The sequence below is a fragment of the Cibotium barometz genome, chromosome 37 (genome assembly GCF_041138505.1).
Source record: "Cibotium barometz isolate CiBa-2024 chromosome 37, ASM4113850v1, whole genome shotgun sequence".
Taxonomy (NCBI): Eukaryota; Viridiplantae; Streptophyta; class Polypodiopsida; order Cyatheales; family Cibotiaceae; genus Cibotium; species Cibotium barometz.
Genome location: NC_141082.1, coordinates 45,164,239 through 45,236,327, shown reverse-complemented (window position 1 = coordinate 45,236,327; position 72,089 = coordinate 45,164,239). Strand labels below are relative to the sequence as shown.

The following is a 72,089-nucleotide window of genomic DNA, read 5'->3' as shown; positions in this document are numbered from 1 at the left end:
GCTTCCTCATCATGCCCATGTTTAGCATTTCCTCTATGATTAATGCAATCCCCCCGAGATGACATCTCGAACCACATTTGATGTGATATGTCAAAGACTTGCTGTGATATGGCAAGCAAACCACATTTGGCAAACATATCGACATAGGTCTTCTGCAGCACCATAGCCTTGTATGGTGCACCCACGGCTCTAGGGGTCCCTTTTTTTTGTGCCATGGCTGCAGCACCATAGCCATAGCCCACTTGTATGGCGCACCCATGGGAAAAAAAAAGGGGGGGGGCAAGAGCCCCCATAGACTCTATGCTAGCGATTAGTGTGTGGGGGCTCTCAGGCCCACCATATCCTCTTGTATGTCAATGGCATATTCCTCATATCACATCTAGCACATGGTCATAATGTACTCCAATCTTCTCAAGAGTGAGCCATTGATCTCACATGAGATTGTGCTTGGTGAGTTTGGGGTGAGCCCTTTGGTCCTTAATGCCCTTTTTTAGGGTTGTCCATCTACTATGTATACAAAATGGAGAAAGTATGTCTCCCAAGGGTGGCACTAGAAAGGACATAGCACATGTTGGTACTCTTGCATCACGAGGTAGTTTAATCTTCATGGCCTGCAGATAACCTCCATGGCCCCCATTTTTTGCGCAATCATTGTAGGTCATGGGCTAGCGTCTTGCATACATGCATAATGTCTATCTTGCATACATACATAATGCTTTTAATCCATGTGTCCATTTATATGATTTTTGCTAAATGGATTGACACATATTTCTTTTCATGAAGATTGATCAAGGGTTTATAAAGGGATGGCACCAAAGGGAAAGAAAATATCAACTCCAAGAGGTATGTACCTTCTTGAATTTATATTTCTTTTCATGAAGATTGATCAAGGGTTTATAAAGGGATGGCACCAAAGGGAAAGAAAATATCAACTCCAAGAGGTATGTACCTTCTTGAATTTATAGCTTTTGAAGCATTTATTTCAACATTGAGTTGTTGTGATATATATACTTATGTTTTTCTCACAAACGTCAAGAGTTATGAGTTGCAATTAGGTGTGCTAATTTGAGAATAGTTAATGATGAGGACTGCACTTCTTGAAACAAAGGGAAAGATGTAGTATAGACAAAGGTTACATTACAGTCTAAGGTGACCAAAGAAGGAGAGAACATAGAAGGAGAGAATGTTCCAGGGGTCTCCCAAGGTCAAAGACAAGATGTCACACAACAAGAGGAAGACAAAGAAGAGAATGAACAAGAGAGCATAGAAGGAAAAACAGTCATCTCATCCTTTGATACTTGGCAAAGAGATTCAAGTTGAGCTCCTCTCAGATGTATTTGAGCAATTTCACATACGACGAGCAACAAGGTCACCACCAATTCCCCTAGCAAGCTTGTGGAAAATGAGGCTATTCGCACAGCTTCAAGTGATGTAAAGGAGCTGCAAGACAGCTTTGAGCTACGAGGTTATGTGTCTTCTATAATTGTACCCCTTTTTGGTGTCTATTGCGGAGGCCAGGGTGTATAGAGTATTTGCATATGAAGTGTTGAAATTTGAGCATTGTGATGAGCTATGGTGGATCAAACACTAGAATCAACATCATTAACAAAGTGATTAGCAAATAATTAAGACATAATTATTGGGTAATTAACAAATAGATTAATGTAGGCATGGATACTCAAAAACCAGCAAATTCTCATTAGGGCTATGCCTCAATTTATAGAGTTTACATCAAGCATCAAATCCCATTGATTTCTCCATGATTCACTCCCAGAATATCTCCACCTCTTGCTTGATTCTCTCCACCTCTTCTCTTTTCCATGAATATCTCCCAGAATAACTCCACACTTCCCAGAATATCTCCACACTTCCTAAATTCTCTCATGCTACCCTTTATTCTCTCCCAATAGATTCTTCTCACCTTTTCACAGGTTGTTTCACATTTACTCATTCTCTTTTACAGCCTCTAACCAAGGGCTTGTTCCCGCACACACCCTATTCACTTGTATTTTCAACACCTCCCCTCAAGTGAATAATCCTAGCACACCTAGACCCTATACCAAGTTTGCCTCCCCTTACTTGATAGTCCGCGACTAGTGTCTACACCTCCCCTCAAGTTATCTTAACACACCTGGACCCTATATCAAGTTTCTCTCTTACTTGATAGCCTGCGACCAGTGCCTCGAGTCCCTAAACCCATAGTCCTTGACACTCTCTCTCTCTCTATGTGTCCAAGGCTACTATAAGTGCCCGCGACCTTGACTAAAGTGCTCACACATACATCTACCATGTGGCCTACATCATCGGTGGCTCAGAGGTGGTTTTACTTTGTTGGGGTAGGTTACATTGGGTTGTGGGGTCTCTCTCTCTCTCTCTCTCAGAGATTTTCACATGGCTCCTCACTCTTTGGAGCCTCACATCTTCTCTTGTCTTCAGTCTTCTTGTCGTGGCAGCTTCTCTCCACGCGTCCATCTCTTCTTTCAGTCTTCTTGGGGCAGCTTCTCTTCTCGTGTCCATATCTTCCTTCAATGCTTCCTTTAGATCTTCTTGGTGTGGATCTTCCTCTTGGAAAGAGATATTCTTCTTCTTTCATGGCTGGGGCCATGAGCTTGTCCGTCAGGTCTTTTTGCTCCATGTGAGCAACATGTTTCAATGTTTTGCTGACAGTTCCTTAGGGCTTTTTATGTTTATCTTGTGTCATTATGCAATGCAAACCCAAATTTATGCGGGAGATCTTACCTCTTGCCTTATTCTGGACAAGGGCAGTGTCTGATCCCATTTTTACACTGATGCAATGTGCCCAATACATAATGCATATAGCATTCATTCTCATGCATATTCTAAATGCAACTCTGGCTGTGAATAATCTTGAATTTGAGTGAGATTTACAGGCATTAACCAAGGGTTAAATGCAAAATGATGATTATCACAATTTTATCAGCACAATTTTTCTAGAAATTACATTAAATCAAGGGTAACCAATTTGTACGGGATGGTTGGAGTATCAAACCAACACGGAATTGCAATCTGAAGTTATAGGGATCTGTATCAGATACCTAATGGTTAATTTGAACCCTCAATTGTACCAAAATACAATGATTAGTCACTGATTAGCAAATTAATCCACTATTTTGTGTGCAAAAAATAGAGTATGCGGGGAGTCCAGATCTGGTGCCTTAGACTTCAAATGAGCTCAAATGCTTTCAAAGGCATCAATAGCAATGAGTCTAGTAGAGGATTAAGCCAAGAAACACAAGATTTGACCAAATATTGAAAGCTTAATCTCTGTTTTACCAAAGTCACCTGCAGATTTGATGAAGAGCTTGGATCTCACTGTAGACTTGATGAAACTGAATTCTGTCTTCACCAGCTTGTAGAGCATGCTTGAAAACACCTTGGGCTAGGAGGAATTAGAAACATTTGATTTGATGAAGAAGAGATCTGTAAATTACTCAGAAAAAACAGCGCTGGCCAAATTCGCGATTTCTCCTCAACGCCTTCGCGGTTTGCTGCGCCGTTTTGATGGGCTTAAAGCCAAGTAGGTTGGCTACCATATGCTAGAAGGGTTTGCCCTAATTCTATGTGTGCAAGGTGAATGAGATCCTCCACTGGCTGGGGGTGAAGGGGTGAAGTGAAAAATAACTAAAATTTGGATTATTTCCTAATTATCTACTAATCTTGATTAATTAAATAATGGGCTCATAAACCTGATGGATTCTAGGCATGGCTCTGATACCATGTTGAAATTTGAGCATTGTGATGAGCTATGGTGGATCAAACACTAGAATCAACATCATTAACAAAGTGATTAGCAAATAATTAAGACGTAATTATTAGGTAATTAACAAATAGATTAATGTAGGCATGGATACTCAAAAACCAGCAAATTCTCATTAGGGCTATGCCTCAATCCATAGAGTTTACATCAAGCATCAAAGCCCATTGATTTCTCCATGATTCACTCCCAAAATATCTCCACCTCTTGCTTGATTCTCTCCACCTCTTCTCTTTTCCCTGAATATCTCCCAGAATAACTCCACACTTCCCAGAATATCTCCACACTTCCTAAATTCTCTCATGCTACCCTTTATTCTCTCCCAGTAGATTCTTCTCACCTTTTCATAGGTTCTTTCACATTTACTCATTCTCTTTTCCAGCCTCTAACCAAGGGCTTGTTCCCGCACACACCCTATTCACTTGTATTTTCAACATGAAGGACATGGACCGCATTAGTGGGGTCCCACTTGGAATTTTTTGAGCGAAAAGTTTGACAATGAGCTAAATGATGATTGGCAAGACTTGAAGGGAAGGAAGTTCTTGGTGGGGGATAGAAACAATAGATTAAAAGCTTCGTATTCTCTCATCCGACAAGGTAGACCTCTCATCATTTGTCCTAGCATGAAATTTATTATTGTGTGAGCTCTTGTTACATATCTAGATGACTTTGTTGTGTGTAGCTTTTGAAAATTACCCTTCTCGACACATATGTGTAAATTGTGAGTTCATTGAGGTGGATCGACGAAGGGATCCTTTAAAAATATACTTTTTGACCTAGAAAATTAAAAATCCATTAAAATTATAAAATTTCGTTGGATTTGAGAATTACCGAGCAGAATTGGAAATTTCGTGAACGATGGGATTCTCGGGAAAAATTAGGAATATTCTAGAAATTATTTTTAGAAATCCTAGAAATTGGTATTTTTTAAAATATCAATGCTATTTTAGCAAATCTATTTGCTGAAAATTTTCTTTAAAAAATATAGGTTTGGAATGCCATAAGATAGGTTTGGTGGAATTCAAAATTATTATATTTTAAGGCCCTATAAAATTAGGAAAATTTTAGAAAAAAATCATGATAATTCTTTTTCTCGAGAATTTAATATTTTCAAAGGTTATTTGATGTTGAAGTACGCTTTGAAGTGCACAGACCATGGAGTGCAGAGCTTCAATGGTGGATGCAGCAATGCAAGTAGAGAGAGAGAGAGAGAGAGAGAGAGAGAGTATGTGGGTACAATAATGATGTACCTCTAAGGTTTTTCAAACAGGTATATGAATAATGGTACAACCCTGAAGGGTGCCCAAACACTAGGCGGGCATGGTGGCCCTTTATTCCCAACAACCTCCCCCCTAAAGGCAACGTGCCTAAAGAAAGAGGGAAAGAATCAACTAAGTCTACGTATGTACAGAGCTGAAAATCTATACCTATCCAACTCCCATCATCTGCCCCAGCAATGGGCAAACCGCTCTGCTGGAAGACCCTTCGTGATGAGAAGGTCTGCAGGGTTATCATCAGTATGTACCTTGACTAGCTCAATTCTCTTGCTAGCTCAAGTACTTCCCTGATGAAATGATACTTCACCTGTATGTGTTTTGTCTTTGCATGAAAGACAAGGTTCCGTGCTAACATGATAGCACTCTGACTATCACAGTGGAGGACAAGAACCTCAGTGATATACCAAGCTCAGCAACCAAACGTGACAACCATAAGGCCTCTTTGCATGCCTTAGTGGCAGCCACATACTCTACCTCTGTAGTATTAGACAGTGCAACACACTTCTGCAGCCTGGATATCCAAGAGACAGATCCCCCTGTGAAGGTAAACACATACCCTGAAGTGGACTTCCTGCAGCAGCAGTCCGCAGCATAGTCTGCATCCGTAAAGCCAACAACGACAGATGCCTTCTGCTTACCAAAGCAGATGCACAAATCCCTTGTGCCCTTGAGGTATCTCATAATACCTTTCACTGCTTCCCAATGCTTCTTGCCAGGGTTGCCCTGTACCTGCTAACCACTCCCACTGTGCAAAGGCAATATCAGGACGTGTAGCAACCATGGCATACATCAAACTACCAATAGCTGAAGCATACAGAATCTTGGCTATTTCAGCCTTCTCATCATCAGATGTAGGGTTTTCCTCTACACCGAGTTTCACATATGGAGGCAATGGAACTCCGATTGCTTTCCCCCCTTCCATATTGAAACGCTGCAAAATCTTGGATACATACTCCTGTTGAGATAAATAGAGTAACCCCTTCGACCTATCTCTGAGTATCCGCATTCCAAGAATGTGATTTGCATCACCAAGATCCTTCATGTCAAAGCTGCCATATGTAGATTCTGTTTCAATGAATCCAAGGCATGAGTATCCCTACCAGCAACAATCAGCATGTCATCAACATACAAAACCAAGATAATCAGGCTGCCATCTGCTGCCTTCTTGGTGTACAAGCAGTGATCAACTTGACTCCTCTGATAGCCCTGAGACTGCATGAAAGTATGAAACTTATGATACCATTCCCACAGTGCTTGTTTCAGCCCATACAAACTCTGTTTGAGTTTACAGACCATCTTCTCTTTGCCCTTAGCAATAAAACCCTTAGGCTGCTACATTTATATGTCCTCATGCAGATCACCATGTAAGAATGCAGTCTTTACATCCATCTATATGAGCTCCATATCTTCAGCTCTGCTGCAACCAAGCCCAAAATGGTTCTTAGAGTAGTCATCTTGACTACATGAGAGAAGATCTCATCAAAGTCAATTCCATGTTCCTGCTTGTACCCCTTTGCAACCAATCGTGCTTTGTACTTTGGGGTGAGGAACCAAAAGTGACCTTCATCTTGTAAACCCACTTGCATGGAAGGGTTTTCTGCCCTTTAGGCAGCTGCACGAAGTCCCAAGTACCATTCTTTTCAAGTGATTCCATTTCCAACACCATGGCCTTAAACCACTTCTTGTTGTTCGGTCTAGTCATTGCTTCCTGGAAGCATGACGGCTCACCACACTCAGTAACATGACATAATCAGCAGCATACTACGCACCAACAGGAACAAACCTGTCAGGTGGCCTTGATGGTCGGGTCGACCTATGGAGCGAATGTTCAGCATTTGCAGGCTATGGAACTTGCAATCTTGCATTTTCAGCTTGCTGTCCTAAAATTTTAGCATGATGTCTAGCCCCTACTGGCTATCCTAAAACTGCATATTTTTTGCAACTATGGAGCATCATGGGCAATACCTTGCTGGTCATTTCCAACACCATTCCCTGCATTTTCAGGGTCATTTACAGCAGGTATACGCTGTTGTCTACCACTGGGCACCAACTGCTGTCTAACAAGTACATCCTCCCTGAAAACAACCCTTCTGACCTCCTCAATCTTCTTGGGCTGCTTATGCATGCGATCTTCATGGAAGATGACATCATTGTTACATACTATCTTCTTTTCTCGGGATCCCATAGTCTGTACCCCATCTCACCCTCGTCACCGTATCCTAGGAATATGCATTTACAGGACTTTGGTTCCCCTTTGCTGCGTTCTTCTTTCCGTATGTGCACAAAAGCCTCGCAGCCAAAAACTCTCAAATGAGCATAAGAAGGTGGCTTGCCCGACCACTCCTCCTGAGAGGGACTTCGGTGACCTATTGATCAGATGAACGGCTGTCATAATAGCCTCTGCCCAAAAGCCATGGGGTAATGTAGCATGAGACAGCATCGTACTACGGACCTTATCCTGTATGGTCCGATTCATGCGCTCTGCAACTCCGTTTTGGGGTGGATTATGAGGGGCAATGAGCTCCCTCTTTATCCCCTTACTGTCACAAAATGCCTAAAAGGCTTTGGACACATACTCCCCACCCATTGTCAGAGTGGAGACACTTAAGTGTCTTATCAGTCTGGTTCTCAACCAATGCCAAGAATTTCTGAAACTTGTCAAAGCACTTCGTTCTTGTACTCTTTGTCTCTTCTTGCTTCAGCTGTGGTACATGCCTTACATGCTGAAGAGTGAAGAGATATATCCATGCTGAAATTGCAGCTGCACACTGCCAATGCCTACAATGTCACATGCATAATTGTCCCCCAAATGGACAACACCATGTCTGCCCCCAGTGTAATCCGAAATGAGGGGTGACATGAAAAGAGGCACCTGAATCTAAAATCCAAGTGTGCATGTCATCATCCGTATCTGCAATCAAGGCATGTGCACTGAAGCAAGAAGAGACAAAGAGTACATCATTCCCACTGTTGCTCTCATGGTGGCTGACTACATTCACTTCTTCGATGTTTACACTGCTCTTCTTAGCAGGCTGACTCTCTTTTTTCACTTCCTTGCTGTCATCCGTCTTCTTGCCCTTTCCTTTCTCTTTCTTCCATCTATAGCAATCACATTTGAAGTGACCCTTCTTGCCACAGTGATGGCATTCAACATCCTTACCATGAGATTACTGCGTCCCTTGCCTCTAGTATGCAAAGCACTGGAAGACTTACTAGGTGCATTGTTCTGCCGATTCATTTCTTCCATGATCAGAGAACTCTCTACATCAGAGTATAGTAGCATAGCATTTGAGTTGCTCATAGTAGCTGTCCTAAAAGTATCCCAGCTTCTTTCAGGTAGAGTGCATAACAGAAAGGTAGCCTTGAACTCATCATCGATATTGAACTTCAAGGCAGCCAGCTGGCTGAAAATAGAATTAAACTCACTGAGGTGAGTAGACATGGCAGTGTCCTCTTTCATGCGCAAATCCATGAGTTTCTTCAGCCAATAGACTTTACTTGTTGTAGCACTCTTCTCTGAGCATACAACTCTTCCAGTCTTTGTCCACATAGCATAGGCAATGTTCAATCCCTCTATGTTAAACAACAAAGAGTGTGAAATTGACAGTTCAATGGTAGAGCATGCAAGCTCATCCAGATCATCCCAATCATCTTGTGCTATGTCGGTTGGTCGTACTCCCTTCTCGTCTTGATAGGCTTCACCTATTTCTTCTGCACCAAGACATTGTAGCACGGCTTTTGCCAAATTACAAAGTTATGTGCCCCTTCAAGCTTCTTGCTGTGCAGTAGATTGCTGCTATCACTGCTACTAGCCCCATGATTACAGCTCAAGTGACAAAAAAAAAACAAGCCAAATCTGTCAAAACAACTGACCAAGAGAATTGCAAGAAACCAAAACTTGCAGTCTATTTTCAGATGTTCAGTTCTGGTTACTGAGCATTTTCAGCATGACAGTGACATTTTAGATCATAAACATGCTTACAGACATCCCCAAATAGCATCAGATAAGAGTAGGTATCAATCTGCCTGCAAGAGAACCCTGCTATTTACTGTGTATAACAATGAATGTTTTCAGCTCATAAATGAGGCATGAAACTTGTAATTCCACTGCTCAGGTATAGCACCTTATGTCAGTACCTAAACTTGCTTGAAAGTTTCACTGAGAAGCATACAACTATATCCAAAGTCCCCTGCAGGTATGACCCTACTGCCTGCAATTTTCTTACAGTAGCCAGAAGCAAGATTTCAATCTTCCAGATCAAGCACAAGACATTCCAATAGCCATTTCTTGGTGTATGGCATCAAAGATAAGCATCGATGCATCATTTAGAACACCCGAGACCAAGTCTGGAAGCAATACATAATGCATACCTTCTCAAAATGGCATTCAGCCCTATGCATTCCAGCATCAAAAGGCATCCAATAACCATCACATGAGCATGAGATATAAGCATCAAACACACAAGAATATGTGCTACCCAATGTTAGTAGTAGCCAGGATTCAAAGCATTTCTTTATGCCATAAGCCACAAGTGGGCTGCCACATTGTGTGAGGAGCTGGAGTAGGTGATATATGTGCTGTCCCCAGGGGCCTGCAAACAGCAGGGTGCAGTCCACGCTGATGCTACAGTATGGGCTGAAGCTCCACTAGGCCACAACCAAGCTTTGGAGAGGGTAGAGGGGCACTATGGGCACCCAATGACACCCTCAATCATGACCAAACATTTGTAGAGCACCCCAATCTTGCAAATTGAAACTGTGGGTAATGGCTGACCTCCTCGACTAGCTATTGGTTGTGACCTTGGAACCAGCAATGCCTCTCACCTGTAGCTCTACAGGACAACAAAGCTCCTCAAATCTGTCGCCAGATCTCTCCTTGAACACCAAGCTCAACACCGAGCTTCCTCCATAGATTTGCTCCTCCTTGCCGAGCTCTTCCGTGCCGAGAAGACTGCTCCAAGCAAGCTCTTTGCCGAGCTCTTCCGTGCCGAGAAGACTGCTCCAAGCAAGCTCCTTGTTGCTGAGCTCTTCTATGCCGAGAAGACTGCTCCAAGCAAGCTCCTCAAGCTTCCATGGCTGGAAGCTTCTCTCATGAGCGACGATGACGGCGATAACCGGTTTCGCACACACCCGCAAATGCACACATGCACACGCAGCTCACCAGGCTCTGATACCAGTTTGAAGTGCATGGACCACGAAGTGCGGAGGTTCAATGGATGCAGCAATGTAGGTAGAGAGAGAGAGAGAGAGAGAGACACAGTATGTGGGTACAATGATGATGTACCTCTAAGGTTTTTTCAGATAGGTATATGAATAATGGTACAACCCCAAAGGGTGCCCAAACACTAGGCGAGCATGGTGGCCCTTTATTCCCAACACGTTTTCTCATGCTGACATTAGATAGATGCGAGTTATTCGCATATTATTAATAATACGATTGTACCTCGTATTAGTAGTTATTTCTATTTGGATTAATTCTAAATGATGTTTTCATGATTTTTTACCATTATTTAGCCATTCTTTTTGGACATGTTCCTTAATTTCTTTTGATGGCTATAATCTGCTGGTCAAAGTGTGTTTCACCTTTGACACTTTTTCATGACAATTTATTTTGCACTTGTTTAAGTGTGGTTTGTGCTTAATTTCTTAAGCTCAAGACAAATTCTATCATGGGTCAGTTGATCGATTTGTTTTGGTGGATTTTATTGGATGTTTTCCAAGTTTTATATGGACTCATCAGGTTCTGCCTAGATCACTTGTGTCTTAGGGTTTTTAATGAGTGCTACACATATCGTGTTTCACTTGCTTAGTTTGGAGTTTAGTTTGAACAACAACACGTTCATATACTCCGAATTAATGAGTTGGCCACCAATTTTAATGCTTCTTTTGGTATGATTAATGACCATTAGATGGTATGCATTGATTTTTATGATCAACTATGGTTTTCATGGATTTGAGTAGCTTCTATGCTTTTATTTATGGTTTTATAAGGATCTTTTGGATAATATCATGTGCTTTAAAGGTAGCATTTGCCTTTGTTTTTTACACTTAATTTTGGAGTATATTCCTTGCACTCTTGTACATTTTTCAACTCGGATACCTAGTTGCTTATGTATCTAGGTGAGTTATTTTTCTACCCTAACTTTATTGTTTATTGGGTAGTTATCATTAGAAAGGCACCAATAATTTAAAATTCTTTTCTAATGATGTACTCGAAAAGAGTTATTCCTTGATGTGGTCTCAGGAATATAGAGACAAGTTTTAGTATGTGAAAGTTTGGGATAAGGCCATCTTAACAAATCATTTGCTAAGTTATTAGCCACACCTGACTGCTTGTGAATTTGAGAAGAGAAGATGCTAAAATAAAGCTTGAACGGATGTCATCAGTTGCTATTGAACTCTCTAGAAAGTTGCTAGAAAATATCAATCGAATTACCGATTGGAGTCTTCGATCGGATAATTGGAGGCTTTGACCGACCGCTTGGAGATGCAAAATTGGACGACTTCACATGAAGAACCACCAAATAGACAACAGGATAAATCGCTAAATGAACTCTTGGATTGCTGATTGGAAAATGTGAAATCGTTGATCATCTTGTGAAATCGGACGATCAAAAAAGTGGAATCACCGCCAATTGGAGAAGGTAGAATGATTGGACTCAACTGATCAGCAGCACCAAACGATTAGAGAATCACCGATCGGATAATTAGGGATGATAGAATCGGTCAATCATAGAAGGTAGAACTAGAAGATCCAAGAAAGTGGAATCGAACGATCCAAAATGTAGAATCACTCGATCTAAGAAATTGAATCGCTGAAGTAGGATTGCCAGGATTGGATCACCAAGCTAGGATTGTGAAAAGGGAAATTGCCAAAAAAAATGGAATCAGTGAAGTAGGATCGATGGAGTTAGATTGCTAGAGAACCAAGAATCAAAGTGATTCCAAAATAGGAACCATATCAAAGAGTGAAATTGATCGGTCCAAGAAATCAACGATTCAAGAGTTGAAACATGTAAACAATTACAAAATCAGACGATTGCACCCAATAATGATCCAAGAAACAAGCATTACTGCCCGTGCCACATGTGGATTGTAGGTAAAGCAGTGAAAAACGAAGTTAGATTGGAGTCAGATCATTTATCGACTACACTACTAAATGTCGAAAGGATGCAACCATGAAAATTTGAATCGATTATACCAGTGCTGGAATCTCTTAGTGAATGAGTTGAATCAATGATTAAAAACACCGACAATGAAGCTATTGCTTGAAGTAGAGGATTCAATGCAAGATAAGAAATCCTTCTTCACTATTCATTGAGAAAGTAAGCTTCAATGGAAAACGTGAAGTTCTACCACCACTGAAGAGCTTTAACATGAGTTGTATCCAACTGGTTAGAACCAAAGGAAGCAAGCTATTGAAAGTTTGACAGCAAGCTATGCAAAGCTTGAACACAGTCTCTGGAGAAAATCAAAAATCAAACTATGAAAAATCCTTGCTCGGATACCATAGTTGGATCTTGTAGACTGGAGAGCTGGATTCACACACACATAATGCTTAAAGACAAGAACACGAGGATGTAGAGTGTGAGAGATAATGGCAATCGCAAAGGAGAGAGAGATGAAATCTCTCTACAAGTACAAAGAGAAGTTACAAATGAGCAAGCAACCCTAAATCATAAATGAGATTATTTATATACTAGCAAACCCTAAGGCACCCGTTCACATGTGGATGGCCATGGAAAAAACCCAATGGAATAAAAGTGCCCATGGCATAAATCCAGAGTTTCACGACTCTGAGTCATTGAAGCTCCATTACAATGTAAGTCTGCATAAGCATGGGACTAATCCTCGGCAACAGCACCAAACATATTTAGCCTTTATGTTGCAATGGTCGTTAGGGAACAACCTCCTAGTGGTGGAAGCTATCCACACTTGTACTCCACTCTGTTATCATGCCAAAGAGGTCTTCAATCCATTGGGTATGGAGCAATGCTTCGATGGAGAGATATGTGGGTGCCTTAATTTCACAAGACTCTAGCCTCACACACTATTGTGATAGGGATGAACTCCAAAGCATGTAAGCAATCCCTCTCTCATATGCACATAACCACACTTAGCACAAGTATCCTCAAAATAAGAGAGAAAGAGAGTACACTCTAGTTAGCAAAAAGAATCTTATATACATAACCACCTTTTTATATGTGGTTAGCCAAGACTATCTGCTTGGGGTGCTCGTGGTCCAAAACTATAAAAATCTTTTTTGGCTTATAGATTATGCTTTAGAGCCGAGATCTCTGTTATCTCTTAATCATGCTCTTAGTCATCATGAGTGCAAAGGATTACACAAAATATGCCACAGAATTTGTAATCCTTCGTAGTTTAATTATACACCACTCAAATGGGGAATTGTAATCCCACACATGTGGAACTAAGTTTTCCATATGTAAACATGGGTACAAGCTACATGAAATTGGTCATAGGTCATGAGGAACTCTTTTTTTTGTAATTTTGAACCCAAAATTAGGGTTTTTCCCATTATCCTTTTGAATCGGATGTTTTCTATCCTAAACCTAATTTAAACATTGATTGCTATCTAACGAACTAACTAATGAAAAAAAGTATTAGCTAATCTAAGATTATTATAATGTAAAATCTAAAACAAAAGAAACAATAAGAAAACAAATTGGAAGTAAAATTATCTACTTGGGATTGCTTTCCTCCAGCCATACCCTCGTACTTGCCTTTTAATTAAAACAATTTCAACCAAAAATAGACCACAGACAACATCAAAACCACATGTTATTCCCAGTGTCAATACTAGCATGTGAGACTCCATTAGACTTGGAATGGAAAACAAAACAAATCAAAGCAAATTGGTGCTCCTTTTGGCAACAACTCCAAAGATGTTTATTTGTTCCCATAATGTTTTGAAAAGCTTACCAATGAGCCAAGCCTAAGAATTACTTCAAGAACTTTACCTTCTCTTGATGAGAGCTCCTACATCCATTATCACACTTCTTCTACATCCCTTATAGTTTATCACACTTCATTTATGAAGCTTCTCCTACATCCATTATCACACCAAGGTAGCTAGCTCCTTATTCAATAAATAATGGTAAATGGGTCCACAAGAAGTGTGTACCTCTCACAACTTTTAAATCACCTAGCTCACTCACTCATGGAAAATAAGAAGAAGTAAGGAGAAGAGAAAGAGGAGAAGGATTAGCATGTCATGAGAGAGCTCACTCATCCACCTATCACTATCTTGCCTTCTACACAAGCTCAACCAAGAGAAGACATAAGAGTAGACTGAATTGTGCAAATGGGAATGTGTATTGCATCATGAGATAAATTCACTTACATACAAGAGCCTTGTGTTGTTCACAGTTGAGTTAAAACAATCCAATGTGTCCATTGGATTGCTTGCATGAAGCACATATAGTGTGTGGGAATACTATAGGAGCTTGTTATTACAACACATTACACGTGCCAAAACTCATGTGGATGATGCCTTGCCCATCATGGGTGCCTTATGAATGACGTTTCTTATATCCAAGTTGGTCAGTGTTGTGGCCATGTCCACCTTTTCCACCAAAGTTTGTGGCCATGTTAGCCTCTGTGATTAACAAAAGGAGTTTAGGAGTGCTGCATAAATTGAATGAGTGGTGATTGATAAAACTTATGGTTCATTTATACAAACAAGAAAATACTAGGTGTATGCTAGTAACTGCTCAAGGTTGGTTTTGGTCGGAGAAGCCATCGTTGCGAACATGCCATCATCTTGAAGCGACCCCATATACCCAATAAATGGACTACACCATTCGATCCAAAAAGGATTGCTCTCTTTGGTCTTGAACATGTGGATTAGCCATAAAAGCACTCATAATCTCCCTCAAAAACAGGTAGATTAGCCGTAAAAACATTCATACAAAATCTTTCGTACAAGCCAAGATAGAGACGCTAAAAGTGTCTTCTAAAGCCAATCACTGATGCTTTTCCCCCCAAGTTAACCTCAATTTAGGTGCTTCGCTTTATGAAAATATACAAAATCTTAGTGCCTTTTAGTATTTTGCAGAACTTCATAGTAGCCTGGGCAACTGCATCCATTATCTTGCATGTGCTAAATACAAGCAGGAGTTGCTTCATGAGATTTTTCTCTGTCTACCCTTGCTTTACTTCTCTCAACTAGTGGTGGCCAATCTGTTATGCTCTACTTGGATCCTTTCTCGCTGCCTTTCTTTCTCTTAGGTATCTTAATCTCCAAGCTATATATACTTCACTGTCTAACTCGGTTCTTCCAAATTTCTCGTGTTCATCATGTGTGCACTGTGCACCCATTAAATTATACTCTCGTATAGTTATTCTACTGTGTTTGGTTTCTAATTTCCCTCTGCTCTTTATTCTCCTAGTATTGAGCTTTCAACTGGATGAACTTCCTTGTATGGCAGCTCGGGCGCTCACCTTGGCACGCCGCTCCACAGCTTTGGGTACTAATCTCAGTCGCCACTGTGTTTCATTCTTCATCATTGCCTGCAGGTTCTTAAACCTCATACATCATGTCAACCATTCCCTTTTTCTTTAGTTTGGGGGAATATGATCTCCTACTTAGATAATAGATCCTAGTAGTTTCATACATCATAAACACCTACATGTAACTCATGGCTGCTTCATTCTTGAAGAATGTCTTTTATGATTCATTAACCTTAATCGAGCTGTATTTAGCTTTCATTGAGACAACTAACGACCTCAAAAAGACTTCATCAATTGAGATGATATATAAAATTTGCGCACGAGAATCATCATAGCGAGAGCTCATTCTAGTAAATGGCATAGCCACAAAATTGTCCTGATTTAAGAAAGCAACAAATGAACACATCATTATTCAGCTAAGACGGATGTAATATGAATTTCATGAACACTGTCAACAGCCTAGATATGATGGAAACATCTAGGCCACCAATTATAGCAAGCACTCATCTACCACTTTGAAAATAAACTGCGCGCACAAAATAAATGCCACTTTTGAAGGAGTGACTTAAAATGCGAGTTGGTATGCAAAAAGAAGAGTGATCAGAAAAAGGAGATTAGCACAAATGCAAAAGCAAGCATGCTAGCTATCAAGAAAAGGACACGAGCCAGGGTGTGAGCACGCATGTGCTAGTGATCAGGGAAACACACACACACACACAGATAGAGAGACCCATGTTTTGTGTAATACTCCAAAAATCAACTATTTACATTTAAATGAGCTCAACTTCAAGTAAGTATATCACGGGGCAAATGTTAACTGGTATATTACAACGAGCCCACACTGGAATTCTGACTTTCATACCCTTGGCAAACAAGACTGTTTAGTTGATTGAACAAAACAATTCAAAATGCTTGAATGCTCAGATGCACTTCAAAGGGCTCATAAACTTGTGGGTGATCACTATGCACTCTCGTTCCAAAGGAGTTAAAACAAGATTGCCCCATCTACCTTACTATTCATGTTAAGGCCTGCCATGGAGTTTTGTGACAAAGCCTTACCACGGAAGTTCTTGCCTATCGTAAGCAAAAAACTTGGCTGAATCTTCTGGTTTGAGCGAGTCAATTATCTTCAAAAGTTTCTCCACCGAGGCTGCAGAGGTGAAAAGCTTTTCCGGCAGAACATTGCGTGAAAATGGCTTTGAAAGATCTGTATCCACAGTTCCTGGATGTAATAGAATGACAATGACGGGCTCCTTTAAGCGTAAGCACTCCACTCCTATGGTCCTTGTTACTGGCAGCAAAAAAAGAGCTAAAAGCATCAGACTCTCTCTCTCTCTCTCTCTCACCGTTGGTCGTATATGCCCTCGTGTTGCATTCTACCGACATTAATACCTCTCTCTCTCTCTCTCTCTCTCTCTCTCAGAGAACACATCAGAGACCCAAAGCTAAGTAGAAATGACCACCCTCACACACCCAGACATTCAACATAACATGCCTTGATTGTCTTCTTTGCACACTTGCCCCATGCATCTCCCACAACAGTACTCACAAACTGTATCATCATTACTCTGAACGGCCATTGGAGCCACCCAAAGATTCTGTGTCACTAGTGAGCAGGCATGATCTCCTTCGAGAGCCAGATGCCCCAGATCTCAGAGGCCTCATCCCTCCACCCGGCAGCTGCAGATCCAGGTTATCCTTCAACGACATGGCGAGCTCCCACCACATGGGAAATGCTATGGCTGCTTTGCAGATGCCCAGTCTACTATGAGATACGCAGGAGATTTCTTTGCCTCTTCTAAAATGGTTTTGGCCCCCTCGAATGGGTGATGGAGCATAAAGATCAGAGACGTTCGGGCTTGAACTAATGAAGCTTCACCATCATTAGGAGACTCTGATGAGGCAGCACTCAGGGAGGTGGAATCCACAGGAGATTCCACAGGACCCCTCTCAGACCTTCCTTACAGACTTCTATGGGCCCCCAGCCTTGCTCAAACAGATAGTACAGACGTCACAGCCAAGCCAGCAACCTCTGGCACCATGCACCACGGGAGTCACTACTAGAGAGAGGATGCAGTCTCTCCAAACAGCCAAATGTCCCTGTCCACAGAGATCGAAACCCTCCACCCACCAACTGCAGATCCAGGACATCCTCAGTTGCCATAGAGATGCATCACCACAGGAGGTCTACATTGCTGCACTATACAGCATTCAATAGGAGGATAACATTTGATACACGGGTTGGTAGATGTTTCTTTTTTCACGTCTCTGATATCCAGTTAATCATGAATCATATGTGCGCATTCCTTTCTTTCTGTCATGAATGTGCACTCGAGCATGCATGCAAACACACACACACAAGAATTGAAATTCGAAAGAAGCTAACTTACATTGATTAAGCCCAGCCTTTGAAGCCCTATAAGCATACCAGCCACCTAGCTTGTTATCATAAATGGAACCAACTTTTGCACTTAGATGTGCAAGCACTGCACCTCCTCTTCCAGTGCCTTCACCTTTTCCCAATTTGAGAAGTGGCATCATATGCTGCAGGAGAAACATGCTAGATATATATCACAAATGAAGTTCATAAGCAAATACCTTGAAGTGCATGACGACTATACCTTGGCAACAATTGCTGGACCAACTGCATTGACTCTGAAAGCATGGAGTGCGCTATCATGATCCAATTGATCTAACCTTCTCTCTGAGAGGGCATTTTCATCATCACAACCCGCATTTCATAATCCATTGCAAAAGCACTTTTTAATGATAACATCTTTGCTTTTTTTTTGCATCATACTGCAAGTGAATTTTTTTATTTGTACATTAAGTGGTAAAAAAATATTTTAAAATTTCCCTGTACTGATATTCTGATCCTCTCTCTGTCTCTCCCTCTCTCTCTCTCTCTTCTTCTTCTTCTTCTTCTTCCTGCAGGCCAGACGCCCTCCATCCGACACAGGCAGATCCAGGAGATTCTCCACCAATATTTCATGCTCCCATCATAGAATCCTGACATTTCCTCTGTCATCAGATCAGTTCTAACCAAGGCAAGTTATCGTCATTAGCTGATCATAGCTACACATGATCATCTATTGATCACATGTACATACACTAGTGTTAGATGATTTTTTCTTCCAGTTTACCATGGCTCGGTATATCCTTGGTACCATTGCAGCTGCAAATAAGGGCCAAGGGAAGGCATCTTCACATGGTTGTTTTCAGCCAAACACTGATTTTGGACAGCCATTGGGAAAGTCAGATGTAGACAAAAGTGATGCCAGATGTAGACAAAAGTGATGCTCAAAAAGCCAAGAAGAAAGGCAAATGTAATTATTGTCGGAAGCCCGGTCATTATATTAATGAGTGCAAGAAGAGACTGGAAAAGAAAAAGAAGAAATATGCTGGTATATCTATTGACAACAAGTCAGCCCCTACTGCCAAGAAGGAAGACCAATCTGCAAACCTTGTACAGGAAGATTGGGCCTTTATAAGATCCCTCTTCCCTTATCCTTATGTAATTGAAATGTTATTTTCTAAGGTGCACTTTCTAGTGAGAGAGTGTGAATTTTTAATAAGGTGTGCATTTTAATGAGAGGGTTGGAAGTCTAAGTAATTGATAAATTACAAAAATAAAATTTAAGATTAATGGCCAAGTTGCTATGTGCATAAATTAATTATGGTTTTCCCATGTGCACATGTGCACCCCCCTGCACATTGGATGAAGCCTCACACGAGGCAAACTTTGTCGTTGAAAACAGCATGACGTTTTAAAGGCTCAAGTTTTACAAACCCCCAACTCTCCTAAACATAAATTGTGAACCCTCAAGCTTGTAAACGTTTTAGAACTTATCTAAACCAACTAGCATTGTTTGTAAGCCTATAAGACCTATGGGCATGGCCATGTAAACATAACTAGTCAACCCGTGTATAGGAAGTTTACTAAGAGTCATCAAAGCTAGGGGAGACCAATCATTGTCATGGATATGTCTGAAGAGGGGAATTGTTGAGAAAATATCATCCATATCCAAAATCATCTTTTAAGGGCTTTGGAAAAAACCTTAGATGAGAGTAGCCTTAGACAAAAAAAAAACTTAGAAGGTAAGCGTATCATGACAGAGGCAATGATGGAATAATCAAAGGAGGTAATATAGGAACACCAAGAAAATAGAGGAGATCGAGAGAATCTAGGAGGAGAGAATCGTGGAGATTAGGCCTTAATCAAATTTACTTAGCAACTAATTGGCTTGTATTCAAAGCCAATTTAATGGCTCATAGTTCAATGAAATAAGTCATGCTTTCAAGTTTCTAGTGATTTTGATTAAGCAATTCTATAATTTAATTCTGATAGAATGAACAACTTGTTTAATCCTCCATAATCTGCATCAATATCACGTTTATTTTCACAATCTTGGGTGTCCAAATTCCCAATTATGACTTTGTTATTGAGTTACTGGGCAAACTTCCTATCTTATCAATCCTTTAAGGATACCATTGCATGTCGCCCTATTCTTCCCCCACTGGATGCGGTGATTGCCATGCTTCAAGACAAGCTCCATAATCTGCATCAATATCACATTTATTTTCACAATCTTGGGTGTCCAAATTCCCAATTATGACTTTGTTATTGAGTTACTAGGCAAACTTCCTCCATCTTATCAATCCTTTAAGGATACCATTGCCTTTAACCCTATTCTTCCCCCCAGTGGATGCAGTGATTGGCATGCTTTAGGACAAGCTCGATCTCATGAAGATCTCTGATCTATCTCCTACTGAGTCAGCTTTTTCAGCCAAAGGGAATCCCAAGTGGCAACCCAAAGCAGGTAATAAAAACGGCGGCAAATCCAAGGAGGAGTCTGCTTCAGGCTCCAAGGATAAAGATAAAGGAAAAGAAAAGGGCAAATCTACAGAGAGGAAATGCCACTACTATGGCAAGGCTCGTCATCTTCGGCCGATTGCTTCAAGAAGAAGAGAGACGAGGAGAAAAAGTCAAACAGAAGGACTCCGACAACAAAGAATCCAAACCCAAAGACAAAGATGTGGCCTTTGTTATAGTCGAAGAGTGCACCTCATCCACTGAGGCGTGGACTACTACCTCTCTTGAGGACTGGATTGTGGATTCCCGGGCTAAACTCACAACAAGAATATCTTGGAGGACTCTCACTCTGTCTCTATGCAGGTCTAACTTGCGAATAATCAACCTATCGATACACCGATTATGGGTAATATTCCTCTAGTTACTCCCTCAAGGAGGCCCCAGTACCTAGAGAATGTCCTCATGTTCCAAAGTTATCCAAACACTTACTTTCTCTCTCTAAGATAGCCCAGAAAGGCTATGGCTTATACTTCGATGATCACGTTTTGGAGATCATGTACAGAGATTCTCACAGGATTATCGCATGGGGCATTCAAGAGGGTGGTCTTTACAACTACAAGATCACCAGTTTTCAAGAGGAACCCAATCTCAATCATTCTCGTCTGTTCCAACTTCTAGCCTCTCATCGGGCTCTTCTTACAAAGGAGGATACTACTCTTTGGCATGCCCGTTATGGGCATCTTCCCTTCTCTTCACTGGAGCTTCTTGTCTCCAGCCACATGGTGGAAGGCTTGCCTTGACTACCTCGGATGTCTGGCATCTGCTCAGCTTGTCTTCAAGGCAAGCAACATCGGGATTCATTTCCACAAGAGGCCTCTTTTAGGGCTTCCAACTCTTCAGCTTGTCCATATGGATTTGAGCGGACCTATGACTACGGTCGCACCTGAAGGAGCCAGATATTTTTTCTTATTAGAGGATGATTTTTCCAAGAAGGTTCTTTTTCCAGTCCCAGAAATCACACATTTACAAAGTTCAAAGAATGGGTTGCTATGGTGGAGGCTGACACTAGCCTCAAAATCGTCAAAGTGCGCTCTAACAATGGTGGTGAGTTTAATTCTCGAGAATTCACCGACTTTTGTACTTCTCACGGCATATAGAGACAGTTTTCTACTCCCCACACTCCTCAACGGAACAGGGTAGTAGAACGGAAGAACGAGACCCTGGTTGAGATGGCTCATCTCTTCTTTCTCATTCTCAGCTTCCTCAAGTTTTGGGCTGATGCAGTTAACACTACTGTGTACATCATCAACCGTTCCCCTACCAAGGCGGTTGATGGGAAGACTGTAATATGCGGAAGCTTCGGAGAAGGATCGGTACTTCAAAACTCAGAAATCAGCACTCTTTTCGCGACGGAATTAACGCACAAACTGAAAGACGATGTGCAGAAAATAGAGAGAGAAGGGGGAGATGGAGAGGACACAGTATTGGGTCCCAATTACCCTCTGTAGGGCCCCCACCACGGATGGTGTATTTGCTTTATTAGAATGATGTAAATCTGAAAACAAATACAAAGTACTTGACCTTTTCTTGGCTGGAAAACCTGCCCTTGACCTTCAGTCCTTCACCCCTTTGCTTTAGCAATGTTCTTGGCTGTCCTGGCCCTTGTTTGCTTGGAGCACTTGGTGAATTATGAGATGAGATCAATGAATATTGGCTGGAGTATTTATACTCCCTCTTGCCTCCAATCGGCCAGTTTCAGGACAGCCTCACGACTAGGTTCTTCTTTTTTTAATAAAGTGCTTTCACACTATGATAAATACTGTCCAGCCTGCGCAGGCTTTCTGGGACAGCTCCTGGCTGCTGGGCATGCTGCGCAGAGGTGTGGGACTGCCCCTACACCTGGCCTACCTGCTGATTAGGGTTTCTGACCCAATCAGCTGCCAGTCCAGCAGCAATACAGCTGGCCGACAGCCCCTCCAGCCCATGCCTTGGCTGGTGGGCAAGGCTTGGGCCCTCCTGGCCCCTTGGGGGTGGTTCTACACCTCCCCCATGCCCACACTACAAGTGCAAGTGCAAAATCTTCGCACTGGGGTAGCCCTATGGGCTGGCCCCATCTCTACATGCAAACCTACATGCCTACAGAGGCCTGGCATCCAGTTGCAAACCAAATACACAGCACATCTGACATCATTCCAGAGGGAGACTCACAGCGCGGACTGGCACTGCTTCATGTGCAGGACAGTGCACACCTGACCTTGGACTCATGTGCAGGACAATGCACACCTGACCTCGGACGACTGAGATGGATCCCTGGCTAACTTGTCCCGGACTGGGCTCACATGGGACCAGTTCACCATCCCAGGTCCTGCACCTTCTGTACAGAAATGTCTACGTGGCATCCAAGTGCGGGATGCACGTGACATCCCCTTCTGCTTAACTTGACGGAAGCTGCATAGCCTCCAAATAATCCGTCAATAAAGCCAGATAGTCTTCGAAAAATTCTTTGTCGAGCCATACCGCTTCATGAGTTCCTCGGTCCTGAAACTTCGTGAGAAACTGTCGTAGTCTTCGGCCTGAGCCATGCTTGAAACGGTGCAGAAGGATCTGTTCTGGAACCATTACTTCTGCTTCATCAATGATGTCTGGTTCCGCTTCGTCTTTCACCTCTGAAGGGGGTGGACCTGCATATGGCTTTAACCAACTGACATGAAATACATCGTGCATAGTCCAACTCGGAGGTAGCTTTAACTGCATAGACACCTGTTAATCTTTTTCCGGATGGGAAATGGTCCGAAGCTCCTGAAAGACAACTTTGGGCATCGCTTGCCCACCTGCTTCAATCTTTGCTTCATAATCCGAAGATACACCCAATCCCCTTCAGAAAACTTCATGTCCCTTCGGTCTTTATTGGCCTGTCGGGTGTAGGCCTCTTGCGCTTTAGCCAATCTGTCTTTAACGGACTCTAGGATCTCCTGGTAAGACTCCGTCACTCTGTTCGCCTCCGGTACTGAAGACGAAATCCTGGTTAACAACGACTGAAAAGGCCTTCCAAACGCTGCCTCATATGGAGTCCTGCCAATAGCTGAGTCATTCAAAACAGCTTGAACTAAAGGCAAAAACGATTCCCACTTACCTTGCTGATCGTGGACGTAACACTTCAGCACATCAAAGGCCAACTGGTTGTATATCTCTGTCTGGCCATCTGTCTGTGGGTGGAATGCACTGGAAAAATTCAACTTAGTACCAAAATTATCAAACAATGCCCTCCAAAAATGACTGGTAAACTTGGCATCTCGGTCTGACACTATGGTCCTAGGAATCCCACCAATCGGGTACCAATGCCGAATGAATAGCTGGGCAACATCCTCGGCGGTCACATTGGCCCTGCAAGGAATAAGCATAACAAATTTGCTGAACCTGTCAACAATAGTTAAACACTGTGTATTACGCTTACTCGGACTGGGAGGCAGATTTGTGACAAAGTCCATGGAAATGTCTTGGAAAGGACCCTCAGGAATTGGCAAAGGCTGTAACAACCCTATCTTCTTTCCACGAGGAGCTTTCACCTTTTGACAAATGTCACAGTGTTGTACATATGTAAACACATCACGCCTCATCTTTGGCCAATAGTATTGCTGTTCTAATTTCTCCAGAGTCGAATTCATGCCCCTGTGACCACCTGTAATGGCGTCAAGGGCATCATGGAGAAGAGCTGCCCCGAATGACTTCATGACACACAGTCGGCCTTTGTAAAAAAGCCAACCATCGCGTATCAGAAAATGGCATGGTCCTGTGGCATCCAATGCCTGTTCCCACTGTGTACCGAATTCCTCGGAATCCGCGTACGTGTGCTTCATGTCTTCTAGTCCTGTACCAACAAGGTCAAGTCTAGTGGTCTGAATCGCAGATACTTGTCCCTTCCTGCTCAAAGCATCGGCCACTGGATTGGCCTTTCCTGGAAGGTACTCAATCATACCACCGAACTGCTGGAATATCTGACTCCAGCAGTGTTGTCGATCACTCCACTGTGCACTTGGCATCGTCTGAATCCAGCGCAATGCCTGATGGTCAGTGCGAACCTCAAAGTTACGGCCATACAGGAAATGTTTCCAATGTTTCAAGGCCTGTATAACTGCTAGGAGTTCACGATCGTAGACTGAGTAGTTCTTTTCGGCGGGCAATAACTTACGAGACATGTAAGCTACTGGATGACCATTCTGTTGCAATACACCTCCAATTGCGATGTTACTCGCATCGGTGATCACTTGAAATGGTTCGTCCCACGAGGCAAGGGCTAAACAAGGCGCTTCTGACAAAGCCACCTTGAGGTTCTGGAATGCCTCCAACGCTCGTGGAGTCATTCGAATCTTTTGCCTCCTTGTTTTCACTCCCTTTAGCAGATCGGTGAGGTCTGCCGAGAGATCAGAAAACTTGTCAATGTGGGTGGAATATGCCTGGCATATACCCACAAATGATCTAATGTCATAAGCGGTCTGAGGTACTTAACAATCTCGGCCACTTTAGCCGGATCAAGTCGAATGCCTTCGGCACTGATGATATATCCCAAGTAATGTACCTGGAACAGATAAAATTCTGACGTCTTTTCATTGATATAGAGCTCGTTGCTTTCCAGCAACTTAAGGACTTTCTCCACATCAATGTCATGCTGTTCAACTGTAGCTGAAAATATGAGTATGTCGTCCAAAAATATGAACACACACACTCCAATCAACTCCCGGAAAATACGCATCATCATGCGGTTAAATGTAGCTGGGGCGTTCGTCAATCCAAATGGCATAACCACAAATTCATAGTGGGCCCGTTCTGTACGGAAAGCTGTCTTGGGGATGTCCCCCTCAACAATCCGAACCTGGTGGTACCCACTCTTTAAATCCAGTTTGGAGAACACCTTAGCTCCATTCAGCCTCTCGAGGATATAGTCAATTCGAGGCATCGGGGATCTGCTCTTGATAGTCAGCTTGTTGAGTGCACGATAATCGACACACAACCGAGAAGACCCATCTTTCTTCTTGACAAACAAGATCGGTGCTGCAAATGGCGACACGCTGGGGCGGATGAAGCCAGCTTGCAACAATTCTTGGAGTTGGCGGTCCAACTCCGATTCCATTGCCTTAGAAAGGCGATACGGAAACTTGCTCGGGGGTTCCGAGCCTGGGAGGAGGTCAATCTTGTGATCCTCCGGTCTGGACGGGGGAAGCTAGGGAGGGAGACTGTCCCGAAGAAAAATCTTCTGGAACTTTTCATGGAGAACCGAGTACTTCTCGGAAGCACTGGCCACCGTCTGGGCTGTCTGTATGTAAATCATCGCACACTGTGCGCCTTTCCTAACTGCTCGCTTAGCCTGCAAGTGACTTATGAGCGGAAAGTTTGGAATACCTGGCTCACACTTAATGGTCACCAAGGTGTTTGACACATTCCGATCGATTTGGAACGTGTGCTTGTTGTTGAGATATCGAGCTCGTCTAGTGAGGCGGTGGCCACTGATGACCCGCCTGGGGGATAGGCCCCACACTTACACCACTGGCATGGTTGGTGAGATCTTGGGTGATATGCGGCCAGTGGGATGACAGGCTATGTGACAGCCACTCTAGAGACTGGCATAGTTATAGCGCCAGCTCATTTAGTCGGGTTCACACTATAGAGAACCCGTGTATGTATTGGTTGAGTACCTTTCATATTATGTGTACTCTTATTCTTGTATATGGTGTGTTGAGTGTTGAGTAGAGAAGAAGAAGATTTTCAGCCTCTCACCTTGTGTGTTCTCTATTAGGGTTTGTGAGTGTGTGTGTGTGCTTGCAAGAGCTCAAGCTCTCTTCCCCCCTGCATCTTTTCATGGTATCAGAGCCTGGTTCGTGCTAAGGGCTGAGCTGCAAGCAAGAGAACCATAGGAAGCGGTACGAGGGTAAGAGCTTCAACTACTCTTCCCTATTGTGTTGGTGACTACACCCTTGTCGGGAGCTCTACGGGAGACACCGGCAAACGGTCTCTGATTGAGGAGCTTTCTTCGCGGGAGTAAAGCTATAGGGCAACTATACAGTCCTTCGGACTTCAATTTTCGGGCCGAAAACGCGTTTCGGGCGCGTCAGGACCTCCGTTTTTCAGAAAGCAGGCGATTTCGAGCACTGCGGGTAAGTCATCAGTTCTCTGCAGAACTCTGTTTTAAGAACTGCAGGAAGACAGATTGACTGTGCAGACACTGTGGGTGCTGCAAAGAGGTCTACAGTTGCCATTGGGTGTATGTATGCACATTGAAGTCACTGGTTGTGACATTTGAGTGGACTGCAGTACCGCTGTGCAGAAAATACAGCAGTTGTGCAGGAAAAACCAGAGTGCAGTTTCTGGTAAAATTGTGTGTTTGGCAAGATGTCTAATGATGGCATAACACAGATTGTGGCTGAGAAGCTGGATAAGAATAACTTCCATGCTTGGAGGTTCAGGTTGACTAATTTCCTGATGGGAAAAGGCTATTGGGACTACATAGAAGGTGAGCATGAAGAGGCACCGGAGATACCGGATATAAATCCGACTGCTGCAGATGTGAAAGAGTTTAAAGACTGGAACCAAGGAGCCAGGAAGGTTATGTATTGGCTTTCCATTAGTATACAGGACACCATGATTGGGCACATTCAGGATGCCAAGTCCCCCAAGGAGGCGTGGGACACCTTGGTAAAGCTTTATGAAACAAATACCAAGGCTCGTAAGATACAGTTGAAGAATGAACTTCATACTGTGGAGAAAAAGAGCATGTCTGTGAATGACTATGCGTTGAAGATAAAGGGTATTGTGGAATCCCTTGCATCTATTGGTGTGTCAGTAGATGATAATGACAAGGTGAAAGTCTGTCTACGTGGTCTCGGGCCACAATACAAGGCGTTCAAGACGTCTATTCAGACTCGAGAAAACATTCCCAACTTTACAGATTTGGTGTCTATGCTGATTATCGAAGAGAAGAGCTTGGGTGAAGACCAACAGTCTTCACAAAGTAAAAACAGTTCAGAGCAACAGGCCTTCTACACGAGTTCAGGAAGAGGACGAGGTAGAGGAGGCCGTGGACGCGGTCAAGGAGGTGGCCGAACAGGTAATCAGAATTATGGCCAGCAGCAGCAGCAACAACAACAGTCCCAGAATCAACAACAACAACAACACGCAGGTGGAAGAGGCAAATTCAGAGACAGGGGGAGTCAAAGAGGCCGTGGAAATTGGCAAAGGCAATATAATGATGCACGTGAATGCTATTATTGTGGTAAGCCTGGACATGTGCAGGCAGAATGTTATAAGAAGCAGGCTGACATGCAAAATGGGAAAGTGCAGCAAAACAACTATGCATCCTCAAGCAGAAATAATGAGGATAATGAAAGGTTGTTTGTTATGCAGCATGTCGTGAATGCCATGTCTGAAAATGTTGATGCAGCACAAAAGGATAATGTATGGTATGTGGATTCAGGCGCTTCGAACCACATGACGAGTCATGGGGAGTGGTTCAAGGAGATGAAAAACCCGGAAAGACCAGGTTTTGTGGAAACAGGGGATGACACTGCTCATCCAATTGCCCACGTTGGAGATGTGCCATTGTCTATGCAGGATGGCAAAGTGAAGTACCTTGCAGATGTACTTCATGTACCGAACATAACAAAGAATCTGGTTTCAGTTGGCCAGATGATTGAGCAGGGTTTGCAGGTTCGGTTTAACCCTGATGGATGTTATGTTGAAGATTTTAAAGACAAGTGCAGGTTGGTTGCAAAAGGCAACAGAGTGGGCAGAATGTTTACGTTAAATGTAGACATGACTGAAATGAGTGCTGCGATGTTTGCAAATGGTTCAGGAGTTGTTGCAGACACAGACATATGGCATAAAAGAATTGGACATGTAAATGTGCAGAGATTGAAGTCTATGCAGACAAAAGGAATTGTGACAGGGCTGCCAAAATTTAAGGTGGAAGGTATGCAGAAAATATGTGAAGCATGCCAATTTGGGAAGCAAACAAAGCATGTGTTTCCACGTAACAGATATGTGAGCAGAAATGCACTAGATGTTGTGCATTCAGATGTATGGGGTCCTACGAAGACCATATCTATGGGAGGCTGCAGGTACTATGTAACTTTCATTGATGACCACACAAGGAAAGTGTGGGTATATTTCATGAAGGAGAAGAGTGAGGTGTTCACTCACTTTCAGAATTTCAGAGTTTTGGTTGAAAAGCAAACAGGAAAATATGTCAAGTGCCTAAGGTCAGATGGAGGGGGAGAATACTTCTCCAATGAGTTCTCTGAATTTTTGAAGAAGAATGGTATTCGGAGACAGTTCACATGCAGATACACTCCGCAGCAAAATGGAGTTGCTGAGCGGAAAAACAGGCACATTGCTGAGATTGCGCGAGCATTGATGGAAGAGAAGAATATGCCGCATTGTTATTGGGCTGAGGCTGTTTCTACAGCAGTATACATCATGAATAGGACTCCAACTGCAGCCATACATGATGTAACTCCAGAGGAGAGGTTTACTGGCAGAAAACCAGATTTGTCTCATCTGAAAGTCTTTGGATGCATTGCATATGTGCATGTGCCAGATGAGCTGAGAACTAAGCTGGATCCGAAAGCTGAAAAATGTGTGTTTATTGGATACTCCCTTGAGCAAAAGGGATACAGGTGTTATAACCCTGCTACACGTGAGTTTTTGATGTTGGGATGTTGTTTTTGATGAGATGAGCAGCTGGTATGCTGCTGAAAAAGAAGCTGTTGGGGCTGATGTGAGTGGAAGTGTGGTTGCACAGAATGCAGGTCAACAATCACAGTCTTTGAGTGGACCAGGAGAGTCCTCATCTAGTGGGTCTGTTGATAGACCATGGAGTGGCAGGCTGCGTCATAATACCAGTCCTGCAAATGTGATTAGTACATCACGTAAAGGAAAAGAGAAAGTGGTTGAGCCCCTTGGTATGCCTGACATTTCTGCAGGGCATTCTCATGTTGATGGGGAGTCTAGTGGCTCAGATATGAGCCTTGATGAGGAGCTTGGGATCCCAGCTATAAGAACACCTAGTGTAAAGAAGGCTATGGAAGCCATGAATGAAAAGCTGCGAAGATCAGGTAGAGTGAGAAATCCTGTGCAGAGATTTACCTATGATGGTTATGTGGCACATCACTATGCATATATGGCAAAGGTTGTGCAGGTTGTTGAGCCCACATGCATTGATGAGGCTGTTGGAAATGTGTGTTGGGAGAAAGCTATGGATGAGGAGATGGATGCACTATATGGAAATGAAACTTGGGATTTAGTGCAATTGCCAGAAGGCAAGAAAGCCATTGGATGCAAGTGGGTGTACAAAGTTAAACATAACAGTGATGGAAGCATAAACAGGTACAAGGCTAGATTGGTAGCCAAAGGATATGCACAGACATATGGGATTGATTATGAGGAAACTTTCAGCCCAGTTGCCAAGATGGCAACGGTGAGAGTTGTGATAGCAGTGGCTGCGTCAAAGAAATGGTCTTTACATCAGATGGATGTAAAGAATGCATTCTTGCATGGGGATTTGCAAGAAGAGGTGTATATGTTGCAGCCACCTGGATATGAGGATGTGGGTCACCCCGAGCATGTTTGCAGGTTGAAGAAAGCCTTGTATGGCTTAAAGCAAGCACCAAGAGCATGGTCTGACAAGATTTCTGAATATCTTGTCACTATTGGCTTTCATGTAGCCAATGCAGATTTCTCATTGTATGTGAGACATGGTGATAGAGGGGTTGTGCTTGTTGTCATCTATGTAGATGACTTGATCATTACGGGGGACCATGATGCAGAGATCTTTGATGTAAAGATCTTGCTTAGACAGAAGTTTGAGATGAAGGATCTGGGGGAGCTCAGATATTTCTTGGGCATTGAGGTGATTAGGTCACCACATGGTATTGGATTACTGCAGAGACAGTATGGCTTGGACATGTTGTCCAAGTATGGTATGACAGGCTGTAAGCCTATTTCTGTGCCATTGGATCAGAATGGCAAGTTGAGTGCAGATTCAGGAGAGATCTTGGAAGATCCTACTATGTACAGACGCATAGTAGGAAGCTTGATCTATATGACGATCACCAGACCAGATTTGAGCTATGCTGTTGGGTTGGTGAGTCAGTTTATGCAGGTTCCACAGAAACCGCATTTGGATGCAGTGAGACGCATACTGAGGTATGTGAGGTCTACTTTGCATTGTGGACTATTCTATGAGACTGGGACAGAGATATGTGTACATGGGTACACAGATGCTGATTGGTGATGGGAGAGAATACAGAATCATACACAGAGAAGCAAGGGAGAGAGAGAGAGAGAGAGAGTTGTGGGGATAAGTCAACTCATTAGGCATGAGTGTGTGACTCCCCTATCACACATGTATATTGCACTAGTACACAGTGTGCACTTAGTACATTAAAAGTACTAAGTGTACTATGTACTATAACTTATGGGCTTGTACACACTATAAGGGTGGACATAACGCCTTTACCCCAACAACCTCCCACTTAAAGGCAAAGTGCCCTTAAGTAAAGGAAAAGAAAAAATCAGCATGTACATGATAATATACAAGGCCATATCAAGGCTGAAACTGGCCTCATCCAATGCCCATCAAGTGTCTGCAATGAGCAAACCGCTCCGGAGGCAAACTCTTCGTCAACAGATCAGCCGGGTTGTCATCCGTATGAATCTTAACAAGCTGAATTTGCTTGTTCTCTATCACCTCTCTGATGAAGTGATACTTCACATCCACATGCTTCGTCTTTGCATGAAAGACAGGGTTCTTTGCCAACTGGATGGCACTCTGACTGTCACAATGCAACAATGGAATATCCCCTGTATAGCCCAAATCAACCACTAACCGAGATAGCCATAATGCCTCCTTGCAAGCCTCTGTGTGGCTGCAATATACTCGGCCTCTGTAGTAGATAAGGCAGTGCACTTCTGCATCCTGGATATCCATGACACAGCACCTCCTGTGAATGTAAATACATAACCGGTAGTAGACTTCCGGTTATCTGGATGACCGGCATAATCCGAATCCGTGTAACCATGCACTAATGCATCCTGTTTGCCAAAGCAAATGCACAAATCCTGTGTGCCCTTCAGGTATCTCATGACACCTTTCACTGCTTCCCAATGCTTCTTGCCAGGGTTGGCCATGTATCTAGAAACCACTCCCACTGCAAATGCAATGTCCGGCCTAGTAGCAACCATGGCATACATGAGACTGCCACAAGCTGAAGCATACGGAATCTTGGCCATATCAGCCCTGTCTCTATCTGACTGTGGGCTGTCCATAGCACTGAGTTTCACATATGGAGGCAAAGGAGTACTAGTCTTCTTCCCCCCGTCCATATTGAACCTCTGCAAGACTTTGCCAATGTATTCCTTCTGAGACAAATACAACACATGCTGATTTCTGTCCCGAAGTATCCGCATACCCAAGATATGATTTGCATCACCCAAATCCTTCATATCAAAGGTTTGATGCAGCCTCTGCTTCAAGGTATCCATCTCCTTACGAGATTTTCCGGCAATCAACATATCATCAACATACAAGATGAGGATCAATAGACTGCCATCCAAAGCTTTCTTGGTGTACAAGCAGTGATCTATGTCACTTCTCCTGAATTTCTGAGATTTCATGAATGTATCAAATTTATGATACCATTCTCTTGGTGCCTGTTTGAGCCCATAAAGACTCTTTTTCAGCTTGCATACAAGCTTCTCCTTTCCACTCACTGCATAACCCTCTGGCTGCTGCATATATATCTCCTCATGAAGATCACCGTGAAGAAAAGCAGTCTTCACATCCATCTGAATCAAGTCCAGATCATCATGTGCAACCAAAGCTAACACAGCTCTAAGTGTGGTCATTTTGACCACTGGAGAGAAGATCTCATCAAAGTCCACACCATATTCCTGCTTGAAGCCCTTAGCCACTAACCTGGCTTTGTATCTTGGCTTTGCATCTGGTGCAACTTTGAGCCTGTAAACCCACTTGCATGGCAAAACCTTCTTGCCTGCAGGCAAATGCACCAACTTCCATGTTTCATTTTTATGCAGAGAATCCATCTCTGACTTCATGGCACGCTCCCATAGAGCCTTGTCTACCCTCTGTAAAGCCTCTTTATAACATGAGGGCTCCCCACAGTCAGTGAGCATCAAGTAGTCAACCCCTGGAACAAACCTGTCAGGGGCTCTAGAGGGTCTAGTGGACCTCCGTACCCAATGACCATCATTTGCACATTGCTGTCCAGCCTGCATATCACCCATTGGTGGCTCCTGTTCCATGCCGTAAGACTGAAATATCATGCCCGGTATCTCCTCCAACTGTGGTATATCCATAGGGATATCTTCTGCCATCTCTGGCTGTCCATTTGGACCATTTTCAGCACCATTTAAGGGCTGGTTTTCCTGCTGTAATGGCTGATTTACAGCCCTTTGTTGTTGTCCATGATGTCCATCATCATCAAAGATGACTCTGCCAGGCTCCTGTTGCCTTGCAGGCTCCTTATACATGCATGTTTCATCAAAAATGACATCATTGCTGCGTATGATCTTTCTATTCATGGGATCCCAAAGTCTATACCCCATTTCACCTCTGTCACCATATCCTAGGAATATGCATTTGTGAGACTTAGGATCAAGTTTGGTGCGCATTTCCCTGCGTATGTGCACGTACGCAACGCAACCAAACACTCTCAAGTGCTTGTATGACGGAGGCTTCCCTGTCCATACTTCTTCTGGCACTTTCCCACCAAGCCTCGTGTTAGGTGACCTGTTTATAAGGTGAACGGCTGTCATAACAGCTTCAGCCCAAAAACCATGAGGTAATGCAGCATGTGACAACATAGAACGGACCTTCTCCTGAATGGTCCTGTTCATCTCTGCTGTCCCGTTTTGTGGAGGATCATAAGGAGTAGAGAGCTCCCTCTTGATGCCTTTAGCATCACAAAAGTCCTGAAACTGTTTGGACATATACTCTCCACCATTGTCGGAACGCAAAGCCTTCAGTGTTTTGCCAGTTTGATTCTCAACAAGAGCAACAAACTTCTGAAACACTGAGAATGTATCACTCTTCAAACGAAGAGGATAAACCCACACTTTGCGTGTGGCATCATCAATAAATGACACAAAATATTTTGCCCCTCCCAAAGAAAGCTGAGGCATCTCACATACATCTGTATGCACAAGCTCTAACTGAGCATCTTTCTGTCCAAGAGCTTTCTTGTGGGGGCACTGTAGTTGCCTACCATATATACAATGCTCACAAAACTGAAAACTTGAAAACTTTAGAGAAGGCAAGTAACCCAAACGAGACAATTGCTCCATTCCCTTGACACTCATGTGTCCCAACCGGCTATGCCACATAGAGATTTCCGGCAGCTCGGTTGCATTTACATTAGCATGGTGACAAACACCTGCATGCATAAAGTAAAGAGTGTCCACCTTAGAGCCTCTGGCAACAACCAGTGAGCCCTTACTAATTTTCCACTTTCCACTACCAAATGTGGTAACATAATCAGCATCATCAAGCTGTCCAGTAGAAAGCAGATTCTTCTTGATCTCAGGCACATGCCTGACATCATGGAGCATAAGCTGTGAGCCATCTGAAAACACAAGCCTCACATCACCTCTGCCAAGAATCTTGCATGCATGGTTATCACCCAAATAAACCACTCCTTCATTGCCAGCAGTATACCTGACAAACAAGTCTCTGCAACCTGTGACATGAAAGGAGGCACCTGAATCAATGATCCATGAGTGCATACCATGACCACCTGTAAGAAGTGAATGGGCATCAAGTGAAGACGTAAAGAGGACCTCATCCTCACTGCCACCTGCATGTGACACATTGATTTCTTCAATCTTGACTCCACTTTTGCCCTTTGGCTTTACATCTTTGGCTTCATCCTTCTCTTTGTCTTTGCCTTTCCCCTTTTCCTTTTGATCATTTTTCCATTTGTAGCATTGCTTTTTGATGTGTCCCTTCTTGCCACAATAATGGCATTCCAAATCCTTTTTGGAGCGAGACTTGCTCCTTCCCCTTTCTTGGCTTTTCCCCCTTTGCTGGGATCTCCCACGTGCATTCATTGCATTGGACTTTCCAACAGAGTTGTTTTTCCTGTTCATCTCTTCTTGAAGAAGAGCACCCTCAACATCTGCATATGACAGCATAGCATGCGAATTGCTAGTGGCTGTCCTGAATGTGTCCCAACTCTCTGGCAAAGTGCATAACAGAAAAGTGGCTTTGAACTCATCGTCCATTGCCAATTTTTGATTAATGACCTGGCTGACAATACCATTAAACTCATTTAGATGGGCTGTCATAGACGCCCCTTCCTTCATCTGAAGACCTATGAGTTTCTTCAACCAATACACTTTGCTTGAGGCACTTTGTTGGGCATACAAGTCCTGCAATCTCTGCCACATTCCCCAAGCTGTCTTCTCTTCACGAATGCTGAAAAGTAATGAGTCTGACACAGACAACATGATAGTAGATCTTGCCAGCTCATCCATATCTTCCCACTCTTCAGCAGTAAGAGAAGCGGGCATCACACCTCTTTCTTTGATAGGCTTGTGCTGCTTTTTCTGGAGCAACACATTGTAGCACTGGGTTTGCCAAATATCATAATTATTCGAGCCTTCAAGCTTCTTGATGTGAAGCAATGAAGAGCTCTCACTTGTGGTTGCCATAGCAAAATGCAACCTGTCAATGCCTGACTCCCTGCAAATGTGCAAACACTGCACCCAAAGCACACAAAGTGCTCACAAATGTTCTCCCAAGCTTTATCTCCCACTGCGGAAGCAAGAATGCAACTTTTCTCCCACTTTATGTGATGAAAACACCAAAATCTGGTTGCTGCAGATTTTGGACAGCACCTTAAATGTGCTCTTTTGCCCTTCCAAAGTACTGTACAGCAGTACCAAGTGCTCACCAATGATGTACCAAACCTGTACCGGCAAGTTCAGCAGCTGAAATTGAACCTTTTGGTCACTCAAAACAATGTACAGCCATGCCAAAACATGCACAAAGCTGTGCCAAATCTATACCAGCAGGTACAATAGCAATAAATGCTCTCCTGGCTGTCCAAATGAGTAAAAATCAGACTTTTACAGTCCCGTACACTGCATACAACAGTCCCGAACAGAAATTGGGCAAAAGCCCCTTGACTGCAAGCTGATTTTTGAGGATTCAAGGCATAAATGTCTTGCCTGCTGCTTTGCCAAGCTCAACAAGCATACAAACTTGAAAAGCCCATTGATTTAAGATCAATTTTTGATCATACATGGTACATTGACGCACATAAAGGCATCCAGAGTGTTCACGATGCTTCCCCCTGGCCACATATACATCAAATACATGAAAGCCCCTTGATTTACAGGCACATTGAGTGCTTGTAAAGTATCAGCACATTATCCACAGCATCAAATACGATCGCCTGCATGCAAATCAACCAAATCGGCACAAAAGCCCCTTGATTTGCACTGCAATTTGCTGCAATTTTGCCCAAATGTGCGATTTTTCACATCATACAGCATGTATGAGTGCTTAATTGCACAATTACATCAAAAGCCCCAAATTTCGACATCCAATTTCCTGCAAATTGATCCTGATTTGACCAATTTCCTGCAAATTTATCCTGATTGTGACCAATGTCACCCAATTTTGCCAATTTTGCTCAAAAATTGAGCAATTGGGCACCTGTACCTGCTCAATTGTTGATTGTACTTGCTCAATTGCAAGTCCCAAAAAAAATTGAAGCAAATACCTTGTAATTTCTGATTTTTGTTGCAGGAAAGGAGAGCGTCGATTTTGCTGTTGATGCTGCTGCTCGTCAGGCTTCTGTGCAGGTGGACACAAGGGAGTCTTGCCAAGCCTTGTGCAGAAGGCTGTGGCTTCTTTGACAACCGAGTCAGAGGCTTGTTCTGTTGCATTTGCAGAGGCGCCTCTGATTTGGTAACTGTTCTAGTTTCATCATCTGCCGGTTGTGCAGCACTACGATTCAGCAACGGCACGTGAGCCTGTGCGGAGGAAAAGCTACGATCTTTTGATGCCCTTCTGGAAAAGCCACCAGCCTGTGTATTCGCTCGCTGCTCACGCTGAAGGGCCACCCGCTTCGCCTGGCTTATTCGCTGCTGAGCGCCAACTTTGCTTCGCCTAGTAGTGCTGAACTGCAGATGACGTGATAGCCTTCGCTTCACGTTCGCCTGACGTATTCGCCTAGCGCTAGAACTCCACGTCGTTCGCCAACGCCTGGTAGCGCTTGCAGCTCGATTGTGTATCCGCTCGACTGCTCACACTCGACCTCCGCCTTCGCCTGTGTTGCTTTCGCCTAGCGCATCTACGCCCAGCGCTCGCTCACGCTTCGCCTGGCTGCTGATGTCTTCGCTTAGCGCCTTTCTGGACTATACCAGGTATGCGCCTTGTGGAATGCTACACGTAGCTCGCTCCAAGGGGGTTTCAGCAGGCGACCAGTGTGACCCTCACAATCTCAGCCTCACACTTCACATTCAACTTCTGCACGCATTCTATAGACTGCAGAGCCGAGCTATGAAGGGCTGCCATGCGAGGAAGCAAGGAAAGAAACCCCCCTTGTCAACAGCGAAGCAGAGAAGGACACAATGAATAAACCTGCGGCTCGCCTTCGCAAGATGCTATCCCCAGCTTCATCAATGGAGAGAAGGGAGGGAGGGATCACTAAGGGCTCTGATACCAGTTGATGGGGAGAAACAGTTAGGGTTAGAGTTCATTCATGGGAGACATACACAGAGAAGCAAGGGAGAGAGAGAGAGAGAGAGTTGTGGGGATAAGTCAACTCATTAGGCATGAGTGTGTGACTCCCCTATCACACATGTATATTGCACTAGTACACATAGTGCACTTAGTACATTAAAAGTACTAAGTGTACTATGTACTATAACTTATGGGCTTGTACACACTATAAGGGTGGGCATAACGCCTTTACCCCAACAATTGGGCTGGTAGTATCTCAAATAGAAGATCTACCAGTGGATTCATGTTTTCTTTGGGGAGTGCTGCTGTGACTTGGAGCAGCAAGAAGCAGCCTACGGTTGCTCTATCGAGTACAGAGGCCGAGTACAGAGGAGCTGCTATGGCAGCATGTGAGGTAGCTTGGTTGAGGAAGCTACTTGCAGATTTGGGTCTATCAGTGGATAGACAAGTTGTCATTTTCTGTGACAACATTAGCAGTATACAGTTGGCCAGGAACCCAGTCTTTCATGCTCGTACGAAGCACATAGAGGTCCACTACCACTTCGTCAGAGAGAAGGTCTTGGCAGGAGATCTTGACCTTGTTTATGTCAGCACAGAGGATCAGGTAGCTGACATCTTCACCAAAGCATTGGGTACAGAGAAGCTCCGCAGATTCAGGGCTTCGCTTGGTGTACATGAGATGGAATTGAGCTCGAGGGGGAGTGTTGAGATATCGAGCTCGTCTAGTGAGGCGGTGGCCATGATGACCCGCCTGGGGGATAGGCCCCACACTTACACCACTGGCATGGTTGGTGAGATCTTGGGTGATATGCGGCCAGTGGGATGACAGGCTGTGTGACAGCCACTCTAGAGACTGGCATAGTTATAGCGCCAGCTCATTTAGTCGGGTTCACACTATAGAGAACCCGTGTATGTATTGGTTGAGTACCTTTCATATTATGTGTACTCTTATTCTTGTATATGGTGTGTTGAGTGTTGAGTAGAGAAGAAGAAGATTTTCAGCCTCTCACCTTGTGTGTTCTCTATTAGGGTTTGTGAGTGTGTGTGTGTGCTTGCAAGAGCTCAAGCTCTCTTCCCCCCTGCATCTTTTCACTTGTCCCACTTGACATCAGGAAGAAACTTGTGAAACCACTGATACCCAAAATTATGTCTGCTCCTACGGGGCAACCATAAAGTCCCGCACAAACTCTATGCCCTGAATCACTAACTTAGCACCTAGAGCTTCATACTTGACGCTCGTTGTCATACCTGTGCTAAAACCCTCAACTTGTTTGTCCACCAGAGTCAGCTCGAAACGGGCACGCCTAGCGGCCTCTTCCGTGATCACATCCTCTGTGCTGCCGCTGTCAAACAAGACAACGACTCTCTGGCCACCTATGTAGCCAAAGGACTTGAGCAATTCGTTGCGCTCATACTCCTGGTCATGGGCGCCCTTCTGCTTATCTTCGAGCTCCCGGCTAATAATTGCTCCAACTGAAGCACCGGGGGTTGAAGAACTAGGGGTAGCCGCTGGGGAGCTGTGCTCACCAGCACGGAAGCTGTGGAGGCAGCGGCGGCCTTTGGAGGCTTCTTCGGACAATCCCGAGAAGTATGTCCTTTTGTGTGACAAAAGTAACATCTACCCTCCTTCCTGTACTGAGCAAGCTCCTCAGCACTCAACTTGCCACCTGTCTTGCCTGCCTCCGCTTTCTGGTCTGGAGTAAGCTTAGACCCATTGTTCGAGTTCTTGGAGCCAGAGGCTCCCGGGCTTTGTCCTGGGGAAGACCCCGTCTGGTTCTGGCTTTTGCCCCCCGAGGCGTTAGCCTTAGGAGAAGCCGGCTGGGAAGTCTTGGGCTTGCCACCATTGTGTTTCATTTCTGCACTCTGCGCAAGCGAGAGTGCGTCCTCAAAGGTGGCTGGCCTAAACATACGCACCTCCCATTGGATTTGCGTGTCCAGGCCATACAAAAACTGCCCTTTCTTGTCCGTATCAGATAAGCCTAATTGCAGACACAAGGTCGAAATTTTATTGGCAAACTGAAGGACTGGTTGCGCGTTCTGACGCGCTCCCCTGAACTCGTCTTCGAGTCGCTCAAGGTAGTGGGCCGGTAGAAACCGCTGCTTAAGGTCACGGACGAACTCGTCCCACACATAAGCTGCCATACCTGCTCTGGTGTGGGCATGAGCCCACTGAGTCCACCAAGGAATGGCCTCACCTTCCAAGTACCAACTAGCTAAGATCACTTTGTCAATATCTGTTTCAAATCGGCAAAGTAAGCTTCAAATTGATGTAACCATGAATACAGAGTAGTGGGATCGAGTTTACCATTATACTTACTGAAATTCATTTTCTCGGGAAAATGATTCGAGGGCGCCGCCGGTGTCAATCTGGCGTCCAAAGCTCTGAGGTAACGCTCATGTTCCACTCGTCGCATGGCGTCGTCTTCTCGTTGTCGAATCTCCAGTGCACGCATCTGCATCTCAAGCAAGGAGCTTGGCTGCGGCTGTGACCCCGCGAGAGGGTCCCTGTGACGAGGATCTGGTATCTGGGATACGGAAGGAGAGGGAGGTAGAGATGGAAAACGCGACGCTGGAGAGCGAGAACGCTCCTCCAGAGCCAAAATCCACGCCTTCTGCTCATCCAGCTTGGTTGTCTGGTCTGCGATTGCTCGCATCATATGCTGGAACATGTCTGTTACACTCAAGCCGGGTGCCCTAGCTGGGCTGCCTGGTGCACTCTGGTCCCATGGTTCTGGTTCTCTCTCGTCACCGAAATTTGCCATAGCGGGAAAATGCAATTCCTTTCCGGAACGCAATCTGACCATCCACTATCTATGTGGGAGACTTCCGGAGGCTTCCGGAGGCTAAAAACCAACCGTCCTTCGAGGGACAGGAGTCACTCCGAAAGGGGTAGTCCACCGGCGTCTAAAAACCAACCACACGAGCGAAAAAATTTTCTGGTTTTCTTTGCTCAATCTTTGTCCTTGAAGTGAGCTCTGATACCACTGTAATATGCGGAAGCTTCGGAGAAGGATCGGTACTTCAAAACTCAGAAATCAGCACTCTTTTCGCGACGGAATTAACGCACAAACTGAAAGACGATGTGCAGAAAATAGAGAGAGAAGGGGGAGATGGAGAGGACACAGTATTGGGTCCCAATTACCCTCTGTAGGGCCCCCACCACGGATGGTGTATTTGCTTTATTAGAATGATGTAAATCTGAAAACAAATACAAAGTACTTGACCTTTTCTTGGCTGGAAAACCTGCCCTTGACCTTCAGTCCTTCACCCCTTTGCTTTAGCAATGTTCTTGGCTGTCCTGGCCCTTGTTTGCTTGGAGCACTTGGTGAATTATGAGATGAGATCAATGAATATTGGCTGGAGTATTTATACTCCCTCTTGCCTCCAGTCGGCCAGTTTCAGGACAGCCTCACGACTAGGTTCTTCTTTTTTTAATAAAGTGCTTTCACACTATGATAAATACTGTCCAGCCTGCGCAGGCTTTCTGGGACAGCTCCTGGCTGCTGGGCATGCTGCGCAGAGGTGTGGGACTGCCCCTACATAGCCAGGGCTGTCATCTATTAGCCTCCATAGCCAGCTGCTCCTCTTATTTTAACATGGTGTCAAAGCGATGTTGATCCTCTGTCTGCCGAACCCGGCTCCCTTGCTGCTCTTGTGTGACGTCGCACGTACAACTGTCACTCTCTCTCTATCACTGTCAGCTCCAACACCATAGCCAGGGCTGTCATCTATTAGCCTCCATAGCTAGCTGCTCCTCTCTTATTTTAAAATGGTATCAAAGCGACGTCGATCCTATCTTCCGAACCTGGCTCCCTTGCTGCTCATGTGACATCGCACGTACAACTGCACGTACATCTATTGTGCCCCTTCTGCCCTGGTAAACTGCTGTGCGCAGCCATTTACCACCCTGCCTTGCAGCTTCTACTTCCCAAACCCGCCACGTCAGCCGCCTCTGCAGCAGTAGCTACGTCACACTCTACATCGCCTGCTACTGCTGTGTGCCGTCCCTTGTTCAGCCGTGAAGAACTGTACTGGTTGGCCGCCATTCTGTGCGCTGCGCCCAAGCAAGCTGCTATCCACGTCAGCAACCCCCCTCTGAGCACCTCCTGTATACGAGCTCCCGACCGCGAACTTGAGATATATGTAGCACTATTGGCGTTAAGCAGGGCTGCCCACTCTCACCTACACTCTTTGGCCTATACATTGATGAGATCGCAGTATTTGTGGATAGTTTCAGAGGTAGAGGTTCACCATTGGCTTAGACAGTAGTGCTCGTATTGCTATATGCTGACGACATTGTCTTGATCTCAGATTCAGCCGAGGGTTTACAGAAATACTTAAATGCATTGGACAGATTTTGCAAGGAGAGAGACCTTACGGTCAATTTGGGCTAAACCAAGGTTATGGTCTTCAACACATCTTATGCAGTCGCCTCACAACTTTCTTTCGTATACGGAGATGCCCCAGTGGAGATTGTGCAAAAGTATGTGTATCTAGGAGTCACTTTTACAGGCCCTTTGTTCTGCATGACCATAGCTACCACTGACCGACTTGCGAGGGGGCATGCCTCCCTAGCCCGTATGGAGAGACTGTGTTTCCAGGCACATTTCAAAGAACCTCGCACTAAGTGCTGGCTCTTTGATACTCTATAGTATGACCAGCGGCTATGTATGGTGCAGCCTTTTGGGGTCCAGGCTTAGGCAAGGATCACTGGAGGAGCATAGAGAGGCTACAAGTGAGATGTTGTCACGCATGATCAGGAGTAAGCCATCTATACCACATGACATTCTACATGCAGAGTTTGGGGTGGCCCCACTGGTTACAGATGCCCTTTTTAAGACTCACTTATATTCAGCATGTATACACGCTTGACAGAGATCGCCTCCCACGACTAGCTGTGTTTCCAGGCACATTTCAAAGAACCTCGCACTAAGTGCTGGCTCTTTGATACTCTAGTATGACCAGCGGCTATGTATGGTGCAGCCTTTTGGGGTCCAGGCTTAGGGAAGGATCACTGGAGGAGCATAGAGAGGCTACAAGTGAGATGTTGTCACGCATGATCAGGAGTAAGCCATCTGTACCACATGACATTCTACATGCAGAGTTTGGGGTGGCCCCACTGGTTACAGATGCCCTTTTTAAGACTCACTTATATTCAGCATGTATTCCCACGACTAGCACTACAATCCTCTATGCAATTATACTACGAGAGGCAGAGGGAGCGATTGAGACGAGCTGGACTGCCCTCCTCCTCAGCAACACGGCCACCACCATTACCAACACATGCATGGTACTCTGAGGTAGTCAAGTGGTTTCATGCACATGGCATACAGATGGACCGTCTCCCCCCATTTCAGTGTAGCTTGGATTTCCCCTACCTTGATCTCTCAAGACAGGAGATCAACCGGATCATCCGGTTAGATCTCCTCAGGCTACACATACAGACATGGGTGTCTCCGTCAGAGATTGGTAAGAAGTGTGAGTTCTATAGAGATCACTTCTTGAGACAGGATGGATTCTTTGAGATCCTGGCATACACACAGACACACATGTCACATGCTATGCATATCACAATCGGCCAACTCAGGGTATCCTCCCACCACCTCAGAGTAGACACTGGCAGAGCTGAGCATATCCCACATGAGGAGAGGACATGCACAGTATGCATCACAGGAGCAGTAGAGGAGGAGGCCCATTATATGCCCGGCTTACTATGAGATACGGGGGAGATTCCACTGCCTCTTCCAAGAGGGATTCGGACCACTCACACGGGTGACACAGTTTGAGGATCATAGGTGCTTGGGCACGTACTTGATGGAGCTCAGACAACACAGGGATGTAGTGTTGAGGCAGCATGCTGAGAGACAGCCCTGGCTCCGACAGGACACCTCACAGAGAGCCATCACAAATTTCTGTGTTTCACACATCCACATCGGAATCCACTGCCCACAACAGTTCCTCTACTACGACATCAGAGCCCACCACCCACACCCACACTCCAGCTCCACGCCCCAGAGGAGTTCTTAGCAAGAGAGCTCGATCCATTCTACGAGCCAAACGTCCCCGACCCAAAGCATCAGGACCCTCCACCACACGGAGACGGATTCATGAGGTTCTCCGCTGACATGACACACTCCCATCATAGAGGCCTGACATTCACTCCACCATCAGATCGATACTGGCCGAGGCAAGTATCGTCATTAGCTGATCACAGCATATCTCACTCTACACAGGATTGTCTCTTGATCACATGTACTGTCAGATGTTTTCATTTTACTTTTTCTTTCAGTTTTCCATGGCCCAGTGTATCCATGGTACCATTGTATTACTTTTGGTCTCATAGGCCCTTGGGGTCTTCCATAGACGTTAATATAACTTTCTTTCTTTCTTTCTTTTCTCTCTTTCTATCACTGTCCACTCCAACACCATAGCTCTGAGCCCCCATAGCTAGCTGCTCCTCTCTTATTTTAACAAATCCAACCAAGCCATCACCATACAGTCGAGCTGATGCAGCACACTACTTTACTCTGAACCTGAATTTTCTACCTTTAGGTCTCACACCCTTCAAGAGGTATAAAAAAGGGATCAAAATACCTGAAAACCTGCATATATACCCCTTGTATGCTTCAGCCAATCCAATGAACTGTCAAAGCTCCCGAGCATTTCGGGAGTGGGCCACTCCACAATATACTTGGTCTTGGCTGGTCCAAGAACTATACCATACTTTAAACACCAAAAAAAACTACTCCTCCTTAATAGAGAGCAATGCCCCAGCTCTTTATAACAGCTCCAAGTAAATGAGATGATCCCCTTTTGAATGTGATATGTCTCAAACTATTGCCATTAAGTGACCAAGTAGACAATTGACACTTGCAAACCACTGAAAAAACCTTACAAAGCACATTGAGCCAACTTGTCATTGCCATTAAGTGACTAAGTAGACAATTGACACTTGCAAACCACTGAAAAAACCTTATGAAGCCCACTCAGGCAACTTAATAACTCCATTAGTACAGCCTTTGCCGATAACACCCTTTCCAATAGAGTCGCAAAAGGGCTGAAAATTTAAATATCAAATATTTGATTGCACTCTAAGAGTAAGGATTGGGATTAAAGCAAGAGATTATTGGTTTTCCTTGGCCCGAACTTTCTTGAACTCCATCATCCAAGAAACTCAACTTAGTGTTGCAAATTCCATTTAGTGCACATATGAAGAACAGCCTGTGGCCTCTCCATTTAGCATGCACCACATGTATCTAGATTCTCTGAACATTCTAGAGTGTAGGGGTGCTCAATTTCACTAATATCAAACACAGCTATAAAGTAGAAAAAAGCTGACTACACAACTATGTATAGAAGTGTACCAGGTGTCATCACATCAGGAATATGAAGAACTCCTACAGTGTTGATGTACAAGTCCAAACGGCCATACTTGTCTCCTATTTCCTTTGCAACAGCCTGAAAAGAACAACTTCATATGAGCAAACTCTCTCTCTCTCTCTCTCTCTCTCTCTCTCTCTCTCTCTCTCTCTCTCAGAGCCAATACACTCCACTATAGGGGTGAAACAGGGCTGCCCGCTCTCTCCGACTCTATTTGGACTATACATTGATGAGATCTCTGATTATATTGGGACACGAGGGGACAGAGGAGCCCAGTTGGCTGGCACTTGGATACCTCTGCTCTTATATGCTGATGATATTGTGCTTATAGCAGACTCACCAGAGGGTATGCAGAGGCACTTGGATACTTTACATGCTTATGCACAGGACAGTGGGCTCTCAGTTAACCTTGGTAAGACCAAGGTTATGGTGTTTAACACTACAGCTCAGTGGGTTTGGAGAGCAGCGCCTATTTTCACATATGGGCAGGAGACAGTGGAGCATGTTGACTCATACACATATCTTGGAGTGGTGTTCACTGGGCCCACATTTTCCATGAGGGGGGCAGCAGAGGCCAGATTGACCAGAGGATATGCAGCACTAGGAGGTCTAGAGAGGATGTGCTCACAGGTACAGTTTCAAGAGCCACGCACTAAGCTGTGGCTTTTTGACACGCTAGTCACATCGGCTATGCTATATGGAGTACAGATCTGGGGGCCTAGCCTACATCGTCACAGTCGATCAAGATGCACATACGATGGATGGAGATCGATAGAGAGACCACTTGTGTCCATGATCTCCAGGATGATTTGGGCTAAGGCCTCGGTACCCCATGAGATTATTAGAGCCGAGATGGGAGCACCACCGATCGTAGTCGAGGCTCTTGCCAGATCAGTGTGAGGGGACAGGACTTGTCAGATTTGTTGGATAGAGCCAGAGACGGAGGAGCACTACATCTGTCTCGCTGCACAGCATATTATGAGATTCGAGGGCGCTACCATCGCCTTTTCAAAGAGGGATTTGGACCACTGGCTAGAGTCATGGACTATTGTGATCAGCGATGCTTGGGTTTTTATCTCCTGGAGATCCGCAGGCTCAGAGAGTCCATTATCAGGAGCAGACGCCCGACTGGCAAGGAGTCCACACAGAGACAGATTACTGACTTCTTTAGAGGGACTACCCAGGAGAACACACAGCCGACAGCCCAGCAATGGGCACCCAACTGTACTTGTTGTTCAGTACCCGACTGTACCCCCGCATGTTGCTGGTGTACCTGATGGTGGTGTACCCAATTGTACCTGCAATTGTACCAGTTGCTGTCCAGCACTGCTGTTGCCAGTACCCGCCTACAGAGTTGTACTAGTTGCTGCCCTGTACCAACTGCTGCCCTGTACCAACTGCTGCCCTGTATCCGGTTGTACCTACAGCACTTGTACCCGCCTATAGTTTTGGAGTGCAAGAGGAAGAGCTACTCTACTGAGGATTGAATTTGAATCCTTGTCAAGTATTTATTTAATTTAGTTATTATTAAAATTAAATGTTGTCTGCACAAGTCTTGTCAAACGAAACTATCACATCCCATTGCCTTCATCTAGTAAGGCCACCGGGATGGTGACATTTCCCATGATTACCCTGACCGCACCCTCACATTTTGAGGAGCCAGTGAAGGTCATATAGGTATGAGAAAAACTGGGAGCAAAGCTGACTCGAGAGGACCAAGAGGTATTACTCCCTCCGCAGTGTTTCACCTTGCCAGGCGTTAGTACGGGCGTGCCTATTGGTGCACGGTCCCAGAAGACCAGTGAGGGCAGGTGTTCACCCAGTGAAGGTGGGAGACTACCTGTGACTTGGTCTACTCCGACAACTAATTCCTCATTGTCAAATCCCCACGGATCTCCTCGTGATCGTTCTTGGTACGAGACTCGAATCCTGCAAACAAACGAATAAACAACAAGGGGATGCAGGCCTGACTCACCTCCCAACCATGACAGCCGTGGGCAAGCCCACAGTCTTGGCTGTCCCCACCGAGCCACGAGCTGAGCTAACTAGGTTGACGTACCGACCAATCTCCTCCTCGCGACGTCCCATACCGCCCTGAAGCTGCCCTCGCGGGCCTCGAGATTGCTGCCGGCCTCGGCTGCATAAAGCAGGTGCACGTTTGTATTAGATCCAAGCTCCAAGACCATAGAGCTCTCACAAACTCGCGAGACTCTCTATATCCAATAACTAACCTTGGCCACCCTTTTATAGGCTCTTGGCCGGTCATCGGGCGTCCACACTTGAGCGCCCGCCCGTCCATACTTGGGTGCCCACTCGTTACTATATCCCCAACTCAGCTCGTCAATCAGCCAGCCTAGCTCCAAGCTTCCCCAAGCCTCGAAACTAGTCTTGCGTGCGTGTAGCACACGGTGTTAGGTATTTTTTGGTAATATTTTCTTGGCATATGTACACACTCATGCATGGCAATTACAAATAAAGGGTGTCCATCTCCAAGGGCCAAAGGGGGTATAAGGCCACATGTGAACGGATCTAACAAAAATATGCAATGTGTACAGTTAGTTATTGGTTTACCTGGATAAATAATAAATGGAAGAAGTGAGAGATGAGAATCAGTTTCACAAGACAGGTTTTAGCACTATCATGTATGGACAAGGTTGTTGACAAATAATGTGAGCATGCAAAGCATTATTTTTTTTTAAAAGCTGGATAGGGACCCGTTAGAGGAGGTCAGCTACAGTACCGGTCCTTGGCATTTCATGGGAAACAAAGGTATGGGTGGTGCAAAGTCTTCCTTGAATGGAAGAGTCACCTTGGGATTTAATACAAGGCTTGCTAAAAATAGAAGGTGGCCTTGGATTGCCTTAAAAAATTCTTCAATTTGCCTCAATTTCAAAAGGGCGCCGTGTGGAGGTGGGGGAGCTCTCTGACATGCCTTGGAGTATTATGAATAAAATAATGGTCTTTGGTTGAACGGGCAGCGCACGCTGGTGTATAAGAAGAGAAGGGGAGCAAGCTCATGGAGATAGAGAGAGGGTACCCGTAGTTCTAATGCTCTCAATGAGCTATGCGGCCCATGTGTGGGAGAGAAGCGTGGCTCTGTAGCTCTCAGAGAGCTGCGTGGCTATAGTGTTTATAGAGTATGTGGGAGGGCTCAGCTCTAAGATTCTCAAAGAGCTGCGCAATACCCAGAGGATGAGTTTATTGCTTTAATGATTTTTCAGAGAACTGCGCAACACATGTGCGCAGCCCATTGTGTGTAGAGAGGAGGGAATGAGCCTTGTGTAGTTTCTGAGTTGTAAATGAGAGCTCGCCTCTTTAAGATTCTCAGGAAAGTGCGCAACCCATTGTGTAGAAAAGAGGAAGCGTGGCTGTAGCGCAGAGTGTGTGTGGGGAGAGTTCATTACTCTAAAGCTCAGAAATCCTACGCAGCTGATGTAGGGGAGCTGTAGTTTTCATGTGTTTCAGAAAGTTGCGTAGTTTCCAGTGAGTGAGAGGGAGAGCTGCAGCCCACGAGTGTAAATGAGAGCTGCGTAGTTATGAGGCTCTCAAAGAGCTGCGAAATCCAGGATTATAAGAGTGTGAGAGAGCTCGTAGTTTCCAGTGTGTGAAGGGGAGCTGTAATTCTAATGTTCTTTGAGAGTGCAGCCCATGTGAGTAAGGGGAGAAGCGTAGCCTTTGTGTGAGAAGGCACCGTCTTCAAGGTGTGAAAGCCGTGTTTTTTCCTTATGAGTAAAGAAGCTGCTCTCTGTGTTTGAGAGAGAAAGGAGACGAGCTCGTTTCCTTTGAAGAAAAGTACCCTCAGAACAGCCCACGGCACTCCAGTTTGGGAGGGGAGGAGAAGCTGCAACGCTACTTGTATGAATGAAGAGAAGGTGCCACGCCTTGAGAGTGCGGCTCTCTGTCATGATGACAGCCCATGCAATGTAAGTGACGGCTGGCCAGCTTTTTTGTTCTCTTTTTTGTGAAATAACTCCTATATATATGAGGAATCACCAGTTTGTGGCATTGGAAAACCCATGTATATGATAACCAAGTCTCTGATTTTGTGGAAAGCTCATGTGTATGAGAAAGACAGCCCTCTGGTTTTGTTTGAGAGAACATGTATGTATGGTGGTGTGCTCCTTCAACAGACAGACTGAAGACCATAAAGTGATTGTGCCTCCTAGTCACACACTGCTTGCCAGGTTGGGAGAATTGAAGTTCCTTACTGATTTTGTCTTTTCTTGGGAAACTGAAGTATTGCAGAAAGCTCATACATGATGGAATGTAACCTTGTTATGTCAAGTGGTTCTCTCACCATTTCTCTGTGGTGATCATTTTGCTTATGGCTGTGAGCCTATTTCATAATAAGGGTGCACCCCTATATGCATATGTATCAATTGAGTAAAGGGTGGCAGATGTTGATGTGCCCATCTCCCCTTGCATGTCTTGATCAAATGTATGTAGGCTCCCTCCAGCTACTTAGAAAATTGAATGAGGGTAGAAATAAGGATTCATGCTTAAGATGTTAAATTTTGTGTCAGCTCACTGAGTAGCTGACTGGTGCCCCTTTTTCTTGATGTTGGTGTGTACTCCAAACTGTGGAAAGGCATTGCTATAGAGGTGTTCCGTGTTTCTCCGCCTCCCTTCACAGTTTTTGGTGCCCCCACTGAGGAGCATTCCAAGAACCTTCAGTTTACAAGACTGAAAACAGGTGCATGTGATTAATCTCAGTGAATGACTGCTATGCTAGGACAGTTGTGTGACAGATGCCTTTTAAAATTGTGCTATATTACCTTGATTGGACAGCCAACTGAAGTATGGTTTGCAGGCTGAAATTCTTGGGATTGGTGCCGTTTCACAGTTGATGTGTTGCCTAAAAATTCTGGTAGAATTGGGAAATTAGCCAGTCGTGCCTCTTGGGAGTTGGATGGCCACTCTCAATGGATAATCACAATGGACCTCAATTTACTCCCTTCCATTTTACCCAAAGAATTCAGATAAATGTTCATGTGGACAGAAAAATTTTCTTTCAACAGCGTATGGCATATATGTTTGGGCCAGAAAGACTGAGGGAAATATTGGAGTCTCCTTTACCGGTGGTAATTCCCATGATCAACTATGCAAATTCGTTTGATGTGCATGTGTTCATCCTCTTCTAAGCCTGAAGTGTTTTGAAGTTTTCTTCTGAGAATTGATTTAGTAGAAGGTTTTGTTTTTGCATCTGTGTCAAAAGGGTTTTTTTTGGGTAACAATGGCTTTCCCTTATCCAGAGTTTCATGGAAAAAATGATGAGAGTGTGGAAGAGTTCTTAGAAAACATGGAAGTTGCGTGCATAAGCAACCATATCCAGATACCCGCTCAAATGTTACGCCTTTTGCAAATCTGTTTGAAGGGTGATGCACGGAGCTGGTGTAAGGGTTATGAGGAGGAGTTGCAGAGGGCTGATCCACCTATGCCATTGACATGGGATAATGTCCGACAAGCTTTAACAGCACAGTTTGTGAAGGTGAAAGATCCAGACAAAGTTTGGCATGAAATACAAGAATTGAGACAAAGAAAAGCGGAGCCCATTGAGGATTACATCAAGAAGTTTTCCATATTATGGGAGAGCTTGTGTCAAGCCTTGCAGCCACAAGTGCCCCCACCAGATATGATGAAGAAGGATCGGTTCTTGGTTGGCCTCAAGGAAAACCTGCGTTGGAGGGTAGAATTGAAGAAGCCAAGAACATACGAGGATACATTGGAGGTGGCAAGGAACAAAGAGTGGAAGTTGAACAGACTAACTCAATTGGGAGTGAGCTCACTACCTATGGTGTCAGAGATGAAGCAAATGGATTCCATGCAAAGTCGGGTTCCAGAGGAGGTTCATCCGGCAGATGCGGTTTCAGTAACTACTCAAGTTGTGCCAGCAATGGTCACTACTGCAGCACAAGATGATGAACTGAGGCAGGACTTGAGGCAAGTGGTTGATTTGATGAAGAATCTTAGCCTAAATATGTTAAGCAATGTGGGAAATAATCGAGGTCGTGTGAGACTTGCAAATCAGCCAGGAGGTGAAGGACAACCAAAGAATGGTTTTGGTGGACAGAATAACGGCAGGGGTTGGAGGCAGTTGCCCACATGCTATAACTGTGGAGAGCTTGGCCACATCAGCCCACAATGTGATAAACCACCAAGAATGGGTGGAGACATGTATCCATTGCCTGCACAGTTGCCGAACCGGTCAAATGATTATGGCATAGAGATTAAGGGTGAGGCAGGACCTAGTGGATTGACCAAGGAGGACAAGGGAAAGACAAAAGTGTTAAGTGTGGTCACCTTGGAGAAGGCAGCAATGTTGGAAGATACATTAGTAATGTCTATTGGGAAGAGAACCACAGAGGATAAAGAAGGAAGAAATGAAGCAGGTCCCAATAGGAAGAAAGGGAAGAGTCATGAGGGTGAAGATGTAAAAGCTAAAAGGAAAAGGAGAGCCCGCCGAAAATTTCACGTCTCAGATTCTCCACTAGGGGAAGGGCAGGATAGCTATGACTTGAAACAGGACCTGAGCAATAGGAAGGCAGACGTGACCTTTGGACAACTAGTGGAAATGATACCGAAGCTGAAGCGCCAATGGAAGAAACTAGTCAGTCCGCTGGGGAAGGAACCCAACAGAGGGTCAGTGAGAGTGTTGGCCATTGATGAGTCTTCAGACATTTGTCCCATAGTAGATGTTTGGCACAAGAGGAAGAATCTTGGGCAGGGATACGTGGATGGTGGTGCACAAATTTGTGTAATCACTCAAACGTGTGTAGAAAAGATGGGCCTGACTGTAGAAGGAGTCTCAGGATTCCGCATACGACTGGCAAACCATCAAAAGATCAAGTGTTTAGGGGTAGTGAAGAGCTTGGAAATCGAAGCCTATGCAGTTAAAACGGTAGTGGATTTTCATGTAATGCCAGCAGGATTAGGGGCTTATCCTATCATCCTTGGAAGACCATGGCTACGCGCAGTGCGGGCCGTTCAAGATTGGAGACACGGTACAATCAGCTTATATGGGGAGACAGGGGGCAAAAGATTATTTGACATGAGTAGCAGGAAGCCACTAGATGAAGATTATGAAGAGGGGGAGAATTCAAGTAGTGAAGAGTCTTCCACTGTGTCAGATGGGGACAGTGGCACCACCACTAGTAGTGAGGGAGAGGTAAAGGTGGCATTTCTGATGGTGGACAGGATCCTTGAGCAGACCAGCATAGTCGCATCCATGAAAGGGATTGAAGATGAGTCCAAGGGCCCATATGAGGTGATTGAAGAGCTAATGCAACCTCAGGTGAAGCCACACGAGAAACACGAATTGATGGCCAGGATGATTAGCACAGATCTCTCAGTCATGGAGAAGGAGAAGTATTTAAAGATGTTGTCAACATATCCAGATTTATTCATCACATCGTATGAAGAAGTTCGGGGCTTCAAAGGGGAAGATTTGCACATAGAGCTAAAGGAAGGAGCCAAGCCAGTACGTCAAAGATTAAGGAGAATGGGTCCAGAACAGATGAAGGCTTTGCGAGAAGAGGTGGACAAACTACTAAAGGCTGGTTTTATATGCCCTGTGGAGACAACAGAGTGGGTGAGCCCAGTCATGATCACTCCAAAAAAGGACGGAAAATGGAGGGTTTGTGTGGATTTCAAACCTTTGAATGCAGCTACAAAGAAGGATCCATACCCACTACCTTTCATTGATCAAATCCTGGATTCAGTGGCGGGTCATGAAAGATACAGTGTGTGTGATGGGTTTTCAGGCTATTTCCAGTTGAAGATTGCTCCAGATTACGCCATGGGGCTGCTTTTGCTATACAGTACTACCATTTGGGCTAACAAATGGTCCAGCTCACTATCAAAAGAGAGCAAATTGGGCGCTTCTGCCATTCATTGGAAAATGTGTACAGGATTTCATTGATGATTTTTGTGTCTACAGCACACGAATGGATCACTGTGAAAAGCTGGAAATGGTGCTAGAACGATATAATGATTGTGGTGGCCAACTCAATCCCAAGAAGTGTTTCTTTGCAAAACCAAGGGTAAAATTGTTGGGTCATATGGTGTCAGAAAATGGCATTGAGGCTGATCCAGACAAGGTCAAGGCAATCATGCTTCTTCCTTCTCCAGAGTCTACAAAACAGTTGGCAACATTTATTCAGAAGGTAAAGTACATGTCAAGATTCATTTCATTGTCCTCACAGCTTTTATATCCATTACAACAGGTGGCAAAGCACGATCCTTTGCAATGGGATGACAAGTGTGAAGAAGAGTTTCGGAGAGTTAGGGGAGATGACAGCGGTGCAGGCTCCAGATTGGGAACAGGTTTTTTATGTGAATCCTTCACTAGGAGAGGATGCTATTGGTGCTATGTTGCTGCAAAAAGGGAAGGGGAGCCAATATATGCACCCCGTCTATTGTGCTAGTAGGGTAAAGTCAGTAGCAGAGAGGGGATTGTCAGAAATAGAGTTGGTAATGGTAAGTGTGGTGTTTGCTTGCCGACGGTTTCGCCAATATCTTTTGACAAAGCCATTTGTATTCCTAACTAGCTACACATTCTTGCCTCAGCTCATCAATGGTGTAAACATGTCTAAGGCAGTGAAAAAGTGGGTGATTGAATTGCAGGAGTTTGAGTTCTCTTTCTTGGTGGAAGAAAGCAACAGAGCTACTTTGGCAGACTTGTTAACTTATAAGGAAAACCCTCTGCTTGTCAAAGAGGAAAGTGTTAGAAAGGTAGAAAATGTGGCAGAAGTAAGCAATGCTCATGTTTTGTTCTTTGATGGTTCATACAGGAAGAGCCATGATGCAGCTTCTGGTGGTATAGCTCTTTATGACCAGCAAGGTAAGCTGATTTGTAAAAAGGGATTCAAAGTTGATGCTCATACTAACAATGAAGCAGAGTATTCTACTTTGGAAGCAGGGCTAAACATTTGCATTAAGCATGGTGTAAAGAGACTATGCATAAGAGGTGATTCTCTACTGGTGGTAAAACAAATACTAGGAGTATGGAAGAGCAAGAACCCTGCACTGAGGAACAAGTGTTTCAAGATCAAGAGCTTGTTGAAGGAGTTTGAAGCATGGGGCATTCGGCATGTGGAGCGTTCTCTTAATACAGAAGCACATGAAGCAGCACAGGGAATGATTGGCGAGCTATATGTATTAAAAGCAGATCTGCCACTTTATCGGGGTCGTGAAAGTCTGACACTGGAAGAAGAGTTTTTGTTGACAGGAGTCATTCCCCAGGACATAGAGAAGGCAAAGAAATATGGGTTTGTACGCAGAGCTTGCAAATACAAGCTCATTGGTGACACCTTATACATGCAAGGGGCTGACTTGGTGTTAAGGCATGTACCATGGAAGGAAGAGCTGTACAGAGTGCTTGAGGAGAATCATGAAGGAGCATGCGGTGGCCACTTTGCATTTAAAATCACATTGCACAAAATCTTACAGGAGGGTTACATATGGCCAAGTATACAAAAAGATGTGCATCACTGGTGTAGCTCATGCAAAAGGTGCCAGGCACTTGGGAAACGAATTTTAAAACCAGAGTTGCGCAAGACAATCTTGGCCTTTGACATTTTTGAGAAGTGGGGAATTGATGCAGTAGGACCCTTACCCATTACCAGCAGGGGAAAGAGTTATATTTTGACAGCTGTGGATTATCTTTCCAGGTGGGCAGAAGCTAGAGCAGTGAAGCAAATTACTGCAAGAGATGTGGCAAAGTTTGTTTATGAAGACATCTGCTGTAAATTTGGGGTACCCTTGGAACTTCTTTCTGATCAAGGGCCTGGTTTTAGAGCCGACTTGCTAGAATACTTGTGTGCCAAAATGCGGATTAAGCATAATTTTACTACTACTTATTACCCGCAGTGCAACGGTTTGAATGAAAGATTCAATGGTGAACTTGTACACATTCTTGCAAAGGTAACAGAACATCAGGGCAAGAATTGGGATCTGGAGCTGTTCAGTGCTTTATGGGCTTATCGTACATCGGTGAAGACAAGCACAAGTTTTACACCTTTTCACTTGATATATGGCAAAGAAGCTTTGTTACCTGTGGAAGTTGAGTTGCCTGCAGTTAAAATGTTAGAAAAGCTGCTAGGGCCATCTAGCAACACATTTAAAGAGAGACTCTTACAGTTACAAGAGGTTCAGCTGGACAGGATGAGTGCCTTGGAACATTATGAGAAGATGCAAAATAGGGCATTGACAAAGATAAATGAGAAGATTAAGAAGAAGGGTATCGAGGAAGGTGATTTGGTGCTATGCTATAATAGTAAGCTGGATAAAACCTTTCAAAAGAAGTTCCAAGTGAAATGGGAGGGGCCCTTCAGAGTAATGAATTGCTTTGCTAATGGCACATATCAATTGGCTGACCTTGATGGGACCCCACATGTATCAAGGGTGAATGGTTTGCGTCTCAAGTTATATCATGCACGACTGATGATGGTAGACAAGGATGAAAGAATTGAAGAAGTGAAAAGCAGTGTCTTTGAGAACATGGCAATATCTGATACATTGAGTCTCACGACACTGTTTTCTGCTGACCATGAATGATCTAGCAGGCTAGGGGATGGGCAAACTATGTTAGGTATTTTTTGGTAATATTTTCTTGGCATATGTACACACTCATGCATGGCAATTACAAATAAAGGGTGTCCATCTCCAAGGGCCAAAGGGGGTATAAGGCCACATGTGAACGGATCTAACAAAAATATGCAATGTGTACAGTTAGTCATTGGTTTACCTGGATAAATAATAAATGGAAGAAGTGAGAGATGAGAATCAGTTTCACAAGACAGGTTTTAGCACTATCATGTATGGACAAGGTTGTTGACAAATAATGTGAGCATGCAAAGCATTATTTTTTTTTAAAAGCTGGATAGGGACCCGTTAGAGGAGGTCAGCTACAGTACCGGTCCTTGGCATTCCATGGGAAACAAAGGTATGGGTGGTGCAAAGTCTTCCTTGAATGGAAGAGTCACCTTGGGATTTAACACAAGGCTTGCTAAAAATAGAAGGTGGCCTTGGATTGCCTTAAAAAATTCTTCAATTTGCCTCAATTTCAAAAGGGCGCCGTGTGGAGGTGGGGGAGCTCTCTGACATGCCTTGGAGTATTATGAATAAAATAATGGTCTTTGGTTGAACGGGCAGCGCACGCTGGTGTATAAGAAGAGAAGGGGAGCAAGCTCATGGAGATAGAGAGAGGGTACCCGTAGTTCTAATGCTCTCAATGAGCTATGCGGCCCATGTGTGGGAGAGAAGCGTGGCTCTGTAGCTCTCAGAGAGCTGCGTGGCTATAGTGTTTATAGAGTATGTGGGAGGGCTCAGCTCTAAGATTCTCAAAGAGCTGCGCAATACCCAGAGGATGAGTTTATTGCTTTAATGATTTTTCAGAGAACTGCGCAACACACGTGCGCAGCCCATTGTGTGTAGAGAGGAGGGAATGAGCCTTGTGTAGTTTCTGAGTTGTAAATGAGAGCTCGCCTCTTTAAGATTCTCAGGAAAGTGCGCAGCCCATTGTGTAGAAAAGAGGAAGCGTGGCTGTAGCGCAGAGTGTGTGTGGGGAGAGTTCATTACTCTAAAGCTCAGAAATCCTACGCAGCTGATGTAGGGGAGCTGTAGTTTTCATGTGTTTCAGAAAGTTGCGTAGTTTCCAGTGAGTGAGAGGGAGAGCTGCAGCCCACGAGTGTAAATGAGAGCTGCGTAGTTATGAGGCTCTCAAAGAGCTGCGAAATCCAGGATTATAAGAGTGTGAGAGAGCTCGTAGTTTCCAGTGTGTGAAGGGGAGCTGTAATTCTAATGTTCTTTGAGAGTGCAGCCCATGTGAGTAAGGGGAGAAGCGTAGCCTTTGTGTGAGAAGGCACCGTCTTCAAGGTGTGAAAGCCGTGTTTTTTCCTTATGAGTAAAGAAGCTGCTCTCTGTGTTTGAGAGAGAAAGGAGACGAGCTCGTTTCCTTTGAAGAAAAGTACCCTCAGAACAGCCCACGGCACTCCAGTTTGGGAGGGGAGGAGAAGCTGCAACGCTACTTGTATGAATGAAGAGAAGGTGCCACGCCTTGAGAGTGCGGCTCTCTGTCATGATGACAGCCCATGCAATGTAAGTGACGGCTGGCCAGCTTTTTTGTTCTCTTTTTTGTGAAATAACTCCTATATATATGAGGAATCACCAGTTTGTGGCATTGGAAAACCCATGTATATGATAACCAAGTCTCTGATTTTGTGGAAAGCTCATGTGTATGAGAAAGACAGCCCTCTGGTTTTGTTTGAGAGAACATGTATGTATGGTGGTGTGCTCCTTCAACAGACAGACTGAAGACCATAAAGTGATTGTGCCTCCTAGTCACACACTGCTTGCCAGGTTGGGAGAATTGAAGTTCCTTACTGATTTTGTCTTTTCTTGGGAAACTGAAGTATTGCAGAAAGCTCATACATGATGGAATGTAACCTTGTTATGTCAAGTGGTTCTCTCACCATTTCTCTGTGGTGATCATTTTGCTTATGGCTGTGAGCCTATTTCATAATAAGGGTGCACCCCTATATGCATATGTATCAATTGAGTAAAGGGTGGCAGATGTTGATGTGCCCATCTCCCCTTGCATGTCTTGATCAAATGTATGTAGGCTCCCTCCAGCTACTTAGAAAATTGAATGAGGGTAGAAATAAGGATTCATGCTTAAGATGTTAAATTTTGTGTCAGCTCACTGAGTAGCTGACTGGTGCCCCTTTTTCTTGATGTTGGTGTGTACTCCAAACTATGGAAAGGCATTGCTATAGAGGTGTTCCGTGTTTCTCCGCCTCCCTTCGCAACGGTAGATACACACTGTGCACATGACATACTCCCCTTCCTCTAAGAGCTCACTCCCGTCCTGGATCTTCTGCCAAAATGGACCAAAATAACTATCAGTCTTGCAAAGCCCTCTCAATGACTGAAATAAGTCAGTAGAAATCTCGGTGAACGACAAAGTATTCACCTCTCTAATTCGACTAAGCGCATCTCCAACATTATTCATGGACCCTTTCCGATAACGGATCTCAAAATCAAAATCTTGCATTAACTCTGCCCAACGAGCTTTCCTTCCTCTCAAATCATCCGCATCACACACATACTTGATTGACTGATGATACTTGGAGCCATATAAATAATGTCTCCAAACCTTGAGAGCATGAATCACAGCATAAAGCTCCTTCTCAAGGGTTGGCCAACGAGATTGAGTGTCGTCTAGCTTTTTACTTTCAAAAGCAACCGGTCTACCATCTTGAAATAGAGCAACCCCGATAGCATAGTCACTGGCATCAGTTTCAAGAACATAAGGCTGACTAGGATCGGGTAATGCTAAGATAGGTGCTTCCTTGACTTTATCTTTCAAAAGTCTGAAGGCCATATCCAAATCGTTATTCCAAGTGATAGGCTGATTTGACTTACGTCCACAGATTTCCGAAGAAAAACAACAAAAGAAAAGAATGAAGTTGTTTCACTGTTCGTGGTATAGGCCTTCGTGGTACAGGCATCCACATTAGAGTCCACCACCCATGCCAGTGCCTTCTACTCCAACATCAGAGCCACCACCCATACTTGTGCTTCGGGTCCACACCCAAGAGAGGTACTTAGTAAGCAAGCCCAATCTATCCTGCAAGCCAAACGCCCACGATCTAGAGTACCATGACCCTCCATCTGCACAAAGGAAGATCCAAGAGATTTTCTACCGATATGACATGCTCCCATCACAGAGACATGACATTCTCTCCACCATAAGATCAATTCTAACCGAGGCAAGTATCATCATTAGCTAATAATCACAGCATATCTCACTCTACAGAGGATCTTCTGCTGATTACATGTACATACACTAGTGTCGGACATTTTCTTTTTGCTTTTTCTTTCAATTTTCCATCGTTCGGTATATCCATGGTACCATTGTATCACTTTTGGTCTCATCGACCCTTAGGGTCTTTCGAAGACATTAATATTACTTACTCCAGAGAGCTACATGCCCTCGTCCCGTTGGACCCCGACCACCCCCAGCTCATCAGCCCCGGATTCAGGAGATCCTGGCACGCCATCGGGCACCCTTGCCCAGCATACAGGATTGATTGACTGTTTTTATTCAGCTCTCCCATATCCCATCACTTATTGCACCCTATACCTGGCATAGTAGGATCTAGATTTTTCATCTTGTATAATCTCAGAGTCTGAAATCTTAGCTTTCATTTTTCAGTTTTCAATTTTAGTTTACTGCTGCTTTTTCTTATTTCATCCATGACGAGATTTCATGGACACTATGTACACATCATTTTGGTCTCATAGACCCTTTGGGTCTTTTGAAGACATTAATATAACTCTCTCTCTCTCTCTCTCTCTCTCTCTCTCTCTCTCTCTCACACACACACACACATTAATAGCTCCTGCAATCAATTTCCATGCTTTATACGATTTCTCCAACAAAAGAAAAGTACGACCAAGACCAAGAAAAAACATAACCATGAATGACATGAACTAATGGTGGTCTTTTGAGTGTCGTGTATGTGCATGTTTCAAACTGCACTTGCACTTAAAATTTCCCTTTAAAAAAAGAATAATAACTAACGATATGGGTACCTCCACTGTGCTTTCCTCTATCACATCTAGCTTCAGGACAGTCAACCGTGATGGATATTGTTCCTTCAAAGCCATAAGATTGTCTGCACTGTTCGGATTGCGGCATGTTGCAACCACTGGAGAATCTGGATGCTTTGCTAAAAGCTGACGAGTCTGCAGAGTGAAGAGTGGCATGCCATTTAAAAACCTGTTCTTATACCTGCAATTTCAAAAGGCTAAAACATGCCATGACAAGATCTTGATTATAAAAATTTAAATCAAAGAAAAAGACAAAATGAAAAACAGCTTCGAACAGACCTCAATGGCAAGTCTAAAGCATGACACACAAACAAATTGAAGCAAAGCCCATCAAGGATCACCCCAAACAGGTCAATCTTTGCCAGCAATACTGTATGCAAAAATTTTGGCTGAAAAACTCATCAATACCAAATCATGCCCATCAAAGCAATGCATTACATGTCATCAACATACAAGTCCATGAGACAAAAACATGGCCCTTACATTTCAAAAACAAAAGAATCGCTGCTCTTAATTTTAAATGAATATAGATGGCATGCCTACATGTCATCAACATACAAGTCCATGAGACAAAAACATGGCCCTTACATTTCAAAAACAAAAGAATCGCTGCTCTTAATTTTTAAGTGAATATAGATGGCATGCCTGTTGGATTGTTCAAAGTGTTAACCACATGTAAAGACAACACCTGCAATGCATGACATTCCAATTCCACCTGCAATCCAAGCGGTGGGTGTAGTATGTGGGAAATGGCAAGCAAAGCCTGTAGAACGAATCACATGACAAAAACACATAGGCAGTGATAAGAATTGCCAGATTAACCACCCAACGCGACACCACTGCCTCTGCAAGGCTGTGACAAGTACCTCTTTGGATGACAATATGTCTGCGATACTAGCCTAAACACACTCCTCACTGGTCGCAATCCAAAATAGAAATGTCTGGCCCATTGCTAATGCCTACTCCACACATACATACCAGTATTGAAGGTTCATCCATGAGAGAGAAAAAAGGAGCCTGTTCATTATGTTCATCTGGGGGAATTACACTGTAACTCAAGCCAGTTATGCACAGCCCTAGATAACCCAAAGAGGGAACATGAGAGCCCTTGGCAAGGCACAGTTGACATCTTACAAAGACCTAAGCTGAGGAAAGTGAGTTGAGGATTGTATTGCCATAGAGCCTGCTCCGTTTTCACTAAAAACTATTACTTTTTCTGTATTTAGCATTGTAGAAGCACCACATAGATTAAAACACGTCCTCAATCCGACTGCACAGAAGGGCCACCCGGCATATGAAATTCGGCTGCATTGAGCATTGAGGAAGCACCACACGGCACAAAAACCACGAGATGATTAAGACAGTAAGCAACGAAGAAGCCGCACTTTGAGTGTAATACGCATTGCTGAAGCACCAAATGGCACAAAAACCACATGGTCTGCATAGCAGAAGAAATGCAAAGCTTCTTTGTAACAGAAGAGTCTGAGCACTTCATCGCTTTAAAAGAGAGGACTCACAAATTCTAAACCAAGGCCACGGGAAGCCCCGGCGACCATGGAGACCGGCTTGTCGAAGCGATATGCTGGTATTCCTGAAGACGGAGGCGACTCCAGGGAGGGGGGCGGCGGAAATGACTCTACCAAGGGCGCCGGCGGCGCCTCTGTGGAGACGCAGAACGTTTTTGTGGTGGTGGCGATGCGACCCCTGCCTTGAGTGTTGGTAGTAGAAAGACGGTTGATGGAAAAAGGGAGTCCCCCACCGACCGTGAAGAGGCGCAGGCTGTTGCAGCGGCTCCATGGAAGGCTCACCGTGCCTGGAAGCATCATAGACGCCATAGCCAAAACCAGCAACACTCTCCCGCCTGTAGTCTGAGTCTTCGAAATGTCGGGTTTCTCACATGCATTCTCTTTATGTCTCTGTCACGTGCACAAGCACAAGCACAATCCTCTCTCAGACACATGCACATGCACTCTTTTTTTTCAGAATTTTTTTCTCTCTCTCTCTCACGAGCGTCTTCCAGACCCAAGTGGAGGATGACACCCATACAATGGATCTCGTGGATCCACCTTGGGCTACTCCAGACCCACCTCGCCCGAGAGGAGTTACCTCCGAACTCACCTCGTCCGCCGAGAGGAGTTACCTCCTCAGACTCGGCCTCTCGCCCGAGAGGAGTTACCTCCGAACTCACCTCGTCCGCCGAGAGGAGTTACCTCCTCAGACTCGGCCTCTCGCCCGAGAGGAGTTACCTCCGAACTCACCTCGTCCGCCGAGAGGAGTTACCTCCTCAGACTGGGCCTCTGCAGTTCCAGCATGCTCGATGCCCTCCCAGGATGTCGACCATTATCCTTTCATCAGCTCCAAATCCAAGACATGCTCCATCACTATCGAGCTACCTTTCCACGTGACATAGCTAAGGGAGACCCCTCAACCATACTCATCAGCCCCATGCTTGATATTTTGGAAAGTGGTATACCATCTATGTTTCAGTATTTCATGATGAGATTTCTATGGACACTTTTTATCTATTGGAATTATCTGAGCCTTCGTGGTGTAGACTGTATCTACGTTATTTTGGTGTGAACGTCCCTTATTAAGGGTTAGGTCAGAAGATAAGGCCTTAATACCTATAAATACATTATACATTGTTTGAGTGTTAACCAAATCAACATGCTACCTTGCACAAGAGAGGGAGAGAAGAAGAGATAGATGCCATGCAAGGGTCGACTCGGAGACTAGCACTTAGCCAACCCTAATGAGGGTTAACTCCCCGATGTAAGGTCGTTAGGGGCTCACTCCAACTCCACTTGTGTCACTCAAATGGAGCTTCCACAAGCTAGGTAGAGAGAGCAAAGAGGAAGGGAGCTATAAAAAGTTCTACCTCTACTCCATGCCTTTGTGTATGCAAGAGGGATCTTGAGAAAGAGACAAGAAGAAGGGGGAGAGCAGACAAGGCAAGAATCATCTCCTACATGCACACACCACAATCAAGCAAGCATGCATTAACCAATACAAGCTACCACCATAGCCATGAGAGAGAGAGAGAGAGAGAAGGCAAGACTCAATTATGATAATGGGATTGTCCCTTTTCATATTTCATAAATCACTTATATACATGAGCTCTCTTTTTACAATGGTTGACTGCCCATTTACGATTGGGGGCCCAAAACTAACTTCCTAGCTCTATGTACATCTAGGCTCCTTCTTGTGTGACCTGCATTACACAAGTCATATGCTCGATTATCCCATATATCTTTTTCATTGAGGGCTTAGCGCGCGCTTACATAACAATGGATTACAAGAAGCGTAACCACGCTTGAAAAATGATGTTAACCAGCGTGGTTAACATACCCCCCTCCCTAATTCAGATCCGTCCTCGGAGCTCGCAAGGGTACTTAGCGGTAGATAAAGTAGGTGCGGATAAAGTCGAAGCACGACTTGGGGTGTGGGGAGGATTGATGGAAGACCTTGTAGCTTGTCCAAAAAGTGGTCTCCATCATATCTTCGAAGGTCTGTGCTGCCAGGTGGGCATCCATTGTATGTGCTCGTAGTAGTCGAATAACTACTTCAGAGTGGGGGCTTTGTTGAGGTCGAAGGCGAGGCCTTGGTTGCCCTCGTGGTAGTGGTTCCAATCCAAGAAGGCTTCCAAAAGTGTAATAATGAGGTGGAAGAAGCGGATGGTAGCCACATTTGCCGATGAAGGTGTGGATCTTCGTGAGCATGGTGGCCTCGGTGCAGGGGGTTTGCGATGTCGGTGGGGTGAACCATGGAAAGTTGTACCGGGTTCGATGGCGGATGGGCAAGTAGTCGGGGTCGATCTGTAGATGAAGGGGCGCCTTGCAATACTGCTCCTAGATAAATGGTTTGAGAAGAAAGGGCCAACGTCAGGCAGGATGCTCGCCCATAAGTTCAAAAGTGATGGGGCGAGCAATGGAGGGGGGTCGCTCTGGTAACCTCCTCGTTTGACGATGGGGGTGCTGTTGCCTCCATGCGCTATGCTTGGCATCCAAGTAGGGCCAAAGGACATGGATGTCCATACGGTCGGTCACCCTACTGATGGGGCCTTCTTAGAGTTGTCGACCGAGTAGGATGTTGATGGCCTGCTCAAACTCCGTGTATGATCCAAGGGATTGTGCCAATTGAGGGGGTTGAGGGGTGTGTCCACCTCTTCATTCTCCTGTGTTGGAGGTGGGGGGATTTCGCCTTCCTCTAGAGGTGCGGGGAAGGGAAGTCAGGGTGTGATTTTGATGAGGGTGGAGGGGCGGTCGACGAAGAGGGTACCGTGGGGGCAAGGGTTGTGTTAAGGAGAGGTGAGGGCCTTGTCGACATTGAGGAAATGTCTTTGAGGTTAAGGGGGAGACCCAAATGGAGATGGAGGGTGGGGGTGTTTGGTGATGGAGGGAAAATGGGTATTTGAGGGGGTGTAGAGGATTGTAAGGGAAAGAGAGAAAGGGTGGTTGCTGGGGGTGGTGGAGATGGTGGCAATTGGGACGGTGTGAGGCGGGGAGGTTGATGAGGAGGTGACGAGGATGGGGGTGGCTCATTAGTGGAATGATAGTGGTTAGGGAAGGGGGTTATCAACTCGGGGTGGGTTATCGGAGGGCAAGGGTTCTTCGTCCTATCATTAGGACTGTAACGTGGGCGGAGGGTAGGGTGGCCGTCCTTGCGTCCCAAATCGATTTGGTAGTGGTTGTGTCCCATCCATCCACGCCCTAGAATTTCTTTATGCATGGTTCCTATAGGCATTACGTAAAACTTCCCTTCCAAGGGGTTATTTCCAATGTGGAACAAATTTGTGATTGTGCCTAAACATAGAACCATTTGCTACCATTGAAGTATCCCGCCATCTCGACGCCATCGAGCATTTCTATGCGCACTACGTTTGGTAGGGTTATCTCAGTGTGATTAGGAAGGGTCCTAAGCCTTTGAATTTGAGTTTCTTTTTGTGGTTTTTTGTGCTGTAGAGGAGGACCGTGTTGTCCTCATTCATTTGTTTGTCTTGGAGTTTGTCGTCAAACCACTGTTTATGCCTCAGTTTTTCCACAATCATTACTGTATACAGTGAGGAGGCGTATTTCATCAAGCCTTTCTAGCTCAAAAAGGTGACAACCTAAAGCAATTTTCAATTTGGATACCAAGAACTCCATAGGCATGATCGCTTCGGTACCATAGGTTAAACTGAAGGGTGTTGCACTTGTGGTTGTCCTATAGGATGTGCGATATGCCCAAAGTGCAGCGGGTAATTTTTATTCCCAATCACTGCGCGGCTGACCTCAACTATTTTGGTCAAGATGGCACAAAGGACTTTATTTGTGCTCTCCGCTTGGCCATTGGCTTGGGGATAGTAAGGGGAAGATTTTCTGTGGGTGACTAGGAATTTTTGTAACAAGAATTGTATCACTTGATTAACAAAGTGTGTGCCATTGTCGCTCACGATCTCAAGAGGGCATCCAAAGCAAGTGATCACTGATTCATAAAGGAATTTAGTAGTGGATCTTGCGTTAGCCTTGCGGGTGGCCTTGGCTTCAACCCATTTAGTGCAATAGTCCATGTGCTATTAGATATATCGAGCTTGAGTGTATCGAGCCACTAGATTGATGGGTCCTATGAAATAAATGCCCCATTTTTCAAATGGTTATAAGGATATGATAGGGTTTAGGGGCATATCCTTAAAGCATGGAATTGCCACTCGTTGGCATTTATCACATCGTTTGACATATTTTGTTGCATCTGCCATCCAGGTGGGCCACCATAACCTTGTTGTGAGGACTTTGTGAGCAGTGATGTTTGTGCTGCGAAGTGTCCTCCAACACAGGTGGAGTGGGCCTGTTCTAAAAAAAGACAAACTCATCTTCGCGGACACAGTATCTTACAATTCTATCCTTCCCCTACTTGTAGAGTTGTCTCGCAATCAATTGATAGTAGGGAGCCGCCTTTTTAATGAGGCACCTTGCTTAGTCTTTATTGAGGAGTGGGTCAATGGGTGGGCCGTTGGCAAGGAAGTGTGCAACCTCCTCTCCCCATTTGAGAATTAAGCATAGTTGGAACAAGGTGGCATCTGGCAAGTCGTCATCGACTCCCACCGACGGCTCTCCATTGGGGATGCATGACATGTGGTCAATTAACACATGTTGTGAGCCCTTCTGCACCCCTGACAATGGAGTCAAACTCAAGCAAGATTAGTAACTATATAGTGATCCTACCAGTTGTGCAGGATTTGTTCACAAGATAAAGGATGGTCTACAAAGAAGATGAATTTTGTTTCCAGAAGGTGATGGTGAAACTTTTTGACTGTGTAGACCATTGCTAACCCCTCTCTTTCTGTGGTGGTATAGTTACGTTGTGCCATAGGGAAATCCCTATTGAGTTTGCTGAGTTGAGCCAATACACACCCAATTGCAAAGGCAGAGGCATCGATGTGGACGTGAAAAATGATGTCCCAATTAGGGGACCTTAAGATGGGAGTACTTGCCAAGGCTTTCTTCAGGGTGTTATATGCATGTTGGCATTCCTTTGTCCACTCAAAGATGATTAGAAGTCCATAAAGGGGACAAGAAATGTCAGTGTGTACACGAAGATGAAACGTTGATAGTACCCAACATGTCCCATGAAGCACTGGACTCCTTTGAAGTTGGTGGCAGCTCAAGGATGAGTCGCACCTTGCTGTCATCTATGGAGATTTCTTGTTTTGAGACAAATATGTCCCAAGATGACTCCATGCCAAACCCAGAATTGGCATTTGAGAGGGTTCAGAGAGATTCGGTAGAGCTAACATCTCTCTAGCACTTTCCATAAACACTCTAGATGTGCTTGCCAAGTGGAGTTGACATAGAGGTCATCCATGAAGACTTAAAGGAATTTCCATAAATACTCCCTGTAGGTTGTGCACATTAGACTTTGGAAGGTGCCAGGTACATTTGTTAGCCCAAAGGGCATGACAGGATATGTATATGTGCCTCAATCAGTCACAAAGGATGTCTTATGTTGATCCTTTGGATCGATCAACACTTGGTTATATCGAGAGAATCCATCAAGGACGTTGTAGGATTCCTTTCCCGTGACTCTCTCAAGCACATGCTCCGTTAAAGGTGAAGGATAGCGATCTCATATTGTGGTGGCATTGACCTTTTTGAGGTGTACGCACACTCTCACTTTTTGGTTCTTCTTAGGCGGTGAAACCCATTCTGTGTGCTTTATCTCGTAGAGATGAATCCGGCACTATGAGTCTATCAATTTCCTCTCGGACCATCTTGGAGTATTTTGGATTCATGGGGTATACTCTTTGCTTTATTGGTCTTGTTCCCTCTACCATAGGAATGGTGTGTTTGACCACTTCGGGAGGTACACCCTTCATATCTGTGTACTTCCAAGAAAACCTGGAATTCTGTGAGGAGAGTGATGAGATTTTTTTCTTCTTTGGTGTAAAGGTTATCCCCAATGTAGATAGGTCTTGGATCTTTGCCCGGGCCTACCAGGTTGACTTCTTTAACCTTGGCTAGACCATCATAAGAGGTCCCTGGCTCTCCATTTATGGGTTCTTTAGGCCAAGTCATATTGAACAAAACGATTGGCCATGTTGAAGGTTCTAAAGTGCTTGGGGACTTGTTTAGTCTCCTGAGCTTTAGCGCTTTCTTCTTCTATGGGTGACTGTGTTGAATGGAACGAAGACATTGGTGAGCTCTTTTTGCCAAACTTGGCTGAAGTACTCATGTGTTTCATTAGCCCCTACATATCTAAGCCAATGCGTGTCTAATGTTGGAATTAGGGTTGCAGGAAAGCACACAAAGCTTGGAGAAGAAGAAGCAAGAATGCACACAACACACAGTGTATTAGATTGTGTCAATGTACAAAAGATAAGTTAGCCCTAGAAGGATGGGCGTATATACAAGCCAGGGGAAAAAACCTCCTAAAGAGGGAAAAAGTGCCCCGGCGGTCCTAAGTGTGTTCACACACATTACTGCCTATATATATGGCAACAAATCCCCCTTGGGAGTGATGGTGTGAACGAGTGCTGGCACTCATGTATAGGGGAGTGCCATGCCCGAAGTAGATCAATCCACAAAGGGGAGCAAGCCCAAAGCTTTGCAGAAAGCTTCGAACTTCTCACGAGGAAGCGCCTTTGTGAAAAGATCGGCGAGGTTGTCCAGTGTTGGCACATAGGCCAAGCTGATCTCTCCTGCTGAGAGTCTCTCCCTGACATAGTGATAATGGACCTCAATGTGCTTTGTGCGAGCATGAAAAACTGGGTTTCTCGCAACTGCCAATGCGCTCTGACTGTCAGTGAAGATAGAGGTGGCAAACTCCTGTCCAACACCCAAGTCAGCCATAAGCCGCCTGAGCCACACACACTCAACCGTAGCTATGAAAGCTGCCCTGTACTCAGCTTCACTCACAACTAGAAGTGGCCACAGTAGGTTGCTTCTTGCTCAACCAAGATATGCATGAGCTACCGAGCATGAAACAAAAACCACTTGTGGACACTCTTGTGATAAGTTAGCCCTAGAAGGATGGGCGTCTATACAAGCCAGGGGAAAAAACCTCCTAAAGAGGGAAAAAGTGCCCCGGCGGTCCTAAGTGTGTTCACACACATCACTGCCTATATATATGGTAACAAATCCCCCCTGGGAGTGATGGTGTGAACGAGAGCTGGCACTCATGTATAGGGGAGTGCCATGCCCGAAGTAGATCAATCCACAAAGGGAAGCAAGTCCAAAGCTTTGCGGAAAGCTTCGAACTTCTCACGAGGAAGCATCTTTGTGAAAAGATCGGCGAGGTTGTCCTGTGTTGGCACATAGGCCAAGCTGATCTCTCCTGCTGAGAGTCTCTCCCTGACATAGTGATAATGCACCTCAATGTGCTTTGTGCGAGCATGAAAAACTGGGTTTCTCGCAACTGCCAATGCGCTCTGACTATCAGTGAAGATAGAGGTGGCAGACTCCTGTCCAACACCCAAGTCAACCATAAGCCGTCTGAGCCACACACACTCAACCGTAGCTGTGAAAGCTGCCCTGTACTCAGCACCACAACTAGAAGTGGCCACAGTAGGTTGCTTCTTGCTCAACCAAGATATGCATGAGCTACCGAGCATGAAACAAAAACCACTTGTGGACACTCTTGTGTCATAGCAACCAGTCCGAAAAAGCATGTAAATCTGGCGGCAACGATCCCCCATTGGGATAAAACAACCCAAGATGTATGGTGCCACTCAAGTAGTGAAAGATGCGTTTAACTGCCTTCCAATGCTGAGACCCTGGACTATGCATAAACCTGCTCACCTGTGAGACTACAAACTGAATGTCCGGCCTCGTAATGCATACATAAATGAGGCAACCAACAGCTGTCTGATAGAGTGTGACATCAAAGTGATGTCTCAATATACTTTGTCTGACACAAAGCAATAACTCCATCACACTGCTTAAATTGTATCCCCAAATAATGATGCAAATGCCCCAAATCTGACATCTCAAAAGAGGCATTCAAATCAGCCTTAAAATTAGCAATATGACTCTCATTTGGTCCTGTGAGCAGCATGTCATCGACATAGAGAGCAATGATTAGATGTACACCATCCACACGTTTAACGTACAAAGTGCTTTCTGTTGGACTATTCTGAAACCCATGTGCAGTCAAATATGCATGTATCTTTTCATACCAAGCTCGTGGAGCTTGCTTTAAGCCATATAAAGCCTTTTTCAACCTGCACACTTTGTTTTCCTGCCCTCTTTGAACAAAACCACGAGGGTGCGATACATACACCTCCTCATGCAAAATCTCCATTCAAGAACACAGTCTTTATGTCCAACTGATGTACATTCCAACCATTATGAGCTGCTAATGCACAAATGCTACGAATGGTAGTCATACGACAAGTGGGAGCAAAGGTCTCATCAAAATCAATGCCCTTTTCTTGAGCATAACCCTTTGCAACAAGTCTAGCCTTATAGCGATCAACACTGCCATCTGGCTTTCGTTTCAACTTAAAAACCCACTTACATCTAATGGCCTTTTTACCAATAGGCAAATCACACAAAGACCATGTACCATTCTTCATTATAGCATCATATTCACTTTGCATTGCAGCCAACCAATTTTCTGAATTTTGTGCCTCATCAAATGAAAGAGGTTCTTCCTCTTCACACATACTAGACACAGCCAAAGCATAACAATCTGATGTATAAGAGGCATGCTGAAAACCTGAACGAGTACGACTAGTCATAGGTGCATCAATCTTACTATCATGCAAGGTTTGCACTAGCCATCTAGGCATACCTCTAGCCTGCTCATTTTCAGCCCTATCCTCATGAATTACATCCTGTAAATCTGCATCAGAAATAGGCTGATCTATGATGTCGTTTGAAATCTGCATAGGGTGAATATTTGCCTCATTCGGACTTACATTTGAATTCCCACCTGTAAAGAGAGGCAACAACGTATCAAATATATCCCGTGAGCTCACACCTGTCTCTTTGGTACATGATAATAAGGGTTTCACAGCATCTTCCACAAAAACATCTTGACTAATCAAGATACGCTTTGACTGCGGATGATACAATCTGTAACCCTTGCTTTCAGCACTGTAACCAACAAAAATGCATTTGACAGCCTTATCATCCAATTTTCTGCATTGTTGCATAGGCACTAAAGCATAGGCCAAGCAACCAAAGACACGCAAGTGACCAATAGAAGGCTTCCTGCCATGCCAAGCTTCGTATGGAGTAATAGACTGCAAGGCCTTAGTGGGATACCTGTTGAGTACATATGCAGCACACATGACAGCCTCAAGCCAAAACGCATGTGGCAAAGCTTGGCTCTTGACCATACATCGTGCCATCTCCATAAGTGACCTGTTTTTCCTCTCAGCAACACCATTTTGCTGAGGGGTATACGGCACTGTACATTGGTGTTTTATTCCACGGCTAGCTAGAAATGCATCAAACTCTTTAGACATGTACTCCCCCCCTCGATCAGAACGGAGGGTGCCCACATTACAATTGGATACATTTTCAACCATAAGAAAAAACTGTTTGAAGCACAAAAACACTTCGGACTTTGCCTTCAGTGGATATACCCATGCATGCCTTGAGTAATCATCAATGAAAGTCACGAAGTACAAGTGTTTACCAAATGACGGAGTTTGCATAGGCCCACATACATCACTATGTACAAGCTGCAATTTGCGAGTGGCCCGCACAGAACCATCCTTTGGAAACGCAGAATGCTGCATTTTGCCCAAAATACAGCCTTCACAAACATGTTTCAATGGTGCCTCAAGCGGGGGCAATGAAGCAACCATATCAAATTTTCTGCAAACGTAGCAAACTAGCAAAGTTCAGATGACCAAAACGAGCATGCCATAGTTTTGCATCTGAAATTGCCTTTTCATCAGAAACTGCATTTGCTGAATCTTCCACACACTTGTCATAAGAATTGAGCCTATACAGCCCACGAAACAAGGTGCCAGATACAATAATCGTATCACTAGAAGTCAAATCATGAACAGTACATCTGTCATCCATAAATTTGACTACAAGTCCAAGTCTAGCAAGCGCAGAGACAAACAATAGATTCTTGTTTATCCCTGGCACATACAAAGCATCTGAAAGTGTGAAAGCGCTACCATTTGCAGCAGTAAGCATAATTTTACCAATGCCCTTCATTGGGTAAGAAGCATTATTGGCACATGTGACAGTATTCCAATTAGGGACAGCCTCAAGAGAAGTGAACATATCACGGATGCGAGGTAATGTGCTTTGTAGCACCACTGTCAAAATACCATACATGAGAGTCAACAGAAACTGCCAAACATGCATCATGTACAGATGGTTTATAATTCTACCCTAGAGTCTTGGAGAGAGTGGTTAAGTGTGCTACCACTTACTGGTGGCTCTCAATTTTTATGGCAAGCTACTTTTTTCTCTCCTTTAATTCTACATTGTGTGCCTAGATCGCATGTGCATGCTTCCCATTTAGTGTTAGAAACATGGTTGTAGAAATATGTGTGTGTGCATGTGCGTGTGCGTGCACACGTGCACACACACACACACACACAGTGGAGAAGCTCAAGGGAGCACACAATAAGATGATAGATAGATAATGAATGTGTGTTATGTACAAAGATGATAAGTATACCCCATGATGGGTGTATACTAGCATGGGAGAAAAAACCTTCTAAATAGGGAAAAAGTGGCCCATCTAGTCTTAGGTTCACACACATCACTACCAAATATGGCTACAAATCCCCCTAGCGACAATGATGTGAACAAGGGGTGAGCTGGCAGTAAAAGTAAAGAGATGTGCCAAGCTCTTTCGAGTATGAGAGGGAGCCCAAACTAATCCCCAAAAGGGAAATAAGTTAAAAGTTTTACGAAAAGCGTCAAATGTCTCTCTTCAGAGAGCCTTTGTGAATAAATGTCCATGTTGTTCTATGTTGCCACATAAGCCAAGCTGATTTTCCCTGTGGAACATCTCTCCCTATGGAGCATCTCTTCCTAACATAATGATAATGCATCTCAATGTGCTTTGTGTGTGACCAAATCAACATGCTACCTTGCACAAGAGAGGGAGAGAAGAAGATAAATATGCCATGTAAGTGTCGGTTCATAGACTAGCACTTAGCCAACCCTAATGAGGGTAAACACCCCGAGTGAGGTCACTGGGGCTCACTCCAACTCCACTTGTGTCACTTAAATGGAGCTTCCACAAGCTAGGTAGGGAGCTTCCACAAGCTAGGTAGGGAGCAAAGAGGAAGGGAGTTATGGAGAGCTCTACCTCTACTCCATGCCTATGTGTATGCAATGTGTATGCAAGAGGGATCATGAGCAAAGAGGAAGGGAGTTATGGAGAGCTCTACCTCTACTCCAAAAAGAGGGGGGAGAGAAGACAAGGAAAGAATCATCTCCTACATGCACACACCACAATCAAGTAAGCATGCATCAAAAAATACAAGCCTACCACCATAGCCACAAGAGAGTGTGTGTGAGAGAGAGAAGGCAAGACTCAATT

General features: G+C 44.5%; 1 protein-coding gene across 1 annotated transcript; it reads right to left on the bottom strand.

The window, feature by feature from the left end:
• Positions 1–16,260: 16,260 nt before the first annotated feature.
• On the bottom strand, positions 16,261–61,049 carry LOC147617310 (uncharacterized). Its single transcript, XM_086776960.1, has 6 exons — positions 60,608–61,049; positions 59,073–59,225; positions 44,462–44,555; positions 18,147–18,229; positions 17,916–18,069; positions 16,261–16,816 (listed from the first exon to the last, which is right to left on the bottom strand). The coding sequence occupies exons 1-6, from the start codon at positions 60,923–60,925 to the stop codon at positions 16,581–16,583; spliced, it is 1,038 nt and encodes a 345-aa protein (XP_086633086.1). The 5' UTR covers positions 60,926–61,049; the 3' UTR covers positions 16,261–16,580.
• Positions 61,050–72,089: the final 11,040 nt, after the last annotated feature.

Bases quoted from the DNA above. Each gene is read 5' to 3' on its own strand.
- LOC147617310 (XM_086776960.1), bottom strand. From the start codon at position 60,925: ATGGCGTCTATGATGCTTCCAGGCACGGTGAGCCTTCCATGGAGCCGC. The intron at 59,226-60,607 runs GTGAGTCCTCTC...TTCACTCTGCAG, and splicing joins GTGGCCTTGGTTTAGAATTT to ACTCGTCAGCTTTTAGCAAA. The intron at 18,070-18,146 runs GTATAGTCGTCA...TTTCTCCTGCAG, and splicing joins GTCCAGCAATTGTTGCCAAG to CATATGATGCCACTTCTCAA.